The sequence below is a fragment of the Ornithodoros turicata genome, unplaced genomic scaffold, assembly GCF_037126465.1.
Source record: "Ornithodoros turicata isolate Travis unplaced genomic scaffold, ASM3712646v1 Chromosome85, whole genome shotgun sequence".
Classification (NCBI taxonomy): domain Eukaryota; kingdom Metazoa; phylum Arthropoda; class Arachnida; order Ixodida; family Argasidae; genus Ornithodoros; species Ornithodoros turicata.
The window spans coordinates 519,171-591,259 of NW_026999393.1; the positions used below are offsets into that span (position 1 = coordinate 519,171).

The 72,089-nt window shown below is 44.8% G+C and overlaps 1 protein-coding gene and 1 long non-coding RNA gene across 18 annotated transcripts in view; both read right to left on the reverse strand.

Moving 5' to 3' along the window:
* Nucleotides 1-22,538: 22,538 nt before the first annotated feature.
* LOC135374592 (uncharacterized) lies at nucleotides 22,539-39,944 on the reverse strand. Its single transcript, XR_010416998.1, has 5 exons — nucleotides 39,725-39,944; nucleotides 36,583-37,428; nucleotides 34,893-34,971; nucleotides 33,778-33,872; nucleotides 22,539-22,751 (listed from the first exon to the last, which is right to left on the reverse strand). It is a non-coding gene; the product is annotated as an uncharacterized LOC135374592 (long non-coding RNA).
* Nucleotides 39,945-42,754: 2,810 nt separating this feature from the next.
* LOC135374598 (uncharacterized) overlaps nucleotides 42,755-72,089 on the reverse strand; it is a 40,979-nt gene continuing 11,644 nt past the window's right edge. For 6 of the 17 annotated variants that reach the window (XR_010417015.1, XR_010417016.1, XR_010417014.1 and 3 more), the window contains 2 exons: nucleotides 44,737-48,760; nucleotides 42,755-42,967 (listed from right to left, as the gene is read on the reverse strand). Coding sequence is in view for 1 of the 17 variants with exons in the window: in XM_064607536.1 (XP_064463606.1) it covers nucleotides 42,816-42,967; nucleotides 55,935-55,997; nucleotides 56,675-56,753; nucleotides 59,350-59,421 (366 nt within the window). In the remaining 16 variants the exon portion in view is untranslated. Of the gene's footprint in view, nucleotides 42,968-44,736; nucleotides 55,998-56,674; nucleotides 59,230-59,349; nucleotides 59,571-62,371; nucleotides 62,579-62,962; nucleotides 66,999-72,089 lie in introns of those variants that run through there. The other 11 variants (XR_010417008.1, XR_010417019.1, XR_010417012.1 and 8 more) reach the window with 11 other exon arrangements.

Genomic DNA, 72,089 nt, shown 5'->3' on the forward strand with positions numbered 1-72,089 from the left:
CGGTGGCGCCACAATAAACGCACTATTCGACACATTTCGACCTCGTGTTTTTCCCTCTAGACCGGAATGTAACAGTTTCGTTTGTGCACGTGGTTTTTGGAAAGAGCTTTAGGACAAATGTTTCCATGCAGGATTGTCACTTTTCAGCTGACGTAAAAAATAAGGTAGCTGATGGTGTCATATTTTGCTTCCTTCATTCCGTGAATGACTGCGGTGGCGCCACAATAAACGCACTATTCGACACATTTCGACCTCGTGTTTTTCCCTCTAGACCGGAAATATAACAGTTTCGTTTGTGCACGTGGTTTTTGGAAAGAGCTTTAGGACAAATGTTTCCATGCAGGATTGTCACTTTTCAGCTGACGTAAAAAATAAGGTAGCTGATGGTGTCATATTTTGCTTCCTTCATTCCGTGAATGACTGCGGTGGCGCCACAATAAACGCACTATTCGACACATTTCGACCTCGTGTTTTTCCCTCTAGACCAGAAATATAACAGTTTCGTTTGTGCACGTGGTTTTTGGAAAGAGTTTTAGGACAAATGTTTCCATGCAGGATTGTCACTTTTCAGCTGACGTAAAAAATAAGGTAGCTGATGGTGTCATATTTTGCTTCCTTCATTCCGTGAATGACTGCGGTGGCGCCACAATAAACGCACTATTCGACACATTTCGACCTCGTGTTTTTCCCTCTAGACCGGAAATATAACAGTTTCGTTTGTGCACGTGGTTTTTGGAAAGAGCTTTAGGACAAATGTTTCCATGCAGGATTGTCACTTTTCAGCTGACGTAAAAAATAAGGTAGCTGATGGTGTCATATTTTGCTTCCTTCATTCCGTGAATGACTGCGGTGGCGCCACAATAAACGCACTATTCGACACATTTCGACCTCGTGTTTTTCCCTCTAGACCAGAAATATAACAGTTTCGTTTGTGCACGTGGTTTTTGGAAAGAGTTTTAGGACAAATGTTTCCATGCAGGATTGTCACTTTTCAGCTGACGTAAAAAATAAGGTAGCTGATGGTGTCATATTTTGCTTCCTTCATTCCGTGAATGACTGCGGTGGCGCCACAATAAACGCACTATTCGACACATTTCGACCTCGTGTTTTTCCCTCTAGACCGGAAATATAACAGTTTCGTTTGTGCACGTGGTTTTTGGAAAGAGCTTTAGGACAAATGTTTCCATGCAGGATTGTCACTTTTCAGCTGACGTAAAAAATAAGGTAGCTGATGGTGTCATATTTTGCTTCCTTCATTCCGTGAATGACTGCGGTGGCGCCACAATAAACGCACTATTCGACACATTTCGACCTCGTGTTTTTCCCTCTAGACCGGAAATATAACAGTTTCGTTTGTGCACGTGGTTTTTGGAAAGAGCTTTAGGACAAATGTTTCCATGCAGGATTGTCACTTTTCAGCTGACGTAAAAAATAAGGTAGCTGATGGTGTCATATTTTGCTTCCTTCATTCCGTGAATGACTGCGGTGGCGCCACAATAAACGCACTATTCGACACATTTCGACCTCGTGTTTTTCCCTCTAGACCAGAAATATAACAGTTTCGTTTTGCACGTGGTTTTTGGAAAGAGTTTTAGGACAAATGTTTCCACGCAGGATTGTCACTTTTCAGCTGACGTAAAAAATAAGGTAGCTGATGGTGTCATATTTTGCTTCCTTCATTCCGTGAATGACTGCGGTGGCGCCACAATAAACGCACTATTCGACACATTTCGCACTCGTGTTTTTCCCTCTAGACCGGAAATATAACAGTTTCGTTTGTGCACGTGGTTTTTGGAAAGAGTTTTAGGACAAATGTTTCCATGCAGGATTGTCACTTTTCAGCTGACGTAAAAAATAAGGTAGCTGATGGTGTCATATTTTGCTTCCTTCATTCCGTGAATGACTGCGGTGGCGCCACAATAAACGCACTATTCGACGCATTTCGACCTCGTGTTTTTCCTCTAGACCGGAAATGTAACAGTTTCGTTTGTGCACGTGGTTTTTGGAAAGAGTTTTAGGACAAATGTTTCCATGCAGGATTGTCACTTTTCAGCTGACGTAAAAAATAAGGTAGCTGATGGTGTCATATTCTGCTTCCTTCGTTCCGTGAATGACTGCGGTGGCGCCACAATAAACGCACTATTCGACACATTTCGACCTCGTCTTTTCCCTCTAGACCGGAAATATAACAGTTTCGTTTGTGCACGTGGTTTTTGGAAAGCGCTTTAAGGACAAATGTTTCCATGCAGGATTGTCACTTTTCAGCTGACGTAAAAAATAAGGTAGCTGATTGTGTCATATTCTACTTCATTCATTCCGTGAATGACTGCGGTGGCGCCACAATAAACGCACTATTCCACACATTTCGACCTCGTGTTTTTCCCTCTAGACCGGAAATATAACAGTTTCGTTTGTGCACGTGGTTTTTGGAAAGAGTTTTAGGACAAATGTTTCCATGTAGGATTGTCACTTTTCAGCTGACGTAAAAAATAAGGTAGCTGATGGTGTCATATTTCGCTTCCTCCATTCCGTAATGACCGCGGTGGCGCCACAATAAACGCACTATTCGACACATTTCGACCTCGTGTTTTTCCCTCTAGACCAGAAATATAACAGTTTCGTTTGTGCACGTGGTTTTTGGAAAGAGTTTTACGACAAATGTTTCCACGCAGGATTGTCACTTTTCAGCTGACGTAAAAAATAAGGTAGCTGATGGTGTCATATTTTGCTTCCTTCATTCCGTGAATGACTGTGGTGGCGCCACAATAAACGCACCATTCGACACATTTCGCACTCATGTTTTTCCCTCTAGACCGGAAATATAACAGTTTCGTTTGTGCACGTGGTTTTTGGAAAGAGTTTTAGGAGAAATGTTTCCATGCAGGATTGTCACTTTTCAGGTGACGTAAACAATAAGGTAGCTGATGGTGTCATATTTTGCTTCCTTCATTCCGTGAATGACTGCGGTGGCGCCACAATAAACGCACTATTCGACGCATTTCGACCTCGTGTTTTTCCTCTAGACCGGAAATGTAACAGTTTCGTTTGTGCACGTGGTTTTTGGAAAGAGTTTTAGGACAAATGTTTCCATGCAGGATTGTCACTTTTCAGCTGACGTAAAAAATAAGTTAGCTGATTGTGTCATATTCTGCTTCCTTCGTTCCGTGAATGACTGCGGTGGCGCCACAATAAACGCACTATTCCACACATTTCGACCTCGTCTTTTCCCTCTAGACCGGAAATATAACAGTTTCGTTTGTGCACGTGGTTTTTGGAAAGAGTTTTAGGACAAATGTTTCCATGTAGGATTGTCACTTTTCAGCTGACGTAAAAAATAAGGTAGCTGATGGTGTCATATTTCGCTTCCTCCATTCCGTAATGACCGCGGTGGCGCCACAATAAACGCACTATTCGACACATTTCGACCTCGTGTTTTTCCCTCTAGACCGGAAATATAACAGTTTCGTTTGTGCACGTGGTTTTTGGAAAGAGCTTTAGGACAAATGTTTCCATGCAGGATTGTCACTTTTCAGCTGACGTAAAAAATAAGGTAGCTGATTGTGTCATATTCTACTTCATTCATTCCGTGAATGACTGCGGTGGCGCCACAATAAACGCACTATTCCACACATTTCGACCTCGTGTTTTTCCCTCTAGACCAGAAATATAACAGTTTCGTTTTTGCACGTGGTTTTTGGAAAGAGTTTTACGACAAATGTTTCCACGCAGGATTGTCACTTTTCAGCTGACGTAAAAAATAAGGTAGCTGATGGTGTCATATTTTGCTTCCTTCATTCCGTGAATGACTGTGGTGGCGCCACAATAAACGCACCATTGGACACATTTCGCACTCGTGTTTTTCCCTCTAGACCGGAAATATAACAGTTTCGTTTGTGCACGTGGTTTTTGGAAAGAGTTTTAGGAGAAATGTTTCCATGCAGGATTGTCACTTTTCAGGTGACGTAAACAATAACGTAGCTGATGGTGTCATATTTTGCTTCCTTCGTTCCGTGAATGACTGCGGTGGCGCCACAATAAACGCACTATTCCACACATTTCGACCTCGTCTTTTCCCTCTAGACCGGAAATATAACAGTTTCGTTTGTGCACGTGGTTTTTGGAAAGAGCTTTAGGACAAATGTTTCCATGTAGGATTGTCACTTTTCAGCTGACGTAAAAAATAAGGTAGCTGATGGTGTCAAATTTTGCTTCATTCATTCCGTGCCGTGAATGACTGCGGTGGCGCCACAATAAACGCACTATTCCACACATTTCGACCTCGTGTATTTCCCTCTAGACCGGACATATAACAGTTTCGTTTGTGCACGTGGTTTTTGGAAAGAGTTTTAGGACAAATGTTTCCATGCAGGATTGTCACTTTTCAGCTGACGTAAAAAATAAGGTAGCTGATGGTGTCATATTTTGCCTCCTTCGTTCCGTGAATGACTGCGGTGGCGCCACAATAAACGCACTATTCGACACATTTCGACCTCGTGTTTTTCCCTCTAGACCGGAAATATAACAGTTTCGTTTGCGCACGTGGTTTTTGGAAAGAGCTTTAGGACCAATGTTTCCATGCAGGATTGTCACTTTTCAGCTGACGTAAAAAATAAGGTAGCTGATTGTGTCATATTCTACTTCATTCATTCCGTGAATGACTGCGGTGGCGCCACAATAAACGCACTATTCCACACATTTCGACCTCGTGTTTTTCCCTCTAGACCGGAAATATAACAGTTTCGTTTGTGCACGTGGTTTTTGGAAAGAGCTTTAGGACAAATGTTTCCATGCAGGATTGTCACTTTTCAGCTGACGTAAAAAATAAGGTAGCTGATGGTGTCATATTTTGCTTCCTTCATTCCGTGAATGACTGCGGTGGCGCCACAATAAACGCACTATTCGACACATTTCGACCTCGTGTTTTTCCCTCTAGACCAGAAATATAACAGTTTCGTTTGTGCACGTGGTTTTTGGAAAGAGCTTTCGGGCAAATGTTTCCATGCAGGATTGTCACTTTTCAGCTGACGTAAAAAATAAGGTAGCTGATGGTGTCATATTTTGCTTCCTTCATTCCGTGAATGACTGCGGTGGCGCCACAATAAACGCACTATTCCACACATTTCGACCTCGTGTTTTTCCCTCTAGACCAGAAATATAACAGTTTCGTTTGTGCACGTGGTTTTTGGAAAGAGCTTTAGGACAAATATTTCCATGCAGGATTGTCACTTTTCAGCTGACGTAAAAAATAAGGTAGCTGATGGTGTCATATTCTACTTCATTCATTCCGTGAATGACTGCGGTGGCGCCACAATAAACGCACTATTCGACACATTTCGACCTCGTGTTTTTCCCTCTAGACCGGAAATATAACAGTTTCGTTTGTGCACGTGGTTTTTGGAAAGAGTTTTAGGACAAATGTTTCCATGTAGGATTGTCACTTTTCAGCTGACGTAAAAAATAAGGTAGCTGATGGTGTCATATTTCGCTTCCTCCATTCCGTAATGACCGCGGTGGCGCCACAATAAACGCACTATTCGACACATTTCAACCTCGTGTTTTTCCCTCTAGACCAGAAATATAACAGTTTCGTTTGTGCACGTGGTTTTTGGAAAGAGCTTTCGGGCAAATGTTTCCATGCAGGATTGTCACTTTTCAGCTGACGTAAAAAATAAGGTAGCTGGTAGTGTCATATTTTGCTTCCTTCATTCCGTGAATGACTGCGGTGGCGCCACAATAAACGCACTATTCGACACATTTCGACCTCGTGTTTTTCCCTCTAGACCAGAAATATAACAGTTTCGTTTGTGCACGTGGTTTTTGGAAAGAGCTTTCGGGCAAATGTTTCCATGCAGGATTGTCACTTTTCAGCTGACGTAAAAAATAAGGTAGGTGATGGTGTCATTTTGCTTCCTTCATTCCGTGAATGACTGCGGTGGCGCCACAATAAACGCACTATTCGACTCATTTCGCGCTCGTGTTTTTCCCTCTAGACCGGAAATATAAGGGTTTCGTTTTTGCACGTGGTTTTTGGAAAGAGCTTTAGGACAACTGTTTCCATGCAGGATTGTCACTTTTCAGCTGACGTAAAAAATAAGGTAGCTGATGGTGTCATATTTTGCTTCCTTCATTCCGTGAATGACTGTGGTGGCGCCACAATAAACGCATTATTCGACACATTTCGACCTCGTGTTTTTCCCTCTAGACCGGAAATATAACAGTTTCGTTTTTGCACGTGGTTTTTGGAAAGAGTTTTACGACAAATGTTTCCACGCAGGATTGTCACTTTTCAGCTGACGTAAAAAATAAGGTAGCTGATGGTGTCATATTTTGCTTCCTTCATTCCGTGAATGACTGTGGTGGCGCCACAATAAACGCACCATTGGACACATTTCGCACTCATGTTTTTCCCTCTAGACCGGAAATATAACAGTTTCGTTTGTGCACGTGGTTTTTGGAAAGAGTTTTAGGAGAAATGTTTCCATGCAGGATTGTCACTTTTCAGCTGACGTAAACAATAAGGTAGCTGATGGTGTCATATTTTGCTTCCTTCATTCCGTGAATGACTGCGGTGGCGCCACAATAAACGCACTATTCGACGCATTTCGACCTCGTGTTTTTCCTCTAGACCGGAAATGTAACAGTTTCGTTTGTGCACGTGGTTTTTGGAAAGAGTTTTAGGACAAATGTTTCCATGCAGGATTGTCACTTTTCAGCTGACGTAAAAAATAAGGTAGCTGATTGTGTCATATTCTGCTTCCTTCGTTCCGTGAATGACTGCGGTGGCGCCACAATAAACGCACTATTCCACACATTTCGACCTCGTCTTTTCCCTCTAGACCGGAAATATAACAGTTTCGTTTGTGCACGTGGTTTTTGGAAAGAGTTTTAGGACAAATGTTTCCATGTAGGATTGTCACTTTTCAGCTGACGTAAAAAATAAGGTAGCTGATGGTGTCATATTTCGCTTCCTCCATTCCGTACTGACCGCGGTGGCGCCACAATAAACGCACTATTCGACACATTTCGACCTCGTGTTTTTCCCTCTAGACCGGAAATATAACAGTTTCGTTTGTGCACGTGGTTTTTGGAAAGAGCTTTGGACAAATATTTCCATGCAGGATTGTCACTTTTCAGCTGACGTAAAAAATAAGGTAGCTGATTGTGTCATATTCTACTTCATTCATTCCGTGAATGACTGCGGTCGCGCCACAATAAACGCACTATTCCACACATTTCGACCTCGTGTTTTTCCCTCTAGACCGGAAATATAACAGTTTCGTGTGTGCACGTGGTTTTTGGAAAGAGTTTTAGGACAAATGTTTCCATGTAGGATTGTCACTTTTCAGCTGACGTAAAAAATAAGGTAGCTGATGGTGTCATATTTTGCTTCCTTCATTCCGTGAATGACTGCGGTGGCGCCACAATAAACGCACTATTCGACACATTTCGACCTCGTGTTTTTCCCTCTAGACCAGAAATATAACAGTTTCGTTTGTGCACGTGGTTTTTGGAAAGAGCTTTCGGGCAAATGTTTCCATGCAGGATTGTCACTTTTCAGCTGACGTAAAAAATAAGGTAGCTGATGGTGTCATATTTTGCTTCCTTCATTCCGTGAATGACTGCGGTGGCGCCACAATAAACGCACTATTCGACACATTTCGACCTCGTGTTTTTCCCTCTAGACCAGAAATATAACAGTTTCGTTTGTGCACGTGGTTTTTGGAAAGAGCTTTCGGGCAAATGTTTCCATGCAGGATTGTCACTTTTCAGCTGACGTAAAAAATAAGGTAGCTGATGGTGTCATATTTTGCTTCCTTCATTCCGTGAATGACTGCGGTGGCGCCACAATAAACGCACTATTCGACACATTTCGACCTCGTGTTTTTCCCTCTAGACCAGAAATATAACAGTTTCGTTTGTGCACGTGGTTTTTGGAAAGAGCTTTCGGGCAAATGTTTCCATGCAGGATTGTCACTTTTCAGCTGACGTAAAAAATAAGGTAGGTGATGGTGTCATATTTTGCTTCCTTCATTCCGTGAATGACTGCGGTGGCGCCACAATAAACGCACTATTCGACACATTTCGACCTCGTGTTTTTCCCTCTAGACCGGAAATATAAGGGTTTCGTTTTTGCACGTGGTTTTTGGAAAGAGCTTCAGGACAACTGTTTCCATGCAGGATTGTCACTTTTCAGCTGACGTAAAAAATAAGGTAGCTGATGGTGTCATATTTTGCTTCCTTCATTCCGTGAATGACTGTGGTGGCGCCACAATAAACGCATTATTCGACACATTTCGACCTCGTGTTTTTCCCTCTAGACCAGAAATATAACAGTTTCGTTTTTGCACGTGGTTTTTGGAAAGAGTTTTACGACAAATGTTTCCACGCAGGATTGTCACTTTTCAGCTGACGTAAAAAATAAGGTAGCTGATGGTGTCATATTTTGCTTCCTTCATTCCGTGAATGACTGTGGTGGCGCCACAATAAACGCACCATTGGACACATTTCGCACTCATGTTTTTCCCTCTAGACCGGAAATATAACAGTTTCGTTTGTGCACGTGGTTTTTGGAAAGAGTTTTAGGACAAATGTTTCCATGTAGGATTGTCACTTTTCAGCTGACGTAAAAAATAAGGTAGCTGATGGTGTCATATTTTGCTTCATTCATTCCGTGCCGTGAATGACTGCGGTGGCGCCACAATAAACGCACTATTCCACACATTTCGACCTCGTGTATTTCCCTCTAGACCGGACATATAACAGTTTCGTTTGTGCACGTGGTTTTTGGAAAGAGTTTTAGGACAAATGTTTCCATGCAGGATTGTCACTTTTCAGCTGACGTAAAAAATAAGGTAGCTGATGGTGTCATATTTTGCTTCCTTCGTTCCGTGAATGACTGCGGTGGCGCCACAATAAACGCACTATTCGACACATTTCGACCTCGTGTTTTTCCCTCTAGACCGGAAATATAACAGTTTCGTTTGTGCACGTGGTTTTGGGAAAGAGCTTTAGGACAAATGTTTCCATGCAGGATTGTCACTTTTCAGCTGACGTAAAAAATAAGGTAGCTGATTGTGTCATATTCTGCTTCATTCATTCCGTGAATGACTGCGGTGGCGCCACAATAAACGCACTATTCCCCACATTTCGACCTCGTGTTTTTCCCTCTAGACCGGAAATATAACAGTTTCGTTTGTGCACGTGGTTTTTGGAAAGAGTTTTAGGACAAATGTTTCCATGTAGGATTGTCACTTTTCAGCTGACGTAAAAAATAAGGTAGCTAATGGTGTCATATTTCGCTTCGTCCATTCCGTAATGACCGCGGTGGCGCCACAATAAACGCACTATTCGACACATTTCGACCTCGTGTTTTTCCCTCTAGACCGGAAATATAACAGTTTCGTTTGTGCACGTGGTTTTTGGAAAGAGCTTTAGGACAAATGTTTCCATGCAGGATTGTCACTTTTCAGCTGACGTAAAAAATAAGGTAGCTGATTGTGTCATATTCTACTTCATTCATTCCGTGCAGGGATGGGCAGTAATAGTAATACTTTGTATTATAATACTATTACTGTAATACATTTGAGTGTTTGTATTATGTATTATAATACTCATTTTTGAAATGTATTTGTATCTGTATTATAATACACAAAACCAGGTATTACATGTATTATAATACTTTTGAAGGTGTAATACTTTCCCAGAGGTCGTAAGTTCGACCTGCAAAGTGTCACCCGTGCACTTTATCAGTAATTTTTCGGGTCCCACAAACATTTAAACACGAACAAGGCTCCTATTACAGTGTTCCCCTGCCCCAAATTATCCCAAAGCGAGTGACTTTGGGGCCAGAGGTTACTGGAGGTTTCCTCGCATTCCTTCTACTTCAGAATCCGTAAGGATGAGTCATACCAGTACAAGCCCTTTGTCTTATGAAAGAGTGCGTGCAGCCAGTCACCCCTGTACGTGGTTGCACTATGGGCAGTCACAGGTTTTTGAACGGCCCACATTTTATCGTCCAGAGTGGATGAAATCAGGGCTCTGCAACAGTGAGAGCAAGTTGTTCACTGGTATCGAATTGATCAGCGCTATCTGATCCTATTCGGAAATATCAGGCCATATGCAAAAATGTAAGCGTGAATAAAACGTCATTGGAGAATGATTGTCTCGACAAGTAATGGGCATATATCTATAAGTAATTCTTCTGTTCTTTTCCTTTTTTCTTCCCAAGTCAAGTATATTACAAGCGTATTACAAGTATTACTCGTGTAATACACAGAAGTATTAGTATTATAATACTCATTTTTGAAATGTATTTGTATCTGTATTATAATACCGATTTCTAGGAAGTATTATGTATTAGTATTATAATACAAAATATGAGTATTACTGCCCATCCCTGATTCCGTGAATGACTGCGGTGGCGCCACAATAAACGCACTATTCCACACATTTCGACCTCGTGTTTTTCCCTCTAGACCGGAAATATAACAGTTTCGTTTGTGCACGTGGTTTTTGGAAAGAGTTTTAGGACAAATGTTTCCATGTAGGATTGTCACTTTTCAGCTGACGTAAAAAATAAGGTAGCTGATGGTGTCATATTTCGCTTCCTCCATTCCGTAATGACCGCGGTGGCGCCACAATAAACGCACTATTCGACACATTTCGACCTCGTGTTTTTCCCTCTAGACCGGAAATATAACAGTTTCGTTTGTGCACGTGGTTTTTGGAAAGAGCTTTAGGACAAATGTTTCCATGCAGGATTGTCACTTTTCAGCTGACGTAAAAAATAAGGTAGCTGATTGTGTCATATTCTACTTCATTCATTCCGTGAATGACTGCGGTGGCGCCACAATAAACGCACTATTCCACACATTTCGACCTCGTGTTTTTCCCTCTAGACCGGAAATATAACAGTTTCGTTTGTGCACGTGGTTTTTGGAAAGAGTTTTAGGAGAAATGTTTCCATGCAGGATTGTCACTTTTCAGGTGACGTAAACAATAAGGTAGCTGATGGTGTCATATTTTGCTTCCTTCATTCCGTGAATGACTGCGGTGGCGCCACAATAAACGCACTATTCGACGCATTTCGACCTCGTGTTTTTTCCTCTAGACCGGAAATGTAACAGTTTCGTTTGTGCACGTGGTTTTTGGAAAGAGTTTTAGGACAAATGTTTCCATGCAGGATTGTCACTTTTCAGCTGACGTAAAAAATAAGGTAGCTGATTGTGTCATATTCTGCTTCCTTCGTTCCGTGAATGACTGCGGTGGCGCCACAATAAACGCACTATTCCACACATTTCGACCTCGTCTTTTCCCCTCTAGACCGGAAATATAACAGTTTCGTTTGTGCACGTGGTTTTTGGAAAGAGTTTTAGGACAAATGTTTCCATGTAGGATTGTCACTTTTCAGCTGACGTAAAAAATAAGGTAGCTGATGGTGTCATATTTCGCTTCCTCCATTCCGTACTGACCGCGGTGGCGCCACAATAAACGCACTATTCGACACATTTCGACCTCGTGTTTTTCCCTCTAGACCGGAAATATAACAGTTTCGTTTGTGCACGTGGTTTTTGGAAAGAGCTTTGGACAAATATTTCCATGCAGGATTGTCACTTTTCAGCTGACGTAAAAAATAAGGTAGCTGATTGTGTCATATTCTACTTCATTCATTCCGTGAATGACTGCGGTCGCGCCACAATAAACGCACTATTCCACACATTTCGACCTCGTGTTTTTCCCTCTAGACCGGAAATATAACAGTTTCGTGTGTGCACGTGGTTTTTGGAAAGAGTTTTAGGACAAATGTTTCCATGTAGGATTGTCACTTTTCAGCTGACGTAAAAAATAAGGTAGCTGATGGTGTCATATTTTGCTTCCTTCATTCCGTGAATGACTGCGGTGGCGCCACAATAAACGCACTATTCGACACATTTCGACCTCGTGTTTTTCCCTCTAGACCAGAAATATAACAGTTTCGTTTGTGCACGTGGTTTTTGGAAAGAGCTTTCGGGCAAATGTTTCCATGCAGGATTGTCACTTTTCAGCTGACGTAAAAAATAAGGTAGCTGATGGTGTCATATTTTGCTTCCTTCATTCCGTGAATGACTGCGGTGGCGCCACAATAAACGCACTATTCGACACATTTCGACCTCGTGTTTTTCCCTCTAGACCAGAAATATAACAGTTTCGTTTGTGCACGTGGTTTTTGGAAAGAGCTTTCGGGCAAATGTTTCCATGCAGGATTGTCACTTTTCAGCTGACGTAAAAAATAAGGTAGCTGATGGTGTCATATTTTGCTTCCTTCATTCCGTGAATGACTGCGGTGGCGCCACAATAAACGCACTATTCGACACATTTCGACCTCGTGTTTTTCCCTCTAGACCAGAAATATAACAGTTTCGTTTGTGCACGTGGTTTTTGGAAAGAGCTTTCGGGCAAATGTTTCCATGCAGGATTGTCACTTTTCAGCTGACGTAAAAAATAAGGTAGGTGATGGTGTCATATTTTGCTTCCTTCATTCCGTGAATGACTGCGGTGGCGCCACAATAAACGCACTATTCGACACATTTCGACCTCGTGTTTTTCCCTCTAGACCGGAAATATAAGGGTTTCGTTTTTGCACGTGGTTTTTGGAAAGAGCTTCAGGACAACTGTTTCCATGCAGGATTGTCACTTTTCAGCTGACGTAAAAAATAAGGTAGCTGATGGTGTCATATTTTGCTTCCTTCATTCCGTGAATGACTGTGGTGGCGCCACAATAAACGCATTATTCGACACATTTCGACCTCGTGTTTTTCCCTCTAGACCAGAAATATAACAGTTTCGTTTTTGCACGTGGTTTTTGGAAAGAGTTTTACGACAAATGTTTCCACGCAGGATTGTCACTTTTCAGCTGACGTAAAAAATAAGGTAGCTGATGGTGTCATATTTTGCTTCCTTCATTCCGTGAATGACTGTGGTGGCGCCACAATAAACGCACCATTGGACACATTTCGCACTCATGTTTTTCCCTCTAGACCGGAAATATAACAGTTTCGTTTGTGCACGTGGTTTTTGGAAAGAGTTTTAGGACAAATGTTTCCATGTAGGATTGTCACTTTTCAGCTGACGTAAAAAATAAGGTAGCTGATGGTGTCATATTTTGCTTCATTCATTCCGTGCCGTGAATGACTGCGGTGGCGCCACAATAAACGCACTATTCCACACATTTCGACCTCGTGTATTTCCCTCTAGACCGGACATATAACAGTTTCGTTTGTGCACGTGGTTTTTGGAAAGAGTTTTAGGACAAATGTTTCCATGCAGGATTGTCACTTTTCAGCTGACGTAAAAAATAAGGTAGCTGATGGTGTCATATTTTGCTTCCTTCGTTCCGTGAATGACTGCGGTGGCGCCACAATAAACGCACTATTCGACACATTTCGACCTCGTGTTTTTCCCTCTAGACCGGAAATATAACAGTTTCGTTTGTGCACGTGGTTTTGGGAAAGAGCTTTAGGACAAATGTTTCCATGCAGGATTGTCACTTTTCAGCTGACGTAAAAAATAAGGTAGCTGATTGTGTCATATTCTGCTTCATTCATTCCGTGAATGACTGCGGTGGCGCCACAATAAACGCACTATTCCCCACATTTCGACCTCGTGTTTTTCCCTCTAGACCGGAAATATAACAGTTTCGTTTGTGCACGTGGTTTTTGGAAAGAGTTTTAGGACAAATGTTTCCATGTAGGATTGTCACTTTTCAGCTGACGTAAAAAATAAGGTAGCTAATGGTGTCATATTTCGCTTCGTCCATTCCGTAATGACCGCGGTGGCGCCACAATAAACGCACTATTCGACACATTTCGACCTCGTGTTTTTCCCTCTAGACCGGAAATATAACAGTTTCGTTTGTGCACGTGGTTTTTGGAAAGAGCTTTAGGACAAATGTTTCCATGCAGGATTGTCACTTTTCAGCTGACGTAAAAAATAAGGTAGCTGATTGTGTCATATTCTACTTCATTCATTCCGTGCAGGGATGGGCAGTAATAGTAATACTTTGTATTATAATACTATTACTGTAATACATTTGAGTGTTTGTATTATGTATTATAATACTCATTTTTGAAATGTATTTGTATCTGTATTATAATACACAAAACCAGGTATTACATGTATTATAATACTTTTGAAGGTGTAATACTTTCCCAGAGGTCGTAAGTTCGACCTGCAAAGTGTCACCCGTGCACTTTATCAGTAATTTTTCGGGTCCCACAAACATTTAAACGCGAACAAGGCTCCTATTACAGTGTTCCCCTGCCCCAAATTATCCCAAAGCGAGTGACTTTGGGGCCAGAGGTTACTGGAGGTTTCCTCGCATTCCTTCTACTTCAGAATCCGTAAGGATGAGTCATACCAGTACAAGCCCTTTGTCTTATGAAAGAGTGCGTGCAGCCAGTCACCCCTGTACGTGGTTGCACTATGGGCAGTCACAGGTTTTTGAACGGCCCACATTTTATCGTCCAGAGTGGATGAAATCAGGGCTCTGCAACAGTGAGAGCAAGTTGTTCACTGGTATCGAATTGATCAGCGCTATCTGATCCTATTCGGAAATATCAGGCCATATGCAAAAATGTAAGCGTGAATAAAACGTCATTGGAGAATGATTGTCTCGACAAGTAATGGGCATATATCTATAAGTAATTCTTCTGTTCTTTTCCTTTTTTCTTCCCAAGTCAAGTATATTACAAGCGTATTACAAGTATTACTCGTGTAATACACAGAAGTATTAGTATTATAATACTCATTTTTGAAATGTATTTGTATCTGTATTATAATACCGATTTCTAGGAAGTATTATGTATTAGTATTATAATACAAAATATGAGTATTACTGCCCATCCCTGATTCCGTGAATGACTGCGGTGGCGCCACAATAAACGCACTATTCCACACATTTCGACCTCGTGTTTTTCCCTCTAGACCGGAAATATAACAGTTTCGTTTGTGCACGTGGTTTTTGGAAAGAGTTTTAGGACAAATGTTTCCATGTAGGATTGTCACTTTTCAGCTGACGTAAAAAATAAGGTAGCTGATGGTGTCATATTTCGCTTCCTCCATTCCGTAATGACCGCGGTGGCGCCACAATAAACGCACTATTCGACACATTTCGACCTCGTGTTTTTCCCTCTAGACCGGAAATATAACAGTTTCGTTTGTGCACGTGGTTTTTGGAAAGAGCTTTAGGACAAATGTTTCCATGCAGGATTGTCACTTTTCAGCTGACGTAAAAAATAAGGTAGCTGATGGTGTCATATTTTGCTTCATTCATTCCGTGAATGACTGCGGTGGCGCCACAATAAACGCACTATTCCACACATTTCGACCTCGTGTTTTTCCCTCTAGACCGGAAATATAACAGTTTCGTTTGTGCAGGTGGTTTTTGGAAAGAGTTTTAGGACAAATGTTTCCATGTAGGATTGTCACTTTTCAGCTGACGTAAAAAATAAGGTAGCTGATGGTGTCATATTTCGCTTCCTCCATTCCGTAATGACCGCGGTGGCGCCACAATAAACGCACTATTCGACACATTTCGACCTCGTGTTTTTCCCTCTAGACCGGAAATATAACAGTTTCGTTTGTGCACGTGGTTTTTGGAAAGAGTTTTAGGAGAAATGTTTCCATGCAGGATTGTCACTTTTCAGCTGACGTAAAAAATAAGGTAGCTGATGGTGTCATATTTTGCTTCATTCATTCCGTGAATGACTGCGGTGGCGCCACAATAAACGCACTATTCCACACATTTCGACCTCGTGTTTTTCCCTCTAGACCAGAAATATAACAGTTTCGTTTTTGCACGTGGTTTTTGGAAAGAGTTTTACGACAAATGTTTCCACGCAGGATTGTCACTTTTCAGCTGACGTAAAAAATATGGTAGCTGATGGTGTCATATTTTGCTTCCTTCATTCCGTGAATGACTGTGGTGGCGCCACAATAAACGCACCATTGGACACATTTCGCACTCGTGTTTTTCCCTCTAGACCGGAAATATAACAGTTTCGTTTGTGCACGTGGTTTTTGGAAAGAGTTTTAGGAGAAATGTTTCCATGCAGGATTGTCACTTTTCAGGTGACGTAAACAATAACGTAGCTGATGGTGTCATATTTTGCTTCCTTCGTTCCGTGAATGACTGCGGTGGCGCCACAATAAACGCACTATTCCACACATTTCGACCTCGTCTTTTCCCTCTAGACCGGAAATATAACAGTTTCGTTTGTGCACGTGGTTTTTGGAAAGAGCTTTAGGACAAATGTTTCCATGTAGGATTGTCACTTTTCAGCTGACGTAAAAAATAAGGTAGCTGATGGTGTCAAATTTTGCTTCATTCATTCCGTGCCGTGAATGACTGCGGTGGCGCCACAATAAACGCACTATTCCACACATTTCGACCTCGTGTATTTCCCTCTAGACCGGACATATAACAGTTTCGTTTGTGCACGTGGTTTTTGGAAAGAGTTTAGGACAAATGTTTCCATGCAGGATTGTCACTTTTCAGCTGACGTAAAAAATAAGGTAGCTGATGGTGTCATATTTTGCTTCCTTCATTCCGTGAATGACTGCGGTGGCGCCACAATAAACGCACTATTCGACACATTTCGACCTCGTGTTTTTCCCTCTAGACCGGAAATATAACAGTTTCGTTTGTGCACGTGGTTTTTGGAAAGAGCTTTAGGACAAATGTTTCCATGCAGGATTGTCACTTTTCAGCTGACGTAAAAAATAAGGTAGCTGATGGTGTCATATTTTGCTTCCTTCATTCCGTGAATGACTGCGGTGGCGCCACAATAAACGCACTATTCGACACATTTCGACCTCGTGTTTTTCCCTCTAGACCGAAATATAACAGTTTCGTTTGTGCACGTGGTTTTTGGAAAGAGCTTTAGGACAAATGTTTCCATGCAGGATTGTCACTTTTCAGCTGACGTAAAAAATAAGGTAGCTGATGGTGTCATATTTTGCTTCCTTCATTCCGTGAATGACTGCGGTGGCGCCACAATAAACGCACTATTCGACACATTTCGACCTCGTGTTTTTCCCTCTAGACCGAAATATAACAGTTTCGTTTGTGCACGTGGTTTTTGGAAAGAGCTTTAGGACAAATGTTTCCATGCAGGATTGTCACTTTTCAGCTGACGTAAAAAATAAGGTAGCTGATGGTGTCATATTTTGCTTCCTTCATTCCGTGAATGACTGCGGTGGCGCCACAATAAACGCACTATTCGACACATTTCGACCTCGTGTTTTTCCCTCTAGACCGGAAATATAACAGTTTCGTTTGTGCACGTGGTTTTTGGAAAGAGCTTTAGGACAAATGTTTCCATGCAGGATTGTCACTTTTCAGCTGACGTAAAAAATAAGGTAGCTGATGGTGTCATATTTTGCTTCCTTCATTCCGTGAATGACTGCGGTGGCGCCACAATAAACGCACTATTCGACACATTTCGACCTCGTGTTTTTCCCTCTAGACCGGAAATATAACAGTTTCGTTTGTGCACGTGGTTTTTGGAAAGAGTTTTAGGACAAATGTTTCCATGCAGGATTGTCACTTTTCAGCTGACGTAAAAAATAAGGTAGCTGATGGTGTCATATTTTGCTTCCTTCATTCCGTGAATGACTGCGGTGGCGCCACAATAAACGCACTATTCGACACATTTCGACCTCGTGTTTTTCCCTCTAGACCGGAAATATAACAGTTTCGTTTGTGCACGTGGTTTTTGGAAAGAGTTTTAGGACAAATGTTTCCATGCAGGATTGTCACTTTTCAGCTGACGTAAAAAATAAGGTAGCTGATGGTGTCATATTTTGCTTCCTTCATTCCGTGAATGACTGCGGTGGCGCCACAATAAACGCACTATTCGACACATTTCGACCTCGTGTTTTTCCCTCTAGACCGGAAATATAACAGTTTCGTTTGTGCACGTGGTTTTTGGAAAGAGTTTTAGGACAAATGTTTCCATGCAGGATTGTCACTTTTCAGCTGACGTAAAAAATAAGGTAGCTGATGGTGTCATATTTCGCTTCCTTCATTCCGTGAATGACTGCGGTGGCGCCACAATAAACGCACTATTCGACACATTTCGACCTCGTGTTTTTCCCTCTAGACCGGAAATATAACAGTTTCGTTTGTGCACGTGGTTTTTGGAAAGAGCTTTAGGACAAATGTTTCCATGCAGGATTGTCACTTTTCAGCTGACGTAAAAAATAAGGTAGCTGATGGTGTCATATTTTGCTTCCTTCATTCCGTGAATGACTGCGGTGGCGCCACAATAAACGCACTATTCGACACATTTCGACCTCGTGTTTTTCCCTCTAGACCGGAAATATAACAGTTTCGTTTGTGCACGTGGTTTTTGGAAAGAGCTTTAGGACAAATGTTTCCATGCAGGATTGTCACTTTTCAGCTGACGTAAAAAATAAGGTAGCTGATGGTGTCATATTTTGCTTCCTTCATTCCGTGAATGACTGCGGTGGCGCCACAATAAACGCACTATTCGACACATTTCGACCTCGTGTTTTTCCCTCTAGACCAGAAATATAACAGTTTCGTTTGTGCACGTGGTTTTTGGAAAGAGCTTTCGGGCAAATGTTTCCATGCAGGATTGTCACTTTTCAGCTGACGTAAAAAATAAGGTAGCTGATGGTGTCATATTTTGCTTCCTTCATTCCGTGAATGACTGCGGTGGCGCCACAATAAACGCACTATTCGACACATTTCGACCTCGTGTTTTTCCCTCTAGACCAGAAATATAACAGTTTCGTTTGTGCACGTGGTTTTTGGAAAGAGCTTTCGGGCAAATGTTTCCATGCAGGATTGTCACTTTTCAGCTGACGTAAAAAATAAGGTAGCTGATGGTGTCATATTTTGCTTCCTTCATTCCGTGAATGACTGCGGTGGCGCCACAATAAACGCACTATTCGACACATTTCGACCTCGTGTTTTTCCCTCTAGACCAGAAATATAACAGTTTCGTTTGTGCACGTGGTTTTTGGAAAGAGCTTTCGGGCAAATGTTTCCATGCAGGATTGTCACTTTTCAGCTGACGTAAAAAATAAGGTAGGTGATGGTGTCATATTTTGCTTCCTTCATTCCGTGAATGACTGCGGTGGCGCCACAATAAACGCACTATTCGACACATTTCGCGCTCGTGTTTTTCCCTCTAGACCGGAAATATAAGGGTTTCGTTTTTGCACGTGGTTTTTGGAAAGAGCTTTAGGACAACTGTTTCCATGCAGGATTGTCACTTTTCAGCTGACGTAAAAAATAAGGTAGCTGATGGTGTCATATTTTGCTTCCTTCATTCCGTGAATGACTGTGGTGGCGCCACAATAAACGCATTATTCGACACATTTCGACCTCGTGTTTTTCCCTCTAGACCAGAAATATAACAGTTTCGTTTTTGCACGTGGTTTTTGGAAAGAGTTTTACGACAAATGTTTCCACGCAGGATTGTCACTTTTCAGCTGACGTAAAAAATAAGGTAGCTGATGGTGTCATATTTTGCTTCCTTCATTCCGTGAATGACTGTGGTGGCGCCACAATAAACGCACCATTGGACACATTTCGCACTCATGTTTTTCCCTCTAGACCGGAAATATAACAGTTTCGTTTGTGCACGTGGTTTTTGGAAAGAGTTTTAGGACAAATGTTTCCATGTAGGATTGTCACTTTTCAGCTGACGTAAAAAATAAGGTAGCTGATGGTGTCATATTTTGCTTCATTCATTCCGTGCCGTGAATGACTGCGGTGGCGCCACAATAAACGCACTATTCCACACATTTCGACCTCGTGTATTTCCCTCTAGACCGGACATATAACAGTTTCGTTTGTGCACGTGGTTTTTGGAAAGAGTTTTAGGACAAATGTTTCCATGCAGGATTGTCACTTTTCAGCTGACGTAAAAAATAAGGTAGCTGATGGTGTCATATTTTGCTTCCTTCGTTCCGTGAATGACTGCGGTGGCGCCACAATAAACGCACTATTCGACACATTTCGACCTCGTGTTTTTCCCTCTAGACCGGAAATATAACAGTTTCGTTTGTGCACGTGGTTTTGGGAAAGAGCTTTAGGACAAATGTTTCCATGCAGGATTGTCACTTTTCAGCTGACGTAAAAAATAAGGTAGCTGATTGTGTCATATTCTGCTTCATTCATTCCGTGAATGACTGCGGTGGCGCCACAATAAACGCACTATTCCACACATTTCGACCTCGTGTTTTTCCCTCTAGACCGGAAATATAACAGTTTCGTTTGTGCACGTGGTTTTTGGAAAGAGTTTTAGGACAAATGTTTCCATGTAGGATTGTCACTTTTCAGCTGACGTAAAAAATAAGGTAGCTAATGGTGTCATATTTCGCTTCCTCCATTCCGTAATGACCGCGGTGGCGCCACAATAAACGCACTATTCGACACATTTCGACCTCGTGTTTTTCCCTCTAGACCGGAAATATAACAGTTTCGTTTGTGCACGTGGTTTTTGGAAAGAGCTTTAGGACAAATGTTTCCATGCAGGATTGTCACTTTTCAGCTGACGTAAAAAATAAGGTAGCTGATTGTGTCATATTCTACTTCATTCATTCCGTGCAGGGATGGGCAGTAATAGTAATACTTTGTATTATAATACTATTACTGTAATACATTTGAGTGTTTGTATTATGTATTATAATACTCATTTTTGAAATGTATTTGTATCTGTATTATAATACACAAAACCAGGTATTACATGTATTATAATACTTTTGAAGGTGTAATACTTTCCCAGAGGTCGTAAGTTCGACCTGCAAAGTGTCACCCGTGCACTTTATCAGTAATTTTTCGGGTCCCACAAACATTTAAACACGAACAAGGCTCCTATTACAGTGTTCCCCTGCCCCAAATTATCCCAAAGCGAGTGACTTTGGGGCCAGAGGTTACTGGAGGTTTCCTCGCATTCCTTCTACTTCAGAATCCGTAAGGATGAGTCATACCAGTACAAGCCCTTTGTCTTATGAAAGAGTGCGTGCAGCCAGTCACCCCTGTACGTGGTTGCACTATGGGCAGTCACAGGTTTTTGAACGGCCCACATTTTATCGTCCAGAGTGGATGAAATCAGGGCTCTGCAACAGTGAGAGCAAGTTGTTCACTGGGATCGAATTGATCAGCGCTATCTAATCTTATTCGGAAAGATCAGGCCATATGCAAAAATGTAAGCGTGAATAAAACGTCATTGGAGAATGATTGTCTCGACAAGTAATGGGCATATATCTATAAGTAATTCTTCTGTTCTTTTCCTTTTTTTCTTCCCAAGTTAAGTATATTACAAGCGTATTACAAGTATTACTCGTGTAATACACAGAAGTATTAGTATTATAATACTCATTTTTGAAATGTATTTGTATCTGTATTATAATACCGATTTCTAGGAAGTATTATGTATTAGTATTATAATACAAAATATGAGTATTACTGCCCATCCCTGATTCCGTGAATGACTGCGGTGGCGCCACAATAAACGCACTATTCCACACATTTCGACCTCGTGTTTTTCCCTCTAGACCGGAAATATAACAGTTTCGTTTGTGCACGTGGTTTTTGGAAAGAGCTCTATGACAAATGTTTCCATGCAGGATTGTCACTTTTCAGCTGACGTAAAAAATAAGGTAGCTGATGGTATGCTGATGGTGTCATATTTTGCTTCATTCATTCCGTGCCGTGAATGACTGCGGTGGCGCCACAATAAACGCACTATTCCACACATTTCGACCTCGTGTTTTTCCCTCTAGACCGGACATATAACAGTTTCGTTGTTGTACGTGGTTGTTGGAAAGCGCTTTAGGACAAATGGTTCCATGCAGGATTGTCACTTTTCAGCTGACGTAATAACTAACGTAGCTGATGCTGTCACATTTTACTTTCTTCATTCCGTACACGACTGTGGTGGCGCCACAACAAACGCACTATTCGACACATTTCACCCTCGTGTTTTGCTCGCTAGATCGGAAATATAAGTTTCGTTTTTGCATGTGGTTTTTGAAAAGAGCTTTAAGACAAATGGTTCCATGCAGGATTGCCACTTTTCAGCTGACGTAACCCAGGGAGCACATGGTGGGCTAGTAGACGTCTAAATGATGTCTGAAAAAAAGAGATAAGAAATGTCTATAGAATGTCTACGCACTAGACCAAATGTCAAGTATCCGTCCACTAGACGTCAAATAACACGTCTAACGTTAGCCTAGCACCTAGCCATCTAGCCCTGGACATCCGATGTCTATGTACCTAGCCGAGATTTAGACATTCTTTTGACCTGGATGTCTGGAACAGGGTCAGACACTTAACCATGTATTATACATGAAGTCTACTGCTAGACCAATTTTATCCCTCCATTCAGGCGACAGGTCTAGGGTTATACATTTCCTGTACCTTACTTTAGCCACCCTTAGACGTACTTTAGACCATGACTAGTCCTGCTACCGTCGTGGCATGCATTCATGCAGAAATGTGATATAATTGATTGCAACATGGATCTCAGCATGAACATTTATTCACAGTAAACCACGCGCGAAGTCTATGGTACAAAACTCAGTCTAAAACTGGATTGACTTTGCTTCCAAGCAGGCGTCTTGCGTTTTGACTGAGGAGTGTTGAACTGGCAGCAGGGTGTTGATGGCCACCTCATTCCTTTCTGCCAATGAGTGATTGTTGGTGCTGCAGCACTGCCTCCAATGACTCACTGTGGCTAGAAAATAGAACAAAACATGTCAGAAAGCATTATATAGCCTGCTAGTTCTAACTAGTTTGTTTAGTGGCTATGCACACTTTTTCACGGGATGCTTGTCTGGCAACATGAAAGCAAAAACTGTATCAACACATCAACACTCATCTGAGAGACACATAAAGAAAAGAAGCTGCACGTACAAAAATCACAGGACTGTTACAGCTACACAACACGAATTGCAGCAACAGCTGAAAATCTGTGTGACTACCTGATGTGGACGCTTGAGCCCTGCACCATCCGCGGATAGCAGCGAATATCCGCAAGATACTTGCGGATTCGGATGAAAATTTATCACTTTCTGCGGTGTGCGGATCGGATTGCTCGCGGTCGGATGCGGGGCAGCGGATCGGATGCGGATAGCAATTTATTTGTACTGCGCGCCGACAGCGAGCGGATGCCTTCTTTTGCAACTCTGCAAAGTTGCAGAGTTGTTCTACTCTTTTCATGCAAGCAGCGACAACGCAGGATGGCCACTCCTCCTACTCTGCAGCTGCTTATCACGTTGCGGTTTTATGGATCCAGGACATTCCAGGTTGTTGCTGCTAGAGATCTCACCAAAGTCAAAGTCCCTTGCGCAGAGCCCAGCGTGGCAAGACCATTCGCGTTGGGCCCTCCGTGCCTCCGCCATAACTTCACGGCAATGCCTCCCGTGACCCCCGTGACATTGAGTCATCCTTCGCCCTCGCTTCGTTTCTCCTCGCCCACCGTGCGGAGTCCGCCAGCCACGTGCGACCCTGCACTCCACAGAGGTTTTGGTTGCGCGGCTTCGCTGGACGCTCGCTTGTCTTGCCATAGCGATGACTTCAAGACGTGAATCGTACTCCGCACAGTTTAAGCGGAAAGTTATCTTGTGCGCCGAATCGAACAGTAACCACTACGCTGCCGAAGAATACGGTGTTGGCAGGACATGTGTGATACGATGGCGGCGGCAGCGGGACAAGATTTTCGGCTGTGCCTCCACGAGGAAGAAGTTCACGGGCCCCCAACGTGGACAGCACCCGGAGCTCGAAGCTGAAGTTGCTGAGTACATCAGAGAAGAAAGAAGAAACGGATTTTCGGTGACTTGCTACGGCACCCGTGAGAAAGCTAATGCAGTAGCGAAGAGATTGGACATTCCTCGCAGAGTGTTTCGAGCCAGCCGTGGCTGGGTGCAACGCTTTATGAAACACCAGGGATTTTCGATTCGTCGTCGCACCACAATCTGCCAGAAGTTGCCCCAAGATTTCGAGCAGAAAGTTATCAGTTTCCAACGTTATGGGGCTGACCTCCGAAGAACAAAGGGATTTCTGATGGGACAGATAGGAAATGCAGATGAAACTGCTGTGCACTTAGACATGCCGCGGTCTACAACGGTTAATGAAGTTGGCGCAAAGGAAGTGACCATCCGTACCACGGGGCACGAAAAACTTCGTGTTACTGTAATGCTGTGCATTACGGCTGACGGCAGAAAGCTGCCTCCGTACTTGATTCTGAAGCGGAAGACCCTACCGAAACAGGAGCCATTCCCAAAGGACGTTGTTGTCCGCTGCCAAGCGCAGGGTTGGATGACATCCGAACTTATGGTGGACTGGTTGAAGCCCGTGTGGCTGAGGCGTCCGGGAGCACTTTTTCATCTCCTGTCAATGTTGGTGCTCGATTCTTTCTGGGGCCACATTACGGAGGAAGTGAAGGAGCAGTGTAGGAAACACGACAGCGACCTCGTTGTTATACCTGGCGGGCTGACATCCGTTCTGCAACCCCTCGATGTCTCCATAAACAAGCCGTTTAAGGCTACGGTCCCACTCATCACCCGAAAAGTGTCATTTTCACTCAAAGGTTACACGGCTTCTCGGCAACTTACGTGAAATATGTTGGTACCGTTGGAAAGCTTGTTCTTTGGGCAAGCTAAGCCAAGAACTCGTTTTCTTATGTGATGATCAGCTGTGGCGTTATAAAGCGAGAATGACGACCATATCTTCCATTTTTGGTGTTTTTCAATCAAGGATGATGCGAACACGAAAAGAGATAGCGCTGTCAATCTTTTTTCAAAGTGACGTTGCACAGTATACAAAGGATAGTCAAGAACTTTTTTTCTCGCGTAAAGCGTCATTAATTGATTATTGCCTATCAAATTTAAGAAAAAAACGCTACTTTTACACTTGCCATAAAAAGCTATTCTGTACTTATTCTCGGCTGAAAATATGATCAGCGGGCAGGTAATTATTAGCAGGAGTGATGTCCAAAGTTTTATCGCAAATGAAAGAATAATAAATAAACTAGCGTGGTTCAAAATCGCACACAGAAATGCAGAAAATATGGTGACAAGCGCCACCTGCCGTACGCGTTTGAAACCAGCGGCAGCTTCGCGTTGCAAGAGGTTGCCGAGAGATGGCACGGGTTCCTATGTGCTGATCACGTGATCACGTAGCGGTTCTCTGACCTCCCTGACTTACGAAACGTTGGCCCCGTGCGTGATTCCGTATACGCAGGTTCCTGCCGCGTGTATTTTTGTTGATCGTACGGTTATATTGTGTCCGTTTGGCTGAATTTCGTGCAGAGGAGTTGCATTATTCTCCATTATGCTGGTCGCCAATTGTCCTTTTGTAGTACTGCAGGGCTGCACATTGGCACGTGTGGGCACGTTGTCCTCATGTGATTTCTTTATTCATATGTGTTGAAGTCAGGAGTTAAGAGCACCGGACCAACCGCATGGAGCCAGTTTGGCTTAGATCAGCCAGTTACCCACACACTGCAAGCAAACACCACTGACCATTCACACTGGAATGGTGGAGCAGATGCTCTTGGTCGAAGTTCGACCTTTGTCACGTTATGCGCACCATTTCGTCGTGTATTCGATCACCCAGGATTGTAATCAGACTACCTAGAAAATCACTCTCTCGCAAAAGCAACATATTTCGTTGTTGCCATCTTTCCTGCATATTTCGTGTTTCTGTTCGTGCTTCCGGATTACTGTTCGAGCTAAATTTAGATAGCAAAGAAGAGCGTTTACTATTATTATTTTTGGTGTGTGTTGTTGTTGTTCTACCCTGACAATTACGTCCCCCGCGGGGTGCAGGTTTGATAGGTATTTTCTCAGTCCTATTTTAGGCCCCCTTACTTTTCTGTCGAAATTATTCCTGTACTGTGTGAGAAATTTTCTACCTTTACGAATAACTGGACTCGAAATGTGGTACGTTACCAGATAAAGATGGAACGCGTTACTTTCGTCGTTACCGCCCACGTGATCAGAACAGTGCCCGTCGCGACGTCGTTGTGTACGATATAACCAGGTCATGCCGGAGCAAGGATGATCAAACAGCATCGAGAAATACACTCAGAGCAAATATATTCGCACTGGAATGGCGGGAGAGAGGCTCTTGGCGGAACTTTAGACTATGCAAAACGGAGTAATCACTTCGTCGTGTAACTGATCACTCAAAATTATATTCATTTTACCTAGAAAAATTACTTGCTCGCAGAAGACTGATTGAAGTCAAATTCACTAAACGAGTAATCGATCTTCACGTGTTACGTACAACTCGGTCGTGACGTTGTCCGCTCCACTGAGGTAAACGTTGCAGCTTTCACAGAGGCATAATTCCATCTGAAACATGTCTACCTCATGCTACTTTCGAAAATAAAGATACCGTTCGAGGCAAATTTCGCCAGCGTTCCAATTCGAGAAGCGACATGAGAAGTGCGGCAGACACCGCGTTCAGGGGTGCGTGCAAAATCTCGCCCTTGGAGTATGGAGCCAGGGCACATCATCACCAAGGTAGAAATTTGGGGTAGTTGGTACATAGCCATGAGTAAAATCTTGCAGCCAAAGAGAGGACGAAGACACAACGGTAGAAACACACAACAGCGGAACTGCAGACTCTCAACTAAAGGAATTTATTGACAATACGTCATTTAAAAGGCGCAAGAAAGTAGGACACAGATAGTGATAAAGGTGAGGATAAACATGTTCCAACAAAAGTTAGTCTCCTGCAAGATAATCAATCTCGACTTGTAAGAGGGACAAAGAAGTTTGACTAACACACTTATCTCCCAGTGAGGAGATTAGGGAGGCCTCCACAATCTCTCGAACATTCTTTTCTTTGAAGTGAGCACAAATGGTTGTAGCTTCGAACAGTGGTTTACATTTGCAAGTGCGACAGTGCACCGCAAGGTGCCCAGAAGGGGTGGAGGCATCAACCTTGCATCTGTGTTCTAGAAGCCGAGTATTAACACAACGGCCACTTTGGCCAACGTATGCTCTCCCGCATGTGAGGGGAATTTTGTATACAACATGCTGCATACATGGGACCAAGTTCTGTCTATGTTTGATTTTACAGCCAGCCTTAGAGGGGTTATTGATTTTTCTGCACAAAGACCTAAGCTTAACAGGTGCAGAGAGGACGACCGGAACGCTATACCTACTTGCTACATGTTTAAGGTTGTGCGATAGGGTATGCAAGTACGGAATATTCACAGGTCTTCCATTAGGTCGCTCTCTGCTATGTTTTTCGGTCCCTTTTACTTTCCGTAGAAGGCTCTCGGCTATGCTGGACAGCAAACACACAGGGTAACCTCCTTCTACCAACTGTTTTATCTGGGCACAAAAACTCTCCTGCATCTTGTGTTCGCATGACTTCCTTAAAGCCTCCCCCAGCTTGGCGGAAGCAATCCCACGTTTTACAATTTTTGAATGCGAAGAGCAAAAGGGCAAAACGCCCTTTACAGACCTGGGGTTATAGGACCAACAAACATGGGAAGTGCCCCGCTCAAGTCTCAAGTCGAGAAATTGCAACATGTCTTCCTGCGGGAGTTCGTACACAGTTCGTACACAGTGCGGGAGTTCGTGCGGGGGGCACACGTGGCAAAAAAACGTATCTACCTTCCTACTGAACAACCTTAAACGTCTGCCCCTTTCGGATCCTTTTCTCGTCCAGAACTCTACACAGATTATCCAGTGCGTGCAGGACATTAACTTTACCAATTTCGAGTTCTTCTCAATTGATGTGGAGGAACTGTTCTACTCGGTGCCCCAGGATTGCCTGTTGCAAGAAGTTCAGTCTCTAATTGAAAGGAGCAACCCCATCCGCTTCCAGAATGACACTGGGTTGAGTGTGACCACCTTCATGGAACTCCTTAATGTTTATCTCTCGTCCACTATAATCAGTGAAAGTGATAGCTTCTTTGTGCAAAAAGGTGGCACCCCTATAGGATCGTCGGTTTCACCCTTACTATGCGACATTTACCTTTCGGCATGTGATACGAGAATTTATAACGCTCTCGTCGGCACTTGTACATTCTACATTTTCAGATATCTAGACGATTTTCTTCTGTGCTATAGAAAAGATGAAGGCTCATCCTTAGTTCCCTGTGAACAGTTTTTTCTTCAATTGTTTCGCAAAAACGCACAAGGTCTCAGATTTACGTACGAACTCCCGCAGGAAGACATGTTGCAATTTCTCGACTTGAGACTTGAGGGTGCACTTCCCATGTTTGTTGGTCCTATAACCCCAGGTCTGTAAAGGGCGTTTTGCCCTTTTGCTCTTCGCATTCAAAAATTGTAAAACGTGGGATTGCTTCCGCCAAGCTGGGGGAGGCTTTAAGGAAGTCATGCGAACACAAGATGCAGGAGAGTTTTTGTGCCCAGATAAAACAGTTGGTAGAAGGAGGTTACCCTGTGTGTTTGCTGTCCAGCATAGCCGAGAGCCTTCTACGGAAAGTAAAAGGGACCGAAAAACATAGCAGAGAGCGACCTAATGGAAGACCTGTGAATATTCCGTACTTGCATACCCTATCGCACAACCTTAAACATGTAGCAAGTAGGTATAGCGTTCCGGTCGTCCTCTCTGCACCTGTTAAGCTTAGGTCTTTGTGCAGAAAAATCAATAACCCCTCTAAGGCTGGCTGTAAAATCAAACATAGACAGAACTTGGTCCCATGTATGCAGCATGTTGTATACAAAATTCCCCTCACATGCGGGAGAGCATACGTTGGCCAAAGTGGCCGTTGTGTTAATACTCGGCTTCTAGAACACAGATGCAAGGTTGATGCCTCCACCCCTTCTGGGCACCTTGCGGTGCACTGTCGCACTTGCAAATGTAAACCACTGTTCGAAGCTACAACCATTTGTGCTCGCTTCAAAGAAAAGAATGTTCGAGAGATTGTGGAGGCCTCCCTAATCTCCTCACTGGGAGATAAGTGTGTTAGTCAAACTTCTTTGTCCCTCTTACCAGTCGAGATTGATTATCTTGCAGGAGACTAACTTTTGTTGGAACATGTTTATCCTCACCTTTATCACTATCTGTGTCCTACTTTCTTGCGCCTTTTAAATGACGTATTGTCAATAAATTCCTTTAGTTGAGAGTCTGCAGTTCCGCTGTTGTGTGTTTCTACCGTTGTGTCTTCGTCCTCTCTTTGGCTGCAAGATTTTACTCATGGCTCACATCATCACGACAGGTAGCTGTGGGTCAGCTTCTTCGCTTCTTTTGTCTTTCAAACACACTTCTCTGTTGTGTTCAGTTTGCTTTCTCTCCGTTTCCTTGTTTGCAATTGCAAGGTACCATGCTCCCTTCTACCCCTCCCCATCCTTCCAGAGAAAAGAAAGAGCCGTCCCCCTGTCATTCACGATTGCGCCGTTCCTCGCCAAGAACAAGTTCAAATTCAAGAATCGGGTGCTCCAAGAACCAGGATAAAATTCATTTTGTAGAGAAGGGGACGGCATGGTGTTGCAGGCATTTTGCTGTGAGGGACCTTCGCCACGCGATGCTGTTTTACTTGAAATCAGTTTATGGAAACCAATTTCTTGAACTGAACTCTTAAGTTTACATGAGGGATCCTCTGTTCGCTCGCAAGAAGGACGATCACTTCAATCACTTCACTGCAAACTAATGCGGCGGAAAAGACTGAACTAAAGTAGCGAAATCAGCGACTTGACTCTGAGAAAGGACACACGTCTTACCATCCCATAGAGCAATAACTGCGCCCAGTACCAAATTTAGGTGGCGGACTACTGCTACCCGCTACTCCTCTAAAAAGTAGCACAATTACAAGCGGCGCTACTCATTTCTAAACGATAGTGTGATATATCACTCTTCCTAATTACTAATTATGTATTCGCGTTGTGGCGAACACGTACCCATTTTGACTACATGTTGCTATAATCAGGAGCAATGAGCACGAAAATCGTCGATACCAGCCCTGAAACCAGGATTCTAGACAGAATAGGTTGGCGCAGAAATTGAAAAATGTCACCATATCACCCGATCATGTTGGATTGTGGGGCTAAAGACACGGCTCCGCCTTGTCCAAGTGGAACGCCCTGAGATACGGTATACTTCTTTCCATTTTTCCTACTGAAATAGCGACAAAGTAGCTGTAGCAGCATCGAATCCGCTGCCAAGCTTTGTGTCGGAAATTACTTTTCCGCTAGTGGTTAGAAACGTAGCACATCCGCTCCTCAGCTAATGAAAATCATGTATAGCGATTAGCGACTACAGCACTGCCCATTGTGGTACTGTCACCGCGGCTGCCATGCGGAATACAGACGGGTCTAAGAGTAAAACGCGCAATTTCCCTATTTTTGCTTCGTTTATGCCATTTCCGTATTACGGGCATTGATGCTGGTCAGTTTCCGTGCGCAGTGGATGCCAGTATGCCATTTCCGTGACTGCTCGGTTCCATAGGGTAATTTTATAAATAATTTCAAGCTGAAATAATAGAAATAAAGGTGAAAACACATAAACAAGCATCTTCACAGCAAAAAGCTGTTGACTACAATGTCTTTTTTATTATGATTGTTTCGTCATTTTGCATTTGAGAGGAATTCATTTTTTGCACAACGTACGTCACATGGCATGGACGCTGCAGGCAGCACCATACATAGGACGGTGTGAATGTTTGGGTTTTTGAGCACCGAAGCGAGTAATCGTATATCCTATTCCATTTCCTAATCAAATATGGAATTCAATGTTCGAATTCCAAATCGAATTGATGCGTCTACTAAATTGACAAACTGTACAGTCATGGGCCTCCCGAGATGTGATACCGCTAGATATATTGAAATATATTTTTGCCTGTCAATTTTGTTGCTTTCCCCCCGCATTTTATTTCCCTCTTTACACATCACACCTCTCGTCATCTCACAAAACGATAACACGAATCGCAGCCAAATAGAAAAAAAAAAGTTATCTTCCGCAGCCAAATAGAAAAAAAAAAGTTATCTTCACCTACTAGTCACGGCCGCTACTATGCGGAATACGGACAGGTTACATAGCGTATAATTGTCGACTTCCCTATTTTACTTCGGTTATGCCATTCCTTTGATTCTTATCATTTTGTGTGCGTACTGTGAGTTGAACTTCTAGTTTCAACAGAAGTGGTAATTTCATAATTCATTTCAAGAAATCCTGTTTCTGTAAGCTGTATTGAGATAAAACTGCTACCGATCGGCACGTGAACAGACTCTTCACAGCTGACTGCAATTATTTAGCATTTGCGTCCATTTTTTATGACGGTTGTTTGACCATTTTGCGTTTGAGATATATATTTTTTTATATCTCAAATATATTATATTTTGCACAGTCTTCGTCACACGCTACGCGCGCGGCAGCTACCCCCGTGCTACTCAAACCACGAAAGCACCAAAAATCAACTCGCCGTCTTGCACGACAGTTTCAGAAGGCTTTTACGAGACAATGCTCCCTTCTACACACGTATAAACACCGGGTACGGTGGCATACAGAAGAGACTCAAGGTCAAAGGGTCCAGTCGGGAGAATCGCGCGCGGTTCTCCCTAACGGGGTCATCCACGGAAACCGCGACGGTGGCGCCCCGCCGTAGCAAGTCCGTAAGTAAATTCAAGATGGCTACCGTGAGACCGTAGCCTTAAGGCAAATCTCCGCGCGGAATACGAAGCGTGGATTCGGGATGGTGCCCGCGAGCGGACGCCAGCTGGCAAGATACAGAAGGCGTCTCCGGCAACCATCACGCAGTGGGTTTCCGATGCGTGGAAAGCCATTCGCCCAGAGATTGTCGAAAAGTCCTTCAAAAAGTGCTCGATAAGCAACGCCTCGGACTGCACAGAAGATGACATTTTGTGGGAGGATAACCTCGCCGGGAACTCCGACTCTGATTCCGTTGTTTCAACTGACGGCGGTGACGACACGTCTTAGCGCAATAAAGCCCAGGATTTTCGCTTTTTTAAAGGCATTTGTACATCTCGAAGTCATTGTACTCGAATGTAAGGACCCTCCCCTACTTTGGGCTGCCACATTTTGAAAAAAAGGGGGTCCTTAGAATCGCGTAAATACGGTATTTCATTTGCGGGCACTAACTAATTCGAGGCTCCAGTTCAGGGCTGAGCGTGAACTAATGAAAAAGACAACATGTGATTCTTGGTGTTTTAGTTTTTGTGTTGCACGAAAGATCATGTGTGCCATGCCTGCAGAATGACCACGTGGAACATTATTCACTTAATCATTTTTACTTCAAAATTTCCTGCATCTATAAAAGCTGGCTACGATTGGCAACAAATGCATGAGTGAACAGACATTAAGAAGAGGTAACACTTTCAATACATGTTATACATGTTGGTTTACTGAAGTTGCCTTTTGAGATATATCTCAGCAAACTAGGGCAATGCCGTCAGTTTTGGGGCACTCAGCCTCTGTATGGGTGTCAGGCCTTGTGTTGTAGCATGCGAAATAGCTAAATACATGGAGCACAATGGGACCACCTGTGACTCCCCGATACTGAATGTCCTGTCCAGAAGAGAGTGCCACTTGCAGAAAGGAGGCACAAGTGACACCATTTAGATAGTAGGATGTCTGTGTCATCGACTATGCTGACATTTCCCAAATTTGCACACACATACCTGCCAACCTGACTAACTTCAAGATCGGAGGACTGCCCGCAGCATGACAAGAGGAGGTCGGGGGCATTAATTTTGGACGCCACTGTATTGAGATTCATCTACGTCATACATAGCCACTATCGGGTGGGGCTGCGACCCCCTCTCGTTGCTTCCGTCAACCAAAATTACAAAGACGCGTCGTCCCCGGCTCTCCAACATTGCATTTTCTGCTGCCGCAGCAATTTCACCGATGATGGCAGTGCGCTTCGTCCGTCCACACCAATGGCGCTTCATTTCGTGACATTTTGGGAACATCTTCCAGAAGAGCATGGTCGCTTATGCTCCACACTGGTTGGGCTCAAACAGAATACCCATGAAAAGGCACTTGGCACGTATGAGGAACATATGCAGATATTTCTTCTGTTTGGAGAACGCCATCGGAGAAGACAAACTGTTGTTGTACAAGGCTGGACTGACGAGAGGATGATAGATAGCCCGTCTTCTCGAGAAACACGGACACAATGATACACACTATCTGCCGTGACCTCCAGCCATGTGTGGCCATGCTGCGACACACATGTTACAGGCTATGTAGTTCTTCAGGAATGCATTGGCCCATTTTTTAAATGAAAATGAGAGAAGAAAAGCTCAAGGCCCCAGTTTTCCGGGAGATTGGAGGGTGAGTCCATAAAATCGGGAGACTGAACGAAATTCGGGAGTTTCCCGCATAATCGAGAAGTTGGCAGGTATACACGCATACTTCAGTCTTGTTGGGTAGGGTCCCGTGGCTACCATGGGGGAAACATCCCATGTCCTCATCACTTTTCCATCATTTACTGTTGCTGTTGCCAATTTTCTAAATGCACCAAGCTGTGATGTTGCCTAACCATACCATAGTCTTTGTACCACGTTTCGTATTTCCACATATCTGTATCACTGCAAAATGGTGTGACACCTTTCAGTAAGCAGTGTGTTAGTTATGAAGATAGATACAGCAAGCACTGAAAGTACTTCAACCAAATGGTTCCCCACGCAAACTATACGTCCCTGTGATGCCACACATCATTCAGGTTATGAGCTGCTTTGTTACAGCTGTCTTGGACACCGAGTTACACATTGTATACATACAAAACATGGAGGCAGACATGGAAATTTCCCTACCTTTCAACAGTAACTGCTGTGGTTAAGCCTTCCTGATACCCATGGGTCTTCATCCCGCCATTGTACCTTGAACAACCATAGAGCATGTTCCTTCGCTGAAATAAATTTAAAGCTATCAATGAACCCTCCCACAGTGCACACCCTAGAGTCATCAAGCAGAACAATGCATAACACTCAGCAGTTCCCAGCAGGGTCACAGTCAAATAGAGTCAACTATGTAGATGTCGCACCACATCAGATCGGATCGCACCACGCGGATCGGATGCGGATACGAAGGCAGCGGATCGGTAGCGGATATACCGCGTGCTGTCATTTTTCCACCCGCAATTTATTTGTATTGCGCGCCGACAGCGAGCGCATGCTCTGGTTCACCTTTGACCATGCACGGCGCCAAGACGGGAGAGGAGGCATTCAGGCGTCTCGAACCGCGCGAGCGCCGACGAGGTAGCATTCCACGCGTTCCAGAAGTCTCTCCATATCGCGTTTGTTGAAAGGTTTACCTTTGCTTGTCGTCATGACTGAGTCCTTCCGTGACAGCATGGAGGCATCCGAAATTATACCAACATGCTTCCGGCGGTCTTTACGCGTCTTTCGAAACGTGCGGATTTTTGCGGATCGGATGCGGATGGCGCGTTTTGCTCTGCGGATCGGATGCGGATGTAAACTGTTGTGTATGGTGCGGATGCGGATCGGATGCGGATAACGTGTGCGCGGATGCGGGTCGGATGCGGATGCCAAAAACCTCATCCGTGCAGGGCTCTAGTATGGGCCACTCCACTGGTTCCAAATGCAACAGCATAAGGTGAGCAACATAGTGTCACTTACAGCATACAATAATGCAGCTTGATGGCCGTAAATTCAACCGTAGCAACGTACAGGCTTACACTACAGAAATGCAGTAACTGTGATGCTTGCCGTTATATCCTTCACAGAACTACCTCACATAGGCGGAGCACATAAAATCTGCCGGAGGGGGCATACACATAGGTCAGGAAGGGTTTCAGGGGACTTATCGGGTACGCACCCCCTGGGAAAGTTCAGGGAGAGCGCAGGCCCCCAAGCACTCGGTGCCCATGCTACCCTTAGCACGGAGAAAATTATTGCATCATATTCACCTAAATAAAGTGCTATCGATTACGAGGGTATGTTGGCGCAAGTTTCCATATACAGGGCTCCCCGATATGAAGTAAGGGTCTGAAATGAAGCAAAGACAGATGTGTGCAATTTTGTAACAGTCAAAGTTTTGCTGCAATGCTTATTTTGCACATTTTTCAAACTTCAAGGCACAACGTACATTTCTGTTTCCTTTCACTGCTAATATTCCAGTCAGCCAGCCACCCCCATTTTGTTCCCTATTATTTGTATCTCTGATAACATGCACATAGCTATAGGGTGCAACCTGCAGCAGTAGAAGGCACTTGTTGGTATGCTGGTTTCAGCCCATTTGTAGGAGGGCTACGGGTTCCGAGTTATGGCTCTAGATATGGAATATCTCTTTTCACATTGCATGGCTGGGATCTTGATAATCGTGTCGTTCATTTAATGTATCAATTATTTTATGTTTCGGCTCATAAGAAGGAAGGGATTGCAAGTTTGCCTTGAAGTTACAATTTTGAATGGGTAGCATTCTGGCACATAAGGCCATCCTGCTGACAGGGATGACAGAATGTGTGAAAGGAAACTAGAAGTGAATATTTTGTAAAGTAATTGCAGCTTGGTTTCCTCGAATAATGCAAATGCAAAGTGCGGAACATGTATGTATTTGTCTACTCTACATGCACATCCTGTTAGCACCGTTTTCGAATGTGTGACTTGACAGAAATTGAACAAAAGCCAGGAGCATGACATATCCCCTTTTTTCAATGTAACGCCGCTCACAGAGGGTTTTCATGCAGAAAAAGCAGATTTCACTAGTCAGACATTGATGGTGATGCCAGGCGGAGCAAAGTCATCTTAGTGCAATGGAGCAGCTAGGATCGATCTTATGATGTTGGTAAAGGAGCGCAATCATGAAAATAATGTTCTAGATGGCCAGTATAATAGGACTTCTTAGATTGGTACACACGTTTTTCCGATTACAACACTCAATAGCACCGCTGACACGGTCACGTGAGGTAGAGGGAGAACATGTTCCTTGAGTGGAAGTTGAAGTTCCTCTCCGCAGGAAACATAAAAAATGCCCCGGAAGAAATGTTCCCAGAGAAAATGTTCCTCGTAACAACCACTAGAGTGGGCACGAGGTTGTGAAGCAAGTGATAAAAAGGCACCCACACACAAAAAAAGGAGGAGGAAAGAAGACTACAAACAGGAGATACCCTATAGACCACTTTCTGTTTACAAACATGTGGCGTCCCGAGAAGACCGGTTCGGGGTTATATTTTGCTCTGGTTGGCAGGAAGCGGGAAAAACGCGTCTGCTGATAGGCCGAAAAGGCTGATAAGGTTGATAGGTGCCCACCAGCATGCTTTGCGCGGCGGCGAAACGTAATCGATGACGTAGGAGTGCAAGTGGTCTATACTGCGATATGCTGCAACGTGGAGATAGTGTGTTTTGCGCCAACTTCGCTCCACGGAATTTATTTGCGCCCCTTCGAAAAAGAGAAGGGATAATAATACCAAGAGAGACTGAAAAAAAAAGAAAAAAGAAAGGGCGACATACAGGAGGAACCTGATGATGGTGATAAGCGTTTAAACCATGAGAAAGTGTTCTACAATACGCGAAGGCCTGTGGACGAAGCTCACTTCCCTTGGCCACAGAGGTCAGATGCTGGTTTACAAGATGACAAACGAAGAGTCGACGACTCACATTTAGTCGTAGAACCGTGGCACAGAAAATTGTGTCATGGGGAAAACCCATGCCAGCTTCACTGTTTCAGCGAACGTTCCCCGTGAAAGTGGTCAAAGAACTCACTCAGGTCATCTACCTTGTTCACAGGGGTCATAGGTTTGTCTGTGGAACATAAGAGAAAAGCTTAGGAAGGCACAATTACTGGTAAGATCTGTGGATACAAGGCAAGGATAAAAGGCATCCTACTCTGAAGGGATTTGCCCAGAGCGCGGGGTAACAAGAAGTGAAGTGCATTCACCTTGGCCACACGGACCATGGTTTCATTGTAGGAAAAGAAAAGAAACGCTCAGCAGGGCACACTGGCTAGTGGTGGTGCCTCATAGAAAAGTGGGTTAGCCGGCATAGCCTCCACCTGTCAATAGTGTGCCATGATCTGCACATAGAGATCTGCACGCATGACAGTACTTTCCTCTGGACCGTGGTAACTTGGCAGCAACCACCACGTCCCTGGGAGCACCCTTAGGTAAGTTGTACCTTCTATGCTTTTAGCTACCCTAATTATTTGAGTCATTGTATTGTCAGTATTGGGATCCGATCCAGACTTTTTCTTAGCACACTGTGGAAAGCCTAAGCCCACATGGAAATACCTTCCTACATATATTTCAGATCAGCAAAATGAAAATTCTGAAAACAGCAAAGGGCAGCGAATGCTTGGCGTTCAAAGGATATCAGTACACGAAGCAGAAGCTCCTGAAGACTGGTACCCGTTGGCAGTGTCCACAGGACGGGAGCTTGCAAAGGGGCAGCAATAACGTCTGCTGGTGGAGTAATGGTCTCGACCCCTCACAATCATACCCCAGACGTCTGCAAAATCAATGAGGAAGTGAGGTAGGTCCGGACGAAGATCAAGGAACTATCTCATTGTACAGTGGTGCCGCCTGCTGCCGTGATTTCTCAGTGCACGGTAGAACTTACAAGGGAAAAGAAGGGCATGCTAAAGAGTGAAGAAAGCATCACGCGAAGCATTCGACAGCAGCGATCATCCCGTTACCCTCCTGTGCCAGCCAGCCTTTCTGACCTTATCGTTGAAGAGCCATGGTCCACAAATGCGGGACTTCAACCAGAGCACTTCCTATTCTATGACAACGGCGCAGGCAGTGGCAACGAGAGGCTGCTAATTTTTGGGTCTCCTGAGTGCCTGAGGGTTTTGGCATGGAGCGACCTGTGGTTCATGGATGGGAACTTTGACCTGGTGCCTAACTGGTTTCGGCAACTCTACTTCGTACTTGTACCTTTGGGGCAGAGTGTAGTTCCAGCAGTCTTCGCCCTCATGGAAAGCAAGACAAGGGAAACCTACGAAGAGTTCCTGTGGACAACAGTGAACACATGCGAACGTTTGGGTGTTACCCCAGACCCGGAAGAATTTATGATGAACTTTGAGCCTGCAGCCATCAATACTGTGGGGTGTGTCCTTCACAAAGACATGAAGACGAGGTGGTGTTTTTTACACTTGTGACAGAGCACTTACCGCAAGATACAGAGCGTGGGGTTGGTGTCGACATACAAGGACAATGCCGACTTCAGCCTACTCGTGGGGAAGGTGGACGGACTCGCCTTCTTGCCTGTTGAGGACGTCGGAGAAGGAATGCACCTTCTAAGGAGCTCGTGCCAGCAAGAGGACGTCGAGCTCTTATACTACTTCAACGACACTAAAGTCACCGGAACGTACCGAAAGGTCACTAGGCAAGATGGTGCTGTCCGGCTGAGGCGTTGCGTCCCGGCGTTCCCACCCTCCCTTTCGAATGTTCATGAGGCAACCCTGAACAGAGCACACCGGACAAACAACAACTGCGAGCCATGGAACCGTCGCATCGAGTCTATCGTGGGGCACAAACACCCCACTCTCTGGAGGCTCATCGAAACACTTCAGAGAGAAGAAGCAACTGTACAAGAAAAACTGGCAAGAATTGAGACTGGAGCAGCGCCTGAAAAGCGTGTTATGTATGGAATTGTACGTCTCGAACAACATCCGAGAAACTTGTGCTCCGAGTGTGCAAGAGGTACGCAGACAATGCGAGACTTTTTGACTGTGGTTGCACATACAGTTCGCTTTTGTGTTTGATATATGTTAATAAAAGTCTCATTTCTCTTTCACACCACGTTCGTATTCCTTGAACTAGCACACACGCACCGTTTTGTTCTATAAACCTCTCCCTTTCTCCCCTTTTCCCCGAAAAAAGTACATTAAAACAGGGGTGCAAAGCAATTTGGTTGCATGCGATCTTTTCACCGGAAACAACTCTTGTGACTGTTCCGGGGGAGTTTTTTCCTGGACCCCGTCCGCATCGTAGCAAAGGTTAAGCTACACCATTTGCGTGCGTGGCCTCATCCGACTGTCCGTCCCATTGACACACATGCATATCCCGTTTCTTACCCTCGGTCAATAAATCGCAATAGATTCCTAAATTTTCTTTGGCAGGTGCATACTGGTATGTATACAGGGTGTTTGCTCTAATGTGTCCAGAAATTATATTTAAAGCGAGCGTTGGAGCAAACACTCTGAATGTCTCCGCAGCCAAATGAGTAAAAGGGGGTAAGTCGACTTATCCCCATGTTGGGCATACAGATGTTCAATTGTATCTGCGTGAATTTGTGTCCCAGGAAACATCGAACAATAGTAAGCGCATTCTTTTCACTTGCACTGGACTGCACTACCTTGGATTCCACGCACGACGGGTTTTCGGGAGCTGCACTTTCCAGCTGAAAGGAACTTTATTAGGAATGCCTTTCTTTTCAACAGGAAAGTGCAGCACGCAAATAACCCAGTTCAGATCTGGTGCAGGAGGTGCAAGCGAAAAGAATGCACCCAGTATAGCCCAAATGACGCAGCCCGCACGTGACTTCACTTGGTGAACTTCGAAATATGAAGGGAAAGAGGCCTGGCATATGCGTTTCCACGCGGTCTCGAACTTAATTTTCGCACTGCCAGAGCTCACTATTTACGCACAGTTCGAAAGTTTGTATGTCAGACACGAATATGCGTGTTTTAGCATTTCAACACCTACCTAGAAGTTGCCTCTGATCGTGCTTAGACAGACTCTGCATGCGACACAATGAAAAACAAAACTGACACTACGCATTACAAGGCGTTAACAATTACCTCCTCACGCTGGCACTCACAAGTGTTGACACTTGTGAAGAGATACGTTGAAATTCTCACAGCTAACGACATACTTGAAGCGCTGCAGCACGTCACGCACGAACATAGAAACTACAGAAAACTTACAAGCACTTACAAACTTACAACAACAAATACGCCGCCATTAGCATGGCTTTCGGATACGATCGGCTTTGATCACGACTATCCTCTCCCTTTCTTTTGCAACAGCTAGTTCCACACCCTCACTTCAGTGCATGGTGCGTGCGGAGCGCAAGTGGCAAGACGGGTGCTGCACTCGCTCCACTGGTGCCACTGGTGCTATCTAGAAAAGAAGGCTCTTCGATTAACCTGCACCCCCCGCACTCGTTCAAATTGAAGGAATTATATATAGTTTCGTTCTTCCACTTGTTTTTTGGAAGGCCCTTTAGGACAGATGTTCCCATGCAGATTTGTCGCTTTTCAGCTGACGTAAAAAATAACGTAGCTGATGCTGTCATATTTTACTTTCTTCACTCATTACACGACTGTGGTGGCGCTACGACAAACGCACTATTCGACACATTTCGCACTCGTGTTTTTCCCTCTACATCGGAAATATAAGGGTTTCGTTTTTGCACGTGGTTTTTGGAAAGAGCTTTAGGACAAATGTTTCCATGCAGGATTGTCACTTTTCAGCTGATGTAAAAAATAAGGTAGCTGATGGTGTCATATTTTGCTTCCTTCATTCCGTAAATGACTGCTGTGGCGCCACAATAAACGCGCACTATTCGACACATTTCGACCTCGTGTTTTTCCCTCTAGACCGGAAATATAACAGTTTCGTTTGTGCACGTGGTTTTTGGAAAGAGCTTTAGGACAAATGTTTCCATGCAGGATTCTCACTTTTCAGCTGACTTAAAAAATAAGGTGGCTGATGGTGTCATATTTTGCTTCATTCATTCCGTGAATGACTGCGGTGGCGCCACAATAAACGCACTATTCCACACATTTCGCACTCGTGTTTTTTCCTCTAGACCGGAAATATAACAGTTTCGTTTGTGCACGTGGTTTTTGGTAAGAGTTTTAGGACAAATGTTTCCACGCAGGATTGTCACTTTTCAGCTGACGTAAAAAATAAGGTAGATGATGGTGTGATGGTGTCATATTTTGCTTCCTTCATTCCGTGAATGACTGCGGTACGCCACAATAAACGCGCTATTCGACACATTTCGACCTCGTGTTTTTCCCTCTAGACCGGAAATATAACAGTTTCGTTTGTGCACGTGGTTTTTGGAAAGAGTTTTAGGACAAATGTTTCTACGCAGGATTGTCACTTTTCAGCTGACGTAAAAAATAAGGTAGCTGATGGTGTCATATTTTGCTTCCTTCATTCCGTGAATGACTGCGGTGGCGCCACAATAAACGCACTATTCGACACATTTCGACCTCGTGTTTTTCCCTCTAGACCGGAAATATAACAGTTTCGTTTGTGCACGTGGTTTTTGGAATGAGTTTTAGGACAAATGTTTCCACGCAGGATTATCACTTTTCAGCTGACGTAAAAAATAAGGTCGCTGATGGTGTCATATTTTTCTTGCTTCGTTCCGTGAATGACTGCGGTGGCGCCACAATAAACACACTATTCGACACGTTTGGCCCTCGTGGTTTTCCTCTCTAGATCCGAGATGTAAGAGTTTCGTTTTTGCACGTGGTTTTTGGAAAGCGCTTCAGGACAAATGTTTCCATGCAGGTTTGTCGTTTCAGCTGACGTAAAAAATAACGTAGCTGATGGTGTCATACTTTCGCTTCCTTCATTCCGTGAATGACTGCGGTGGCGCCACAATAAACGCACTATTCGACACATTTCGACCTCGTGTTTTTCCCTCTAGACAGGAAATGTAAGAGTTTCGTTGTTCTACGTGGTTGTTGGAAAGCGCTTTAAGACAAATGTTTCCATGCATGGTTGTCGCTTTTCAGCTGACGTAAAAAATAAGGTAGCTGATGCTGTCATATTTTGCTTCCTTCATTCCGTGAATGACTGCGGTGGCGCCACAATAAACGCACTATTCGACACATTTCGACCTCGTGTTTTTCCCTCTAGACCGGAAATGTAAGTTTCGTTGTTGTACGTGGTTGTTGGAAAGCGCTTTAAGACAAATGTTTCCATGCATGATTGTCGCTTTTCAGCTGACGTAAAAAATAAGGTAGCTGATGCTGTCATATTTTGCTTCCTTCATTCCGTGAATGACCGCGGTGGCGCCACAATAAACGCACTATTCGACACATTTCGCCCTCGTGTTTTGCTCTCTAGATGGGAAATATAACAGTTTCGTTTTTGCACGTGGTTTTTGGAAATAGCTTTAGGACAAATGTTTCCATGCAGGATTGTCACTTTTCAGCTAACGTAATAAATAACGTAGCTGATGCTGTCATATTTTACTTTCTTCATTCCGTACATGACTGTGGTGGCGCCACAACAAACGCACTATTCGACACATTTCGCCCTCGTGTGTTGCTCTCTAGATCGGAAATATAAGTTTCGTTTTTGCATGTGGTTTTTGGAAAGAGCTTTAAGACAAATGGTTCCATGCAGGATTGTCACTTTTCAGCTGACGTAACCCAGGGAGCACATGGTGGGCTAGTAGACGTCTAAATGATGTCTAAAAAAAGAGATAAGAAATGTCTGTAGAATGTCTAGGCACTAGACCAAATGTCAAGTATCCGTCCACTAGACGTCAAATAACACGTCTAACGTTAGCCTAGCACCTAGCCATCTAGCCCTGGACATCCGATGTCTATGTACCTAGCCGAGATTTAGACATTCTTTTGACCTGGATGTCTGGAACAGGGTCAGACACTTAACCATGTATTATACATGAAGTCTACTGCTAGACCAATTTTATCCCTCCATTCAGGCGACAGGTCTAGGGTTATACATTTCCTGTACCTTACTTTAGCCACCCTTAGACGTACTTTAGACCATGACTAGTCCTGCTACCGTCCGTGGCATGCATTCATGCAGAAATGTGATATAATTGATTGCAACATGGATCTCAGCATGAACATTTATTCACAGTAAACCACGCACGAAGTCTACGGTACAAAACTCAGTCTAAAACTGGATTGACTTTGCTGCCAAGCAGGCGTCTTGTGTTTTGACTGAGGAGTGTTGAACTGGCAGCAGGGTGTTGATGGCCACCTCATTCCTTTCTGCCAATGAGTGATCGTTGGTGCTGCAGCACTGCCTCCAATGACTCACTGTGGCTAGAAAATAGAACAAAACATGTCAGAAAGCATTATGTAGCCTGCTAGTTCTAACTAGTTTGTTTAGTGGCTATGCACACTTTTTCACGGGATGCTTGTCTGGCAACATGAAAGCAAAAACTGTATCAACACACACTCATCTGAGAGACACAAAAGAAAAGAAGCTGCACGTACAAAAATCACAGGACTGTTACAGCTGCAGAACATGAATTGCAGCAACAGCTGAAAATCTGTGTGACTACCTGATGTGGACGCTAGAGCCGTGCACCATCCGCGGATAGAAGCGAATATCCGCAAGATACTTGCGGATTCGGATGAAAATTTATCACTTTCTGCGGTGTGCGGATCGGATTGCTCGCGGTCGGATGCGGGGCAGCGGATCGGATGCGGATATACCGCATGCTGTAATTTTACTACTAGCAATTTATTTGTATTGCGCGCCGACAGCGAGCGGATGCCTTCTTTTGCAACTCTGCAAAGTTGCAGAGTTGTTCTACTCTTTTCATGCAAGCAGCGACAACGGAGGATGGCCACTCCTCCTACTCTGCATCTGCTTATCACGTTGCGGTTTTATGGATCCAGGACATTCCAGGTTGTTGCTGCTAGAGATATCACCAAAGTGTCACAACCCACAGTGTTCGGCACTGTTGATGCTGTCACACGGGTGATCGCGAGGCACCTCTTCTAAGACCTGGTTCATTTGCCGTTGGCCTCTGAATACAATGATCTTATTAAGGATTTTCATGACACTAACGTTTCCTGGTGTGACCGGATGCATTGACCGTACACATGTGCGAATTCAAAGCAGCAGTAGTGACAACGCTGAAGTGCATCGAACCTTTTCTAAATCAATGTACAGGTGAGCTTTCCCGTAATTGTTGTATTGACTGCGTGCCACATGAATAATTTGTCAGAAAAAAAAAAAATTGTTTCATAGACACAGAAGCAAGTTTATGTTTGAGGTTCATATGTGGAACAAAGAAATTTTGAGCATTCAAATACAAACATTTCATATCAGCACAGAGGAACTCGTGTCATTACTCAACTCAACTCACTGCACATAACGAAAGGAAAGTTAGGTAGCAAGCGAGCTGGTGGTGACGATCCATGACTTGAAAACCCGAGACGAGGTAGGGACAAAAACAGACAAACACAAACAAGCCTTCTACCATTTTCTTACATAAATGATTAGCTTCACTCTAAGAGCTTATGTCTGTTACAAACGGACAAAAGTGCTAGGTTTGCGGTCCTCCATGTAAATTCTTTCGAAACTAAGAAACAGGAAGCTATTGGTAAACTGTTGACCCCCTTTTCCGGAAACGTTGGGGTTTTGAAGAAGCGAATATGCTCGGTTCTCAATGATAGCGACCTTCAGTCACTATGCAAATCGACACAAGCTGTGCCGTTTGATTCTCTTTCTGTCGAATTTCTTATCAAGGATCACAAGCCTGAGATGCCTCTAAGAATCGTTGTCAACGAAGGTCGTACCTGGCAGAAAATTGTATCTGCTTATATTCAACAATCCTTGTCCACTGTAGTTGAACCTAGTTGTCTCGTCCTAAGAAATTCCGATGGTCTGGTTTGAGACCGTGTTTGTGTTTGTCTGTTTGTGTCCCTACCTCGTCTCGGGTTTTCAGGTCATGGATCACTGCACATGTCATTATAGAAATGCCCAAAAATAACTCCTCACTTCTCCAGGTATAACAAAGCTCATCTATGGACTCGCAACAGTGTTGAAAGGATGTTTGGTGTTTGGAAGCAGCGCTTACCCCGCCTCGACATGCGGCTGCAGCACAAGCCTCGCTGTGCCACACGCGTCATTACAGCTTGTGCTGCTTTACATAATCTGGGATGCCTGAGGAAGGAGCCAGACCCAACAGCAACTCCCAGCTCGACAGCACTCCTCCAGAGACGCAGCTGCTGGACTCAGAGGACTAAGCAGCCTGCGCACCTGCCTCCTGTGGATGCCGTACAGGACTCCATGACTGGCAGACAGGCACGAGAGATCCTCATCGAGAGATGTTCCTGTTAAGCAGTTTATTTGACCTAACATGGAACCAGGGCTGGGGCAGTATTACAAATACATTGTATTGTAATACCGTTACTGTAATACTTTAGAGTATTTGTATTACGTATTATAATACAAAAAATTCGAGTATTACTTGCATTGTATTACTGCAAAACTCGTAATACTTATGACATGTCCTGCCTGAGGTGATGGGTCTTACACGTGTATGCTTTCGGTACCATTCCAGTCCTACGAACACGACCTAGTTCTACCAACAGAGGATCACACTTCAACGTGCAACAAAGGGACGATTACAGGAGCTGGCTGACTCAAATTTCTGGGAAACTTCTCCACTCTGGGTGAACAACCCGGAGCCCTTAGAGGGTCATGTCATAGAATGGAGCCAGGGTCGGTGCGTCAAAAAATAAGGCAGAAAAAAGGGAATTATAGACACACACACCTGCGTCCCGTGAGAGAATGCCCTGAGAGCTGTGCACTGTGCCGTGCGAAGTTGGAAGTCCTCAAGTACCTCGATGACAAGCGCGTAGACTTGTCCATGTTGGACGACTACCCATCAGTTAAGAGTGCTTTCTTAAAGTTCAACACTAATTTATGTTCGTCTGTGCCAGTTGAACGATTGTTTTCGTTTGCGAATCTGCTACTCAGACCAAACAGACGATCGTTAGAAGATGGTGTATTTGAAAAGATGTTTCTTCTTAAGTGCAGTCAACTGAAATAAACATGCGTTGACCAGACCGGTGGCTTCAGAAATATGTCTGGGATTCCTTTTCTAATAACTGTCTGCCACGGCACAAAAGTATTACTAGTATTACTTGAGTAATATAGGGAGGTAATAGTATTATGTATTATAATACTTGAAAATAAAATGTATTATGTATTAGTATTATAATACCATTTTTTAGCAAGTATTATGTATTTGTATTATAATACAAATTTTGAGTATTCCTGCCCTGCCCTGCATGGAACACACACATTTTGCACATACCCTCTAACGCAAATCATAATCTCTGGTATCTACGACAACACATTGCTCACACACATTCACACTTAAAGCGGCTGGCTTATCTCACCCTCATCCGCCTCAAGCTCAAATATGCTAGCACCATATGGAGCCCCTGCCATGCTTATCTCTCGAACAATGTTGAAGCTCTGCAGAATCACGCTGCTTGATTTATTTTTAAAGACTGTTCACCTCACACAAGTGTGACTTCACTCAAGAACCAAGCCGAGCCCACCGACCTGATCACACGCCGCGTGATTCAACGGTTATCATTATTCCACAAATTCTACCACTCCCCTGTGCTCCACAGCAGTTAAGTTCACAGATCGTCCTATCCCTCCCGACGCGATGACCACCAGCATAAGGCACCCCTAGCTCGCTCACATTCCACATCATTTGAGGCAGAAGGACATCAGATTGGAATAACCTCCAACATCCTATTGCAGAACCTACGGACCACAACCGGCTTGTGAACGCATTAATAGCTATATTCACTTGACCATTGTCCTCCCTGTACACATCCATAAACCATTTTCCTTTACTTTAGCATATTGGCTGTCTCCACTACTAGACACATCTTGTGCCACATCATTGCTGTTACTGTATTGTTTGTTTGTTCTTCTCCTGGTTAATGTTGATGTTTGGAATGCAGTGCGTACTCACTCCCTCAGGTAATGGCCTACAAGAGTGGAATAAATAATAATAATAACAACAACCCCTTGAGGCATGGTGTGCACGTTTGTGCACGGGAAGTTTCGGTTTAGTTTTCGAGCCCGGAAAAACTGTTTGGCACGTTTGAGTCATGCTGTCCACAAGCGTAGACACCGAAGAGAAAGTTGCGTGCGTCATCTGATATCTTCTTTGCGAGCTGCCATCGGAACTTCGAATGTAAGATGGATGCCTCCACCTTCTATGGCACGCCGCATAAGTGTGCCTTTTCTGTTGTTCTTCTATGAATTTTCACGTGCCGCTTGAGAATTCTCTGCACAGTTTTAGATACATAAAGCCTCCGTTCACATTTCTAGTGCAGTATTATTAAAGTTTCACAGTTGTTTTACTGTCACTTTCACGCATATCTGTTGCGTGTCCATTCGTACACATTGTGATCGGCTCCATCTGTCCTGCGCTCGCATGTCAAAGTGCCAGTTTCATCCTACTGCTTTTACAGTGACAATTATTTTTATTTTTAGGCCTATAAGCACATTGTGGACTATGTCCAAGAGACGTTCTGCATGATACAGCAGAAAGTATTCTCGAAAGCATTGCTGCAGGTGACGTGACAGACGACAACCTTTCCGATGACGAGCAGGATGAAACAGACATCACAGTTGCTGTAGGCGCATTACGTTTTGCTGCTGAATCCGTTGCTAACTAAGGGAACATTCACAGGGTAACGCTGATGACCAGTAGCCAAGTGCACCAACTGATGACCAAGAAGTTGAGGATGTGGAACCACCTTGTTTACAGCCGGAAAAAACCAAAGCGTCTGTGACGTGGACACGGAAGGAGTTCCAACCTGTGGGCACTTACTGCCACTATCCCCTCCAACTACCTCTGTGCCAGAGGAGCCATTGAGCTACTTCACACAGTATTTCACAGACCAAACTTTCAGTGAGTTCGCAACGTACATAAATCTGTACAGTCTCCAGAAAAATGGTGAGGAGCTCTCATGCACACCTGAAGAAATCAAGGTGTTTTTTGGAATATTGATGTACATGATGTACATGATTGATGATACATGGGAGTCCTGAAATTTCCCCGAGTACGAATGTATTGGAAAGTGGCAACAAGAATTGCAGCAATTGTGGATGTTTCAATCAACAGGTTTTTCAAGATACGGAACACATTGCTCATAATGGACTCAAATGCACAACGGGACCGTTCAAGCACGGACAATTTTGGAAGGTTCGCCCCCTGCTTGAGGCGGTACGTCAACGATGCCTAGGCATGGGTGTGTTGCATGAAAGCGGCATCGATGAACAACTACTGGCGTTTACAGGACGTATAGTGGCAAAGCAGGTGATCAAGTCAAAGCCGATCCCGTTGGGGCCAAAGTTTTTGTGAGGTGCAGCTCGGACGGAATGGCCCATGACTTTCAAATGTATCAGGGCAAAGGGACTGGTGTGGACCCAGGCTATGCTCATCTTGGCCTTGGTGGCTCTGCTGTCATGCGTTTAGTACAGCACCTTCCAAAACACTGACTCCAGAGTGTTTTTTGACAACTACTTCACCATCAGTACCTCTCTTGAGAGAGCTCAAGCATGTGGGCATCCTAGCAATGGGAACCATACGAAGTAATCGGCTGCAAGGATGCAAACTGAAGCCTGAAAAAGAAATGAAGAAAGAGCGATGTGGGACCCTAGACAGCAGGGTGTCGAAAGAGGGCGACATTGTGATTGTGCGCTGGAGGGATAATGGCATTGTCAACATGGCATCCAGCCTTGTAGGAGTCCATCCTGTCAGTGAAGTGCGGAGAGGAGCGAAGCAAAAAAGGAGCATGTCAGCATACAGGCCATTCAGGACTACAACAAGTTCATGTGGGGTGTCGACAAACTAGACTTTGTCATGTCACTGTATCCCTTGCGCACAAAGACGAAGAAGTGGCCGGTGAGGATGATATCCCATTTTGCATCCTTAGCAATGGCAAATTCATGGTTGGAATACCTGAGGGATGCCAGTGCCGAGGGTCTTCCCAAGAAGGAAGTAAGAGACATGATGAACTTCCAGGTTGATGCTGCCCTCGGCCTGATTGCCTCGAACAAGCCTGTAGAAAAAAAGAGAGGTCGTCCAAGTGGACTGCAGCTGACTGCAGGCACATACAGTTATCCTGCACGGGGAACCCGCCGTCATGACTCACACGATTCGTTCGCACAATTCCTGGCAAGTCACTAACTTTCGGTGACATTACAAAAAGTCATGCACAGAAATCACCATAAATGTTTGATCAGCTTCGGGAATCTATGCCTCCTGTCTTGACGCCACACATACGGAATAATAATTTTGCTGAAAACGAAGCATCAAAGGCCGACCCGCATGGAGCGTGTTTCTGTGTGCTACGTGAAAAGTCTCTGTGCTCTGAGTGAATATGATGAGGAACCTTACCTAATTTTCAAATAGACAGCCTATTTTTATATCATACAGTTTATGTATATCTAATACACTACATCTCTGAAAATTATCTTCGGTAAAATCTTAATAGCCAATGTTAGCAACTATGCCCATCATTTCTTTTTGTTTTTCACATGATTACTAGCTTACTCAAATTTTATGTACTGGCTTTGCTTATTATTACTGCTTACTCACATAGTAGGCTTTCTAATGATTTGCAAATGGATACCATGCGGAAATGTGGTGACGACAGATGTTCCAGAAGTTTTACAGGATGCTCTCGAGCACGTTTGATGAACTACATCGCCTGGTTCAAAGTGCTCTATCCAAAGAGCATGCTGTGAGGGTGCCCATCTCCTTGGAAGAAAGGCTTGCTTTGACGATCCGGTAAACTCAACACTTCCTTCAGTATATTCTGACATGTGCCTGGCATGTGTTGCACTGAGATAAAGATAATGAAACCACAATACTGGTATAACAAGAAACACATGATCAAATGTCAGGTTCCTTTCATCTGGGGTGCAGATTAAGGACGTCGCACTTGCCTACCTAGTGGGGCTGGAGACCGCAAGGGAGGCCATCCACGTAACATGCAAAGTGTCGTGGAGTAGACTACAACCACTCATGATGAAGGTAACGTCAACATTGCATAGCAGCCAAACTTTGTTATTGTTCTAAGTTTTAATCCAAACTCTTCATGATGCAGCCACCCACCAAATCTAAGTGGGAGAAGATTGCCCTCGAGTATGCACAAAGCTGGAATTTCCCTGACTGTTTGGGTGCAGTGGACGGAAAGCATGTCCAAATCGGTGCTCCCAAAAAGTCTGGCAGCATGTTTTACAACTACAAGGCAAGACAATGTGAAGGTTATTAATGTACATGTAGGCTGCACTGCGGTACTAAATGCGATTCCTTCATGGAACATGTTCAATCGTGCTGATGGCTGTGGTTGACAGCAAGTACCACTTCAGGATGATTTATGTGGGAACACCAGGAAGAGCTGCAGATAGTGCAGTGTTTAAGGAGTCAGCCATTGGAAGAAGGCTCCTGTCTGGCACATTGCAAATGCCCGGAATTGCAAGGCTGCCAAACTCTGATGATGTTTTCCTCATGTACTGATAGATGAGGCTTTTCAGCTCCGACAAGACTTCTTGCATCCCTATCCTGGCAAGATGCTGCCACCTGACGAGACAATCTTCAACTATAGACTGTCCCATGCAATGTAAAACACCCAGAATTTTCCATTTAAAATGTTCACAGACGTGTTATTATTTATTATGCTATAGGCGATGTTCTGAAAATGCCTTCGGCATCCTGGCCAACCGCTGGCGAATTTTTCTGAGAGTCATCAACCTGTCTCCAGAAAATGTGGAGAATGTTGTCCTTGCCTCCTGTGTCCTCCACAACTACCTCTTGAATCAGAGGTTGCTGAAGAAGAGGACACCCCTGATGAATTTGGCAACTGCAGGAGAGGTTCCTGGAGAGATATAGAACAGGAAGATCGGACGGCACTGTTGGACGTCCAGCGAAAATCAGCACGCAACGAAACGTAACGAAAGCCGCGGGCAACGGAAAGCTTCCACACGGGTCGCTTCCCCAGTCGCGCAGGAGAAGGGAGGAGTTTTGACGCTGACCTCACGTGAGTTCTCATTCGTTATTGGCGTTTCCACGTGGTGTAGGCGTGGCATTCTATTGTGGTGTGCGATAGCAAAAGGAAAAAGACACATGGTTAGGTTACCCATTTCACGACATTTCGTCGTCTGTGCTGTGTCGTGGTGGTTGTGTTGTTGCGTGTTGTCATGAGTGCAAGTAAGAAACGCAAAGTTTTGACACTGGATGACAAAGTCGCGATGATTGATGCGGTGTCCAAAGGGAAAAAGAAAAAGGATGTTGCAATTCGTTTCAACGTCCCTCCAAGCACGCTGTCCACGATACTCAAGTCCAAGGAAGACGTTCTGAAAGCTGTGCGTTCCGGGTCATGCAGCGGCCAGCGCAAGAAGTTGAAGGCAGCGACCTACAGGGACGTTGACAAGGCTGTCTTCAAGTGGTTCACGGACATACGCGCGAAGAACATGCCAGTCAGCGGTGCTGTCCTTCAACAAAAGGCAAGAGACTTCGCATGCTTGCTTGGATGCAAGCATCCGACATTACAATGCTGACGAAACAGGCCTGTTTTTTCAAATGCTACCAAAAAAGACTCTGGCGCTTAAGAGTGACCGCTGCCATGGTGAAAAACAAAGCAAGCTGCGTCTCACGGTTTTGCTCTGCACTAACATGGATGGCAGTGACAAGCGCGTCCCGCTTGTTATCGGGAAAAGCGCACGACCACAATCGTTCGAAAATGCTGCAGGAATCCCCGTAAAGTACGTGGCGAACACTAAAGCGCGGATGTTGCGCAGCATTTTCGTAGAATGGCTGAACGAGCTCAACAACGACATGAAGAACCAGAGAAGAAATGTGTGCCTGCTTGTGGACAATTGTTCGGCGCACCACATTCAGGGTCTGGAACTAAGCAATGTGCAAGTGCACTTCTTTCCCGCACACTGCACATCGTTGATTCAGCCTTTGGACCAAGGCGTAATAAACAGTGTAAAGTTTGCGTACCGGCGTCGCCTGATCGACAGGCTCCTCCTAAACCTGAGGTTAAACTTGCCCAAAGTGGAAGTGGAAAAGTGGAAGTCTCCCAGGCGGTGGAGATGCTGTCAGCTGCGTGGCAGTCAACGGGAGCGGTGATCATCGCGAACTGCTTTCGAAAGGCCGGGCTTGGCCTCTGCGAGCAGGAAACAGCAGCAGAAACTGAAACTGTGCAAGCTGGGCTCCTTCAGGCATGGGAATCTCTGATGGATTGGGAGGGTGCAGTGCCGGCGGGCGTGGAACTATCCGACTACGTCAACGGTGACAGTTGTGTCGTAGCTACCGAGGAGCTCGACGACGTCGTGGACTCAGTGCGTGACACGGGGGACGCCGGGGACACTGTCGAAAGCGATGGACCGGACGAAGAGCCGCCGCCTACAGCTGCTGATGTCCTCAAATCCATCGACACACTGCGCCATTACGCGACAGCGCAAGAGAACCAGGAAAGAGCAGTGGAGGCGATCTGGACTTACGAACGTTGCGTGCTTCCAATGTTAACAAGGACGGTCCAGGCAAAGCTCACGGATTACTTTGTACGGCCATAAATGACATCTGCATTCAGTTGTAAATAAAGTACAGTAAAAGCTTGTTAATTCACACCTCGTTAATTCGAATTTCTGGATAATTCAAACAAGTCATCGCGGTCTCACCAAGCTCTCATACATATCAATGTATAGGGCAGCCCGTTAATTTGCTCTCAAATTGACATGGTTATGGATAATTCAAACCACTCGGCTGCGCCCACGTGCTGCCGCTGGCAACCCTGGCGACCTCCAAGGCGCGCGCTACGTGCGCAGAGCAAAAATAGGCGGCGCCCCACGAGAGGAGAGGACTGGGAGAGGAGACGTAAAGAGAGGCGGTCGAATCTCTGTTTCGTGTCTTGATTTTGCCACGTGCAGAGCGCAACCATGGCACCAACGTCGTCCCGTGGTAAATACGGGGCGAAAATGTTGAAAGACAAAGTGGAGATTCTGCGCGAAGTCGACGCTGGAAGGATAAGCAAGAGCAACATAGTGAAGAAGTATGGCATACCAAAAAGCACGTTGTCGACGTACATCCGTAACCGCAAAGCCATCGAAGACACCTATGAAGGTAAGGGTTTCACCCCCGCAAGGAAAAGACTTCGACTTGCGAAACATCCCAAAATGGAGAATGCTTTGATGACATGGATTAAGGAGATGAGGAGCCAGGACATTCCCCTGAGCGGGCCTATCATAATGGCAAAGGCAGAGGACCTTGCACTTCGCTTGAACATCGAGGACTTCGCAGCGTCTGATGGGTGGTTCCACCAATTTCGAGAGAGGCATGACCTTGTCTTCCGGGCTGTATGCGGCGAACGTGGTGATGTTAGTGCGGAAACGTGCACGTTGTGGAAAAATGAACAGCTGCAGGAGTTCCTGAGGAGATATTCGACGGATGAAATTTTTAACGCCGATGAAACCGCTTTATTTTTCAAACTTTTGCCAGACGGGACGATTGCGTTTAAAGGGGACAGCTGCACGGGTGGAAAGCGCAGTAAGGCTGGCTGCAAACATGACCGGGACGGAAAAGCTTCCCCTTTTCGTGATCAGGAAGTGGTCAAAGCCGCGGTGTTTGAGAACATTCGAACGCTGCCAACGGAGTATGCTGCCCACAAAAAAGCGCGGATGACTGCCGATCTGTTTAAGCAGTGGCTAAAAACGTGGGACAGGAAGCTTGAATTGAGAAACAGAAAGGTTCTCCTCATCGTCGACAATTGTACGGCGCACAAGATGGACGTCGAGCTGAGAGCTATCGGGCTGGCTTTCCTTCCGGCAAATACGACAGCAGTGTTGCAGCCGATGTATCAGGGCGTGATCAAGAATATGAAGACGTTTTATAGACGTCATATGCTTGAGCGTTTGATTCTGTGCGGTCCAAGCAACACCGTGACTCTGCTTTCGGTGTTGCACATGCTGGCACATGCGCGGGACCAAGTCGTGCCATCGACCATCGTGGACTGTTTCCGCGTGTCTGCAGGAATTAACCGATGACGTGTTCGACGAGGAAAATATTCCAGCAGACATGCATGAGGCACTGCAAGGCGTGCGCTTCACCGTTTACGTTGACGCGGATAGCGCTGCGGCAGTCTGCGGTGTCCGCAGCGATGAAGACATTGTAGCAGAAGTGTCGGCGCGACAAGAACCGGACGAAGAAAACGAAGACGATGAAGAGGTGGAAGAAACGACGGTGCGGCCATCCCCATCACAAGTTTTGGAAGCACTTAATGTTGCCCGCCAATTCTTCAGCCATGAAGAAGGCCAAGAGGACGCTCTTCACCATCTTCGTGTTTTGGGGCACAAGCTGATGGTGTTCAGTTTTCGAGTGCAGAAGCAGCAAACAATCACTGACTTTTTTCATCAATAAAAGTTGTAAGCTTTACTTAGGTACAATAGGTAATTACAAAATAAAGTCTGGAGTAGCCAAGTGGACAATACACTGTATATTTCATTTGCGGGCACTAACTAATTCGAGGCTCCAGTTCAGGGCTGACCGTGAACTAATGAAAAAGACAACATGTGATTCTTGCTGTTTTAGTTTTTGTGTTGCACGAAAGATCATGTGTGCCATGCCTGCAGAATGACCACGTGGAACATTATTGACTTAATCATTTTTACTTCAAAATTTCCTACATCTATAAAAGCTGGCTACGATTGGCAACAAATGCATGAGTGAACAAACATTAAGAAGAAGTAACACTTTCATTACACGTTATACATGTTGGTTTACTGAAGTTGTCTTTTGAGGTATATCTCTGCAAACTAGGGCAATGCTGCCAGTTTTGGGGCACTCAGCCTCTGTATGGATGTCAGGCCTTGTGTTGTAGCATGTGAAATAGCTAAATACATGAAGCATAATGGGACCACCTGTGACTCCCTGATACTGAACGACCTGTTCAGAAGAGAGTGCCACTTGCAGAAAGGAGGCACAAGTGACACCATTTAGATAGTAGGATGTCTTTGTGTAATAGACTATGCTGACATTTCCCAAATTTGCACACACATACCTGTCAACCTGACGAACATCAAGATCGGAGGACTGCCCACAGCGTGACGGAAGGAGGTCGGGGGCATTAATTTTGGACGCCACTGTATTGAGATTCATCTACGTCATACATCGCCACTATCGGGTGGGGCTGCGACCCCCTCTCGTTGCTTCCGCCAACCGAAATTGCAAAGACGCGTCATCTCTGGCTCTCCAACATTGCATTTTGTGCTGCCGCAGCAATTTCACCGATGATGGCAGTGGGCTTCGTCCGTCCACACCAATGGCGCTTCATTTCGTGACATTTTGGGAACATCTTCCAGAAGAGCATGGTCGCCTATGATCCACACTGGTTGGGCTCATACAGAATACCAGTGAAAAGGCACTTGGCACGTATGAGGAACATGTGCAGATATTTCTTCTGTTTGGAGAACGCCATCGGAGAAGACAAACTGTTGTTGTACGAGGAACTGACGAGAGGATGATAGATAGCCAGTCTTCTCGAGAAACACGGACACAATGATACACATTATCTGCTGTGACCTCCAGCCATGTGTGGCCATGCCGCGAAACACACGTTACAGGCTATGTAATTCTTCAGGAATGCGTTGGCCCATTTTTTAAATGAAAATGAGAGAAGAAAAGCCCGAGGCCCCAGTTTTCCGGGAGATTGGAGGGTGAGTCCATAAAATCAGGAGACTGAACGAAATTCGGGAGTTTCCCGCATAATCGAGAAGTTGGCAGGTATACACGCATATACTTCAGTCTTGTTGGGTAGGGTCCCGTGGCTACCATGGGGGAAACATCCCATGTCCTCATCACTTTTCCATCATTTACTGTTGCTGTTCCCAATTTTGTAAATGCACCAAGCTGTGATGTTGCCTAACCATACCATAGTCTTTGTACCACGTTTCGTATTTCCACATATCTGTATCACTGCAAAATGGTGTGACACCTTTCAGTAAGCAGTGTGTTAGTTATGCAGATAGATATAGCAAGCACTGAAAGTACTTCAACCAAATGGTTCCCCACGCAAACGATACGTCCCTGTGATGCCACACATCATTCAGGTTACGAGCTGCTTTGTTACAGCTGTCTTGGACACCGAGTTACACATTGTATACATACAAAACATGGAGGCAGACATGGAAATTTACCTACCTTTCAACAGTAACCGCTGTGGTTAAGCCTACCTGATACCCATGGGTCTTCATCCTGCCACTGTACATTGAACAACCATAGAGCATGTTCCTTCGCTGAAATAAATTTAAAGCTATCAATGAACTCTACAGTGCACACCCTAGAGTCATCAAGCAGAACAATGCATAACACTCAGCAGTTCCCAGCAGGGTCACAGTCAAATAGAGTCAACTATGTAGATGTCGCACTATTTCTTCACAGTCGGCTCAGGGGGATCCGCTATGCACTCAAGCACTGGCTGGACAATACCTAGTGGTCACTTTATCAACCTGCAGCATATATGTCTACCAGATATTGTTTGTTTTTTAACACACGGTTTCATTTGATATACTATACCTCTGCTGCTTCTATGGGGGGTCCAAGTCCCCACATTAAAAAAAGTACGGGCCACTCCACTGGTTCCAAGTGCAACAGCATAAGGTGAGCGACATAGTATCACTTACAGCATACAATAATGCAGTTTGATGGCCGTAAATTCAACCATAGCAACGTACAGGCTTACACTACAGAAATGCAGTAACTGTGATGCTTGCCATTATATCCTTCACAGAACTACCTCACATAGGCGGAGCGCTTAGAATCTGCCGAAGGGGGCATACACATAGGTCAGGAAGGGTTTCAGGGGACTTATCGGGTACGCACCCCCTGGGAAAGTTCCGGGTGAGCGCAGTCCCCCAAGCAGTCGGTGCCCATGCTACCCTTAGCACGGAGAAAAGTATTGCATCATATTCACCTAAATAAAGTGCTATCGATGACGAGGGTATGTTGGCGCAAGTTTCCATATACAGGGCTCCCCGAGATGAAGTAAGGGTCTGAAATGAAGCAAAAACAGGTGTGTGCAATTTTGTAACTGTCAAAGTTCTGCTGCAATGTTTATTTTGCACATTTTTCAAATTTCAAGGCACAACGTACATTTCTGTTTCCTTTCACTGCTAATAAATGTGTGGTCCCAAGTAACTTTCAGTCAGCCAGCCACCCCCATTTTGTTCCCTATTATTTGTATCTCTGATAACATGCACACAGCTATAGGGTGCCACCTGCAGCAGTAGAAGGCACTTGTTGATATGCTGGTTTCAGCCCATTTGTAGGAGGGCTACGGGTTCCGAGTTATGGCTCTAGATATGGAATATCGCTTTTCACACTGCATGGCTGGGATCTTGATAATCGTGTCGTTCATTTAATGTATCAATTATTTTATGTTTCGGCTCATAAGAAGGAAGGGATTGCAAGTTTGCCTTGAAGTTACAATTTTGAATGGGTAGCATTCTGGCACATAAGGCCATCCTGCTGACAGGGATGACAGAATGTGTGAAAGGAAACTAGAAGTGAATATTTTGTAAAGTAATTGCAGCTGGGTTTCCTCGAATAATGCAAATGCAAAGTGCGGAACATGTATGTATTTGTCTACTCTACATGCACATCCTGTTCGCACCGTTTTCGAATGTGTGACTTGACAGAAATTGAACAAAATCCAGGAGCATGACATATCCCCTTATTTCAATGTAACGCCGCTCACACAGGGTTTTCATGCAGAAAAAGCAGATTTCACTAGTCAGACATTGATGGTGATGCCAGGCGGAGCAAAGTCATCTTAGTGCAATGGAGCAGCTAGGATCGATCTTATCATGTTGGTAAAGGAGTGCAATCATGAAAATAATGTTCTAGATGGCCAGTATAATAGGACTTATTAGATTGGTACACACGTTTTTCCGATTACAACACTCAATAGCACCGCTGACACGGTCACGTGAGGTAGAGGGAGAACATGTTCCTTGAGTGGAAGTTGAAGTTCCTGTCCGCAGGAAACATAAAAAATGCCCCGGAAGAAATGTTCCCAGAGAAAATGTTCCTTGTAACAATCACTAGAGTGGGCACGAGGTTGTGAAGCAAGTGATAAAAGGGCACCCACACACAAAAAAAGGAGGAGGAAAGAAGACTACAAACAGGAGGTACCCTATAGACCACTTTCTGTTTACAAACATGTGGCGTCCCGAGAAGACCGGTTCGGGGTTATATTATGCTCTGGTTGGCAAGAAGCGGGAAAAACGCGTCTGCTGATAGGCCGAAAAGGCTGATAAGGTTGATAGGTGCCCACCAGCATGCTTTGCGCGGCGGCGAAACGTAATCGATGACGTAGGAGTGCAAGTGGTCTATACTGCGATATGCAGCAACGTGGAGATAGTGTGTTTTGGGCCAACTTCGCTCCACGGAATTTATTTGCGCCCCTTCGAAAAAGAGAAGGGATAATAATACCAAGAGAGACTGAAAAAAAAAGAAAAAAGAAAGGGCGACATACAGGAGGAACCTGATGATGGTGATAAGCGTTTAAACCATGAGAAAGTGTTCTACAATACGCGAAGGCCTGTGGACGAAGCTCACTTCCCTTGGCCACAGAGGTCAGATGCTGGTTTACAAGATGACAAACGAAGAGTCGACGACTCACATTTAGGCGTAGAACCGTGGCACAGAAAACTGTGTCATGGGGAAAACCCATGCCAGCTTCACTGTTTCAGCGAACGTTCCCCGTGAAAGTGGTCAAAGAACTCACTCAGGTCATCTACCTTGTTCACAGGGGTCATAGGTTTGTCTGTGGAACATAAGAGAAAAGCTTACGAAGGCACAATTACTGGTAAGATCTGTGGATACAAGGCAAGGATAAAAGGCATCCTACTCTGAAGGGATTTGCCCAGAGCGCGGGATAACAAGAAGTGAAGTGCATTCACCTTGGCCACACGGACCATGGTTTCATTGTAGAAAGGAAAAGAAACGCTCAGCAGGGCACACTGGCTGGTGGTGGTGCCTCATAGAAAAGTGGGTTAGCCGGCATAGCCTCCACCTGTCAATAGTGTGCCATGATCTGCACATAGAGATCTGCACGCATGACAGTACTTTCCTCTGGACCGTGGTAACTTGGCAGCAACCACCACGTCCCTGGGAGCACCCTTAGGTAAGTTGTACCTTCTATGCTTTTAGCTACCCTAATTATTTGAGTCATTGTATTGTCAGTATTGGGATCCGATCCAGACTTTTTCTTAGCACACTGTGGAAAGCCTAAGCCCACATGGAAATACCTTCCTACATATATTTCAGATCAGCAAAATGAAAATTCTGAAAACAGCAAAGGGCAGCGAATGCTTGGCGTTCAAAGGATATCAGTACACGAAGCAGAAGCTCCTGAAGACTGGTACCCGTTGGCAGTGTCCACAGGACGGGAGCTTGCAAAGGGGCAGCAATAACGTCTGCTGGTGGAGTAATGGTCTCGACCCCTCACAATCATACCCCAGACGTCTGCAAAATCAATTTCAACACCTACCTCGAAGTTGTCTCTGATCGTGCTTAGACAGACTCTGCATGCGACACAATGAAAAACAAAACTGACACTACGCATTACAAGGCGTTAACAATTACCTCCTCACGCTGGCACTCACAAGTGTTGACACTTGTGCAGAGATACGTTGAAATTCTCACAGCTAATGACATACTTGAAGCGCTGCAGCACGTCACGCACGAACATGGAAACTACAGAACACTTACAAGCACTTACAACAACAAATACGCCGCCATTAGCATGGCTTTCGGATACGATCGGCTTTGATCACGACTATCCTCTCCCTTTCTTTTGCAACAGCTAGCAGCTAGTTCCACACCCTCACTTCAGTGCATGGTGCGTGCGGAGCGCAAGTGGCAAGACGGGTGCTGCACTCGCTCCACTGGTGCCACTGGTGCTATCTAGAAAAGAAGGCTCTTCGATTTGGCCCGCACCCCCCGCACTCGTTCAAATTGAAGGAACTATATATAGTTTCGTTCTTCCACGTGTTTTTTGGAAGGCCCTTTAGGACAGATGTTTCCATGCAGATTTGTCGCTTTTCAGCTGACGTAAAAAATAACGTAGCTGATGCTGTCATATTTTACTGTCTTCACTCATTACACGACTGTGGTGGCGCCACGACAAACGCACTATTCGACACATTTCGCACTCGTGTTTTTCCCTCTAGATCGGAAATATAAGGGTTTCGTTTTTGCACGTGGTTTTTGGAAAGTGCTTCAGGAAAAATGTTTCCATGCAGGATTGTCACTTTTCAGCTGACGTAAAAAATAAGGTAGCTGATGGTGTCATATTTTGCTTCCTTCATTCCGTGAATGACTGCGGTGGCGCCACAATAAACGCACTATTCGACACATTTCGACCTCGTGTTTTTCCCTCTAGACCGGAAATGTAAGAGTTTCGTTGTTGTACGTGGTTGTTGGAAAGCGCTTTAAGACAAATGTTTCCATGCAGGATTGTCGCTTTTCAGCTGACGTAAAAAATAAGGTGGCTGACGCTGTCATATTTTGCTTCCTTCATTCCGTGAATGACTGCGGTGGCGTCACAATAAACGCACTATTCGACACATTTCGAACTCGTGTTTTTCCCTCTAGATCGGAAATATAACAGTTTCGTTTGTGCACGTGGTTTTTGGAAAGAGCTTTAGGACAAATGTTTCCATGCAGGATTGTCACTTTTCAGCTGACGTAAAAAATAAGGTAGCTGATGGTGTCATATTTTGCTTCCTTCATTCCGTGAATGACTGCGGTGGCGCCACAATAAACGCACTATTCGACACATTTCGACCTCGTGTTTTTCCCTCTAGACCGGAAATATAAGGGTTTCGTTTTTGCACGTGGTTTTTGGAAAGAGCTTCAGGACAAATGTTTCCATGCAGGATTGTCACTTTTCAGGTGACGTAAAAAATAAGGTAGCTGATGGTGTCATATTTTGCTTCGTTCATTCCGTGAATGACTGCGGTGGCGCCACAATAAACGCACTATTCGACACATTTCGACCTCGTGTTTTTCCCTCTAGACCGGAAATATAACAGTTTCGTTTGTGCACGTGGTTCTTGGAAAGAGTTTTAGGACAAATGTTTCCACGCAGGATTTCAGCTGACGTAAAAAATAAGGTAGCTGATGGTGTCATATTTTGCTTCCTTCATTCCGTGAATGACTGCGGTGGCGCCACAATAAACGCACTATTCGACACATTTCGACCTCGTGGTTTTCCCTCTAGACCGGAAATGTAAGAGTTTCGTTGTTCTACGTGGTTATTGGAAAGCGCTTTAAGACAAATGTTTCCATGCATGATTGTCACTTTTCAGCTGACGTAAAAAATGAGGTAGCTGAGGCTGTCATATTTTGCTTCCTTCATTCCGTGAATGACTGCGGTGGCGCCACAATAAACGCACTATTCGACACATTTCGCCCTCGTGTTTTGCTCTCTAGATCAGAAATATAACAGTTTCGTTTTTGCACGTGGTTTTTGGAAAGCGCTTCAGGAAAAATGTTTCCATGCAGGTTTGTCGGTTTTCAGCTGACGTAAAAAATAACGTAGCTGATGGTGTCATATTTTGCTTCCTTCATTCCGTGAATGACTGCGGTGGCGCCACAATAAACGCACTATTCGACACATTTCGACCTCGTGTTTTTCCCTCTAGACCGGAAATGTAAGTTTCGTTGTTGTACGTGGTTGTTGGAAAGCGCTTTAAGACAAATGTTTCCATGCATGATTGTCGCTTTTCAGCTGACGTAAAAAATAAGGTAGCTGATGCTGTCATATTTTGCTACCTTCATTCCGTGAATGACTGCGGTGGCGCCACAATAAACGCACTATTCGACACATTTCGCCCTCGTGTTTTGCTCTCTAGATCAGAAATATAACAGTTTCGTTTTTGCACGTGGTTTTTGGAAAGCGCTTCAGGAAAAATGTTTCCATGCAGGTTTGTCGGTTTCCAGCTGACGTAAAAAATAACGTAGCTGATGCTGTCACATTTTAGTTTCTACATTCCGTACATGACTGTGGTGGCGCCACAACAAACGCACTATTCGACACATTTCGCCCTCGTGTGTTGCTCTCTAGATCGGAAATATAACAGTTTCGTTTTTGCATGTGGTTTTTGGAAAGAGCTTTAAGACAAATGGTTCCATGCAGGATTGTCACTTTTCAGCTGACGTAACCCAGGGAGCACGTGGTGGGCTAGTAGACGTCGAAATGATTTCTAAAAAAAGAGATAAGAAATGTCTATAGAATGTCTAGGCACTAGACCAAATGTCAAGTATCCGTCCACTAGACGTCAAACAACACGTCTAACGTTAGCCTAGCACCTAGCCATCTAGCCCTGGACATCCGACGTCCATGTACCTAGCCGAGATTTAGACATTCTTTTGATCTGGATGTCTGGAACAGGGTCAGACACTTAACCATGTATTACACATGAAGTCTACAGCTAGACCTATTTTATCCCTCCATTCTCAGGCGACAGGTCTAGGGTCATACATTTCCTGTACTTTACTTTAGCTACCCTTAGACGTACTTTAGACCATAACTAGTCCTGCTACCGTCCTGGCATGCATTCATGGAGAAATGTGATAGAATTGATAGCAACATGGATCTCAGCATGAACATTTATTCACAGTGAACCACACACGAAGTCTACGGTACAAAACTCAGTCTAAAACTGGATTGACTTTGCTGCCAAGCAGGCGTCTTGTGTTTTGACTGAGGAGTGTTGAACTGGCAGCAGGGTGTTGATGGCCACCTCATTCCTTTCTTCCAATGAGTGATCGTTGGTGCTGCAGCACTGCCTCCAATGACTCACTGTGGCTAGAAAATAGAACAAAACATGTCAGCAAGCATTATGTAGCCTGCTAGTTCTAACTAGTTTGTTTAGTGGCTATGCACACTTTTTCACGGGATGCTTGTCTGGCAACATGAAAGCAAAAACTGTATCAACACATCAACATCAATCCTTGTCCACTGTATTTGAACCTAGTTGTCTCGTCCTAAGAAATTCCGATGGTCTAGTTTGAGACTGTGTTTGTCTGTTTGTGTCCCTACCTCGTCTCGGGTTTTCAAGTCATGGATCACTGCACATGTCATTATAGAAATGCCCCAAAATAACTCCTCACTTCTCCAGGTATAACAAAGCTCGTCTACGGACTCGCAACAGTGTTGAAAGGATGTTTGGTGTTTGGAAGCAGCGCTTACCCCGCCTCGACATGTGGCTGCAGCACAAGCCTCGCTGTGCCACACGCGTCATTACAGCTTGTGCTGCTTTACATAATCTGGGATGCCTGAGGAAGGAGCCAGACCAAACAGCAACTCCCAGCTCGACAGCACTCCTCCAGAGACGCAGCTGCTGGACTCAGAGGACTAAGCAGCCTGCGCACCTGCCTCCTGTGGATGCCGTACAGGACTCCATGACTGGCAGACAGGCACGAGAGATCCTCATCCAGAGATGTTCCTGTTAAGCAGTTTATTTGAGCTAATATTGAACCAGGGCTGGGCAGTATTACAAATACATTGTATTGTAATACCGTTACTGTAATACTTTAGAGTATTTGTATTACGTATTATAATACAAAAAATTCGAGTATTACTTGCATTGTATTACTGCAAAACTCGTAATACCTATGACATGTCCTGCCTGAAGTGATGGGTCTTACACGTGTATGCTTTCGGTACCATTCCAGTCCTACGAACACGACCTAGTTCTACCAACAGAGGATCACACTTCAACGTGCAACAAAGGGACGATTACAGGAGCTGGCTGACTCAAATTTCTGGGAAACTTCTCCACTCTGGGTGAACAACCCGGAGCCCTTAGAGGGTCATGTCATAGAATGGAGCCAGGGTCGGTGCGTCAAAAAATAAGGCAGAAAAAAGGGAATTATAGACACACACACCTGCGTCCAGCGAGAGAATGCCCTGAGAGCTGTGCACTGTGCCGTGCGAAGTTGGAAGTCCTCAAGCACCTCGATGACAAGCGCGTAGACTTGTCCATGTTGGACGACTACCCATCAGTTAAGAGTGCTTTCTTAAAGTTCAACACTAATTTATGTTCGTCCATGCCGGTTGAACGATTGTTTTTGTTTGCGAATCTGCTACTCAGACCAAACAGACGATCGTTAGAAGATGGCGTATTTGAAAAGATGTTTCATCTTAAGTGCAGTCAACTGAAATAAACATGCGTTGACCAGACCGGTGGCTTCAGAAATATGTCTGGGATTCCTTTTCTAATAACTGTCTGCCACGGCACAAAAGTATTACTAGTATTACTTGAGTAATACAGGGAAGTAATAGTATTATGTATTATAATACTTGAAAATAAAATGTATTATGTATTAGTATTATAATACCATTTTTTAGCAAGTATTATGTATTTGTATTATAATACAAATTTTGAGTATTCCTGCCCTGCCCTGCATGAAACACACACATTTTGCACATACCCTCTAACGCAAATCATAATCTCTGGTATCTACGACAACACATTGCTCACACACATTCACACTTAAAGCGGCTGGCTTATCTCACCCTCATCCGCCTCAAGCTCAAATATGCTAGCACCATATGGAGCCACTGCCATGCTTATCTCACGAACAATGTTGAAGCTCTGCAGAATCACGCTGCTTGATTTATTTTTAAAGACTGTTCACCTCACACAAGTGTGACTTCACTCAAGAACCAAGCCGAGCCCACCGACCTGATCACACGCCGCGTGATTCAACGGTTATCATTATTCCACAAATTTTACCACTCCCCCGTGCTCCACAGCAGTTACGTTCACAGATCGTCCTATCCCTCCCGACGCGATGACCACCAGCATAAGGTACCCCTAGCTCGCTCACGTTCCACATCATTTGAGGCAAAAGGACATCAGATTGGAATAACCTCCAACACCCTATTGCAGAACCTACGGACCACAACCGACTTGTGAACGCATTAATAGCTATATTCACTTGACCATTGTCCTCCCTGTACACATCCATAAACCATTTTCCTTTACTTTAGCATATTGGCTGTCTCCACTACTAGACACATCTTGTGCCACATCATTGCTGTTACTGTATTGTTTGTTTGTTCTTCTCCTGGTTAATGTTGATGTTTGCAATGCAGTGTATACTCACTCCCTCAGGTAATGGCCTACAAGGGTGGAATAAATAATAATAATAATAACAACAACAACAACAACCCCTTGAGGCATGGTGTGCACGTTTGTGCACGGGAAGTTTCGGTTTAGTTTTCTAGCCCGGAAAAACTGTTTGGCACGTTTGAGTCATGCTGTCCACAAGCGTAGACACCGAAGAGAACGTTGCGTGCGTCATCTGATATCTTCTTTGCGAGCTGCCATCGGAACTTCGAATGTAAGATGGATGCCTCCACCTTCTATGGCAAGCCGCATAAGTGTGCCTTTTCTGTTGTTCTTCGATGAATTTTCACGTGTCGCTTGAGAATTCTCTGCAGAGTTTTAGATACATAAAGCCTCCGTTCCCATTTCTAGTGCAGTATTATTAAAGTTTCACAGTTGTTTTACTGTCACTTTCACGCATATCTGTTGCGTGTCCATTCGTACACATTGTGATCGGCTCCATCTGTCCTGCGCTCGCATGTCAAAGTGCCAGTTTCATCCTACTGCTTTTACAGTGACAATTATTTTTATTTTTAGGCCTATAAGCACATTGTGGACTATGTCCAAGAGACGTTCTGCATGATACAGCAGAAAGTATTCTCGAAAGCATTGCTGCAGGTGACGTGACAGACGACAACCTTTCCGATGACGAGCAGGATGAAACAGACATCACAGTTGCTGTAGGCGCATTACGTTTTGCTGCTGAATCCGTTGCTAACTAAGGGAACATTCACAGGGTAACGCTGATGATCAGTAGCCAAGTGCACCAACTGATGACCAAGAAGTTGAGGATGTGGAACCACCTTGTTTACAGTCGGAAAAAACCAAAGCGTCTGTGACGTGGACACGGAAGGAGTTCCAACCTGTGGGCACTTACTGCCACTATCCCCTCCAACTACCTCTGTGCCAGAGGAGCCATTGAGCTACTTCACACAGTATTTCACAGACCAAACTTTCAGTGAGTTCGCAACGTACATAAACATGTACCGTCTCCAGAAAAATGGTGAGGAGCTCTCATGCACACCTGAAGAAATCAAGGTGTTTTTTTGAATATTGATGTACATGATGTACATGATTGATGATGCATGGGAGTCCTGAAATTTCCCCGAGTACGAATGTATTGGAAAGTGGCAACAAGAATTGCAGCAATTGTGGATGTTTCAATCAACAGGTTTTTCAAGATACGGAACACATTGCTCATAATGGACTCAAATGCACCACGGGACCGTTCAAGCACGGACAATTTTGGAAGGTTCGCCCCCTGCTTGAGGCGGTACGTCAACGATGCCTAGGCATGGGTGTGTTGCATGAAAGCAGCATCGATGAACAACTACTGGCGTTTACAGGACGTATAGTGGCAAAGCAGGTGATCAAGTCAAAGCCCGATCCCGTTGGGGCCAAAGTTTTTGTGAGGTGCAGCTCGGACGGAATGGCCCATGACTTTGAAATGTATCAGGGCAAAGGGACTGGTGTGGACCCAGGCTATGCTCATCTTGGCCTTGGTGGCTCTGCTGTCATGCGTTTAGTACAGCACCTTCCAAAACACTGACTCCAAAGTGTTTTTTGACAACTACTTCACTATCAGTACCTCTCTTGAGAGAGCTCAAGCATGTGGGTATCCCTGCAATGGGAACCATACGAAGTAATCGGCTGCAAGGATGCAAACTGAAGCCTGAAAAAGAAATGAAGAAAGAGCGATGTGGGACCCTAGACACCAGGGTGTCGAAAGAGGGCGACATTGTGATTGTGCGCTGGAGGGATAATGGCATTGTCAACATGGCATTCAGCCTTGTAGGAGTCCATCCTGTCAGTGAAGTGCGGAGAGGAACGAAGCAAAAAAGGAGCATGTCAGCATACAGGCCATTCAGGACTACAACAAGTTCATGTGGGGTGTCGACAAACTAGACTTTGTCATGTCACTGTATCCCTTGCGCACAAAGACGAAGAAGTGGCCGGTGAGGATGATATCCCATTTTGCATCCTTAGCAATGGCAAATTCATGGTTGGAATACCTGAGGGATGCCAGTGCCGAGGGTCTTCCCAAGAAGGAAGTAAGAGACATGATGAAGTTCCAGGTTGATGCTGCTCTCGGCGTGATTGCCTGGAACAAGCCTGTAGAAAAGAAGAGAGGTCGTCCAAGTGGACTGCAGCTGACTGCAGGCCCATACGGTTATTCTGCACGGGGAACCCGCCGTCATGACTCACACGAATTCGTTCGCACAATTCCTGGCAAGTCACTAACTTTCGGCGACATTTACAAGAAATCATGCACAGAAATCACCATAAATGTTTGATCAGCTTCGGGAATCTATGCCTCCTGTCTTGACGCCACACATACGGAATAATAATTTTGCTGAAAACGAAGCATAAAGGCCGACCCGCATGGAGCGTGTTTCTGTGTGCTATGTGAAAAGTCTCTGTGCTCTGAGTGAATATGATGAGGAACCTTACCTAACTTTCAAATAGACAGCCTATTTTTATATCATACAGATTATGTATATCTAATACACTACGTCTCTGAAAATTATCTTCGGTAAAATCTTAATAGCCAATGTTAGCAACTATGCCCATCATTTCTTTTTGTTTTTCACACGATTACTAGCTTACTCAAATTTTATGTACTGGCTTTGCTTATTATTACTGCTTACTCACATAGCAGGCTTTCTAATGATTTGCAAATGGATACCATGCGGAAATGTGGTGACGACAGAATGTTCCAGAAGTTTTACAGGATGCCCTCGACCACATTTGATAAACTACATCGCCTGGTTCAAAGTGCTCTATCCAAAGAGCATGCTGTGAGGGAGCCCATCTCCTCGCATGAAAGGCCTGCTATGACGATCCGGTAAACTCAACACTTCCTTCAGTATATTCTGACATGTGCCTGGCATGTGTTGCACTGAGATAAAGATAATGAAACCACAATACTGGTATAACAAGAAACACATGATCAAATGTCCAGGTTCCTTTCATCTGGGATGCAGATTATGGACGTCGCACTTGCCTACCTAGTGGGGCTGGAGACCGCAAGGGAGGCCATCCACGTAACGTGCAAAGTGTCGTGGAGTACACTACATGCACTCGTGGCGAAGGTAATGTCAACATTGCATAGCAGCCAAACTTTGTTATTGTTCTAAGTTTTAATCCAAACTCTTCATGATGCAGCCACCCACCAAATCGAAGTGGGAGAAGATTGCCCTCGGGTATGTACAGAGCTGGAGTTTCCCGAACTGTTTGGGTGCAGTGGACGGAAAGCATGTCCAAATCGGTGCTCCCAAAAAGTCTGGCAGCATGTTTTACAACTACAAGGCAAGACAATGTGAAGGATATAAATGTACAGGTAGGTTGCACTGCGGTACTAAATGTGATTCCATCACAGAACATGTTCAATCGTGCTGATGGCTGTTGTTGACAGCAAGTACCGCTTCAGGATGAGTTATGTGGGAACACCAGGAAGAGCTGCAGATAGTGCAGTGTTTAAGGAGTCAGCCATTGGAAGAAGGCTCCTGTCTGGCACATTGCAAATGCCAGGAATTGCAAGGCTGCCAAACTCTGATGATGTTTTCCCTCATGTACTGATATATGAGGCTTTTCAGCTCCGACAAGGCTTCTTGCATCCCTATCCTCAGAGCCGTATATTAAAAGGGAGTCTGGCCATTGGGAGGAGTCACAAAAAGAGGCTCGACCTGTCAATCACAGTTTCGCTCCTCTGATTGGTTTGCTTTTTACCAAGGGGGTCGCCATGACATCATACTGCCACCCAAAATGGCGACGAAAACAAACACAGTGAAGCGGGGATTTCGTGACAAAAAATTTTCACAGACTAACCTGATTTTACGCTGCAAATGTACATCCTAATATAAATTTCTCGGAAATCAGTTTCAACTTATGCTCATCCATCGATATCTAACTGAAAATAATACGTTTTTTCGCCGGTGTTAGGCCTAGTGAACACGGCGATCACAACGAAATCATAACAAAAACGGCGCTGTGCTGTACAATCTTATATTTAACAGCTGGATTTCATGGATATAAACATTCTTGCCTCTTATATTCCAACTATTCATGTAGATTTGTTTAAAAATCATACCGACAACAGAACGTGTCCCAGCAGGTGGTTCTGCCGGCAGCGGTACAACGACGGAAGCAGACGACAATTCCCGACGTACCTTACGCTCCCTAGGTGGCGCTTATCAAATTTGCACCAACAATTCACTACTTTTGCAGATTGCGAGTGGTATCCATTTCAATCCCATCCAATCCACTTGCCACCCAAAATGGCGCTGCCCATGTTGGATAGGGGGGAAAATAGTCAGGATAGGCTGTTTGATAGCGCCCCATATTTCAAGACTTCATTGGTCGGAAAGCTGAAAAAGTGGGTGGAGCTTCAGGTATAGGCATGACCCATTAATGGCCAGACTCCCTTTTAATATACGGCTCTGCCTATCCTGGCAAGATGCTGCCACCTGACGAGACAATCTTCAACTACAGACTGTCCCATGCAATGTAAAACACCCAGAATTTTCCATTTAAAATGTTCACTGACGTGTTATTATTTATTATGCTATAGGCGATGTTCTGAAAATGCCTTCGGCATCCTGGCCAACCGCTGGCGAATTTTCTGAGCGTCATCAACCTGTCTCCAGAAAATGTGGAGAATGTTGTTCTTGCCTCCTGTGTCCTCCACAACTACCTCTTGAATCAGAGGTTGCTGAAGAAGAGGACACCCCTGATGAATTTGGCAACTGCAGGAGAGGTTCGTGGAGAAATATAGAACAGGAACATCGGACAGCACTGTTGGACGTCCAGTGAACATCAGCACGCAACTAAAGCACTGACGCAGCAGGCGTCCGCAACATGTACAAGGAGTACTTTACAAGTCCAGCTGGCGAAGTGTCATGGTAATGGAAGAAATGCCACCTGGAACCACCACCACACAGCATTGTGTGAAGAAGCCTGAAGAATTCACACCGCAGACGCGCTGAAATACGGTGGCAGAGCCGGTTTTCACGAGACGAATCACGAGGCCACCGTAATACGCTCAATGCGGGTCGGCCTTAAGTGCATCTATTCGGACACCATATGGGTAAACAAGCATACGAGCCAGAGCCAGCGTCCCAAGAGTCACTAAATAAGCTACACTTCAGAGTATCAACACTGAGTTCCAAGAGCGAGAATGCACCATCCTGTTTCCGTGCCACGCTACCCATGCGCACTTTAGTGCACGATGCCATGCATCGTGCACGGGTGAAATGTTCCTTTCGTTAACAAGCAGCAGTTGACGGCCTTGAGCTCACCTTGACATCTTCGGGACGCTTTGGTGCACAATACATGAATACAACATATTGAAGTGATACTACGAAACATAATTTCATTGTACAGTCGAACCTCTGAATAACGAACGTCTATTTAACGAAATTCTCTATTTAACGTACATATTTTGTGACGTTTACGCGTCCCCATAGACCTCAATGCATTTCTAAAGTCTATTTAACGAAATGCCTTCATTTGGTTGTCTCCATTTAACGAAAGCCGCGGGCAACGGAAAGCTTCCACACGGGTCGCTTCCCCCGTCGCGCAGGAGAAGGGAGGAGTTTTGACGCTGACCTCACGTGAGTTCTCATTGGTTATTGGCGTTTCCACGTGGTGCAGGCGTGGCATTCTATTGTGGTGTGCGATAGCGAAAGGAAAAAGACACGTGGTTACCCATTTCACGACATTTCGTCGTCTGTGCTGTGTCGTGGTGGTTGCGTCGTTGCGTGTTGTCATGAGTGCAAGTAAGAAACGCAAAGTTTTGACACTGGATGACAAAGTCGCGATGATTGATGCGGTGTCGAAAGAGGAAAAGAAAAAGGATGTTGCAATTCGTTTCGACGTCCCTCCAAGCACGCTGTCCACGATACTCAAGTCCAAGGAAGACGTTCTGAAAGCTGTGCGTTCCGGGTCATGCAGCGGCCAGCGCAAGAAGTTGAAGGCAGAGACCTATGGGGACGTCGACAAGGCCGTTGACAAGGATGCGATGATTTCAAAGCAAGCACCGGGTGGTTGCAGAAATTAAAAATGCGGCATACGATCGTTGGCAAGACCGCACGTGGAGAGTGCCACGCCACAGATACTGAACAGGCATCGGCATGGCGTAAAGATCGCTTGCCAGAAATTATGGCGACTTACAAGCCATCCGACATCTACAATGCCGACGAAACAGGCCCGTTTTTTCAAATGTTACCGAAAAAGACTCTGGCGCTTAAGGGTGACCGCTGCCATGGTGGAAAACAAAGCAAGCTGCGTCTCACGGTTTTGCTCTGCACTAACATGGATGGCAGCGACAAACGCGTCCCGCTTGTTATCAGGAAAAGTGCAGGACCAGGATCGTTCAAAAATGCTGCAAGAATCCCCGTAAAGTACGTGGCGAACACTAAAGCGTGGATGACGCGCAGCATTTTCGTAGAATGGCTGAACGAGCTCAACAACGACATGAAGAACCAGAGAAGAAATGTGTGCCTGCTTGTGGACAATTGTTCGGCGCACCACATTTCAGGGTCTGAAACTAAGCAATGTGCAAGTGCACTTCTTTCCCGCACACTGCACATCGTTGATTCAGCCTTTGGACCAAGGCGTAATAAACAGTGTAAAGTTTGCGTACCGGCGTCGCCTGATCGACAGGTTCTTCCTAAACCTGAGGTTAAACTTGCCCACAAAAGTGGAAGTCTCCCATGCGGTGGAGATGCTGTCAGCTGCGTGGCAGTCAATGGGAGCAGTGATCATCGCGAACTGCTTTCGAAAGGCCGGGCATGGCCTCTGCGAGCAGGAAACAGCGGCAGAAACTGAAACTGTGCAACCTGGGCTCGTTCAGGCATGGGAATCTCTGATGGATTGGGAGGATCAGTGCCGGCGGGCGTCGAACTATCCGACTACATCAACGGTGACAGTTGTGTCGTAGCTACCGAGGAGCTTGACGACGACGACGACGTGGACTCAGTGTGTGACACGGGGGACGCTGGGGACACTGTCGAAAGCGATGGACCAGATGAAGAGCCGCCGCCTACAGCTGCTGATGTCCTCAAATCCATCGACACACTGCGCCGTTACGCGACAGCGCAAGAGAATCAGGAAAGAGCAGTGGAGGCGATCTGGACTTACGAACGTTGCGTGCTTCCAACGTTAACAAGGACGGTCCAGGCAAAGCTCACGGATTACTTTGTA